General features: G+C 44.1%; 1 long non-coding RNA gene across 3 annotated transcripts; it reads right to left on the bottom strand.

Moving 5' to 3' along the window:
* Positions 1-38463: 38463 nt before the first annotated feature.
* LOC111762353 (uncharacterized) lies at positions 38464-63506 on the bottom strand. 3 transcript variants are annotated; one of them, XR_011649927.1, is made up of 4 exons: positions 59618-63506; positions 58730-58812; positions 42263-52102; positions 38464-40522 (listed from the first exon to the last, which is right to left on the bottom strand). It is a non-coding gene; the product is annotated as an uncharacterized lncRNA (long non-coding RNA). The 3 variants fall into 3 exon arrangements; XR_009187604.1 differs by lacking the exon at positions 59618-63506 and having other exon boundaries at positions 42263-49334; positions 52008-52102; positions 58730-59379; XR_011649926.1 differs by lacking the exon at positions 59618-63506 and having other exon boundaries at positions 58730-59379.
* Between the last annotated feature and the right edge of the window lie 8583 nt (positions 63507-72089).

Genomic DNA, 72089 nt, shown 5'->3' with positions numbered 1-72089 from the left:
CTTAACCATGCCAGGCATTTTCATCCTCATTGCATTTAAGTCTTACAATAATCCTGTGAAGAATAACTCCATTTTACAGATAAGAAAATTAAAGTTCCTGGAGTCACATAGCAGTCTGTAAGTGGCAAAGATGGAACTTGAACCCAGCTCTGCTTCCCTCCAAAGTCTTGAAGCACTGTTACTCTGTTCTGTAATCCAGCCGCTGAACACGGTGGATTTTATGCTGGGGCTTGGGCTCTCCCTCGCACCAGCTCTGAGGTGGCAGCCCCGGGGCCAGCTGGCACGTTGGCCTTCCAGGCTGGGTGGGAGGTGGAGAGCTGAGCCCCCTTTTCTCAGTATCCAGTGAACTCCTTGCAGGAGCAGCCTCAAGGGGACATGGAACAGAAGCCACCCCTTGCTGTGGTTTCAGAGACCCCCTCAAAGCCTCCCCTACAGGCAACTGGTGCCGAACACCCCTCTGCTGCTGCCCACCAGTTACCAAGCACCTGCCCCTCCCAGAGGGGTCACACTTCAGCCCTCGTGTAAGTGGGCTCCTTAGACCTCTTCCTGAGAGCAAGTTTTGATGGTGAGATTGGGGTGAAGACCCGCATGTCCTGTACACATACCCAAAGGGAGAAATGGAAAACCAGGAGACTCATGGGTGGGTTCAAGTTCCCATTCCAGTGAGGGTTTCAGTAAGAATTTGGATGAGCAAATGAATGAAAAATTGGTCTAATGGATGAGTAGACAAATGAATGAATAAAAGTAAACTAAGTAATGAAAGAATGAGCAAATGAATGACCAACAGAGGAAAGAATGAGCACCTTGTTAGCTCCCACCTTTTGCTCAGCCTCAGCCTGGGTCCTGGGGCCAGTGCATGGGTGAAGGACAGAGGTTTAAGATCAAGACAAAACTTCAGTGACTTGAGCGAACCCATCTGAGCTGCCAAAAAGGGGAGCCCAGTTGGACTCCTTCTTGGTGCTCCCCCCTGGAATCCTTCTGACAAAAGTGCCACTTGCCTGTCTCCCTTGCCCCCAGGACTGGATTAGAGGAAGCGCAGCGCTTCCTCCCGGGGGCGCCCAGCGAGAGGAGAGCTGCTCTGGGCAGCCCACGTGAAGGAAGGGTCCCTAACCTGCTCCCTTCCCCCTCTGGGAAGCCACACAGAACTCCAAGTTAATTAAAGCCTCCACTCTGAGAAGAAGGGAATGTTCCATTTGGTAAATTTAGAAACAGCTGGTTAGTTTTACCCATTACTTTTGTGCTAACATCAGTGGAGCTCATTCAACTCTGTCTTTTTATGAAGCTGTCCTTCCAAAGCTACCTGATAGCTACTAATTGCTGCAACTACATTTCTGAATTGCAAATTTTCTGCACTGATAAAAACTTTGATTGCCTGTCAGCTACACATAAGGAAAAGATCAGCAGTGCTAAATGAGGGGTTCCACGCTTGGATAATAATGCCTAATGAATTATTCAGGAAAGAATGCTTGAATGAAGCAAACAATTTGAAGGGTTACTAGCAGCCGTAACAGTTCAACAGGCAAAAGAACAAAAGTATCATCCTGAACATTACACTAATGATTAAAAAATGCGTATTAATTCTAGATTTGGAGAAAAAAGAAATGCCAATCTGATTTTAAAGGTTAATCATTATTTTCTCCGTAATGCTCTGATCTCTAGTGGGGGGGTGGTGATGAAGGGGGAGAACCCTTTACCAATATTTTGGGATGTATAATATTATGACATAATAGAGTCATATAATTTCACACACATCATTTAAAAATTGTAAATTTCAAATTTCCTTGGAAACGATAACACAAAAAACTAACAGCGCAGCAGCAGAATGCTCGCTCGGGAGAACTTTGCTGAACGCACTCTGTGATAGCGCCAAGGACCCTCCCTGAAGCGAGGGGCCCTGAAGAAACAGCAAAATGAAATAAGATATATGTGATTAAACATATGCAAATACATATCATAATTAGTGACTCTGTCTGGCGGAATCCGAATGTGTTTTACAGAGTTTGCCAGTGCGCTGGTGAGGCGAATGGAAAATTCTTTAAAAAGCTTCTGCCTTCTGGATCTGAAACCCAAGAAAACAAACCAATAAATCAGGTTTAAGCTTCTGTCCAATACTGACACATTTGCTGCTTTCATAAAAAATATATTTCTACCACCCAAAGTGCTAATTTGTTTTGACACATGCTGTGGAGTTGCCAAATATGGGGGTGGGGGGGGGTGAATTCTGGAAACTGTAAGGCAAAATAGTGTAATTAAAGATGTTAAAAAATAGGAATGTAACAACTGTGATATTATGATGTATCCGAAGATTTAAAAATAGCTCTACAGGGCTGTACTTAAAAATCTCAAGGCAATCGAGATCACCTGGAGAGCGTCTAAGAAGGCCATGATTTGGCACTGGAAGAATTTTAAGAATAGTTTTTAATTATGGAATGCGCAGCCAACCACTTAACAGGCTCTATGAGAATTTTTTTTTCCAGCTCGAAAGGCTGTAGTATTAGCCACCAATTAGTAATTTTATTATAAAGATGTTCCCTGTCAGGATATCGCTCTTCATTTCTGGCAGTGACGCAGCGCGGTGGCTTGGAAGCTGACTTCAGGAGAAGAGCTGACCATCTGCCGGGGCCTGCGCACTCGCAGATGACGAGTGTTTTCCCCGGAGGACTGCAGCTCCCTGTGTTTCTGTTGCTGTCTTTTCAATGTCACAGAGCGAGGCTGATAAACACATTCAAGTCACAATTAGAAAACATTTTCACTGACCAGTTGCCACTGATGATATTGTCAGATAGCTTTGGTCTTGTTGTAACAACGCCTCTAAGAGTGTTGATGTGCGGGCAAGATGAGGTTTCCCTTTCTCTGGGCCTTACCTGGCTCTGCAATTCCTGAGTGACTTTTCCAGGCACTAAGAGTCTTGCAAGGAAGTGCCATTTGGCATACATCATGCAGAGAGACAGAGAGAATGCTGGGCTTTTCAGGCTGAGGCTACAGACTGAAGGATCCCTCTCACTTGGAACTCACTGAGCAAGGGGACTAGTAGGGTGTTCAAACCACAGTCAACCAGCATTTGTTGCATTTCTGTTGTCAACAAATTCAACCAAGAATGAAAAGCAGAGTACTCTACTATTTTCTAAGTCTTGACAAAAGCAGATTATCCACCTGCAACTTCTAGAAGCTTTATATAACAGTCACAGACATCTAACTTAAAATAAGTGTAATCTACTTGGACCCAGACATTCATTCTGGGCGATGGATGGTGGCAGAAGGGGCTGCTAGATGGAACACCTGCTAACATTTATTAACCTTATGCTGAACATTATTTGGGTATTATGCCACTGAATCTTCACAAAAATGCTATGCAATAAGTAGTGGCATTTTCTCTATTTTACAGATGAAAAAACTGATGCTTAAAGAAAGTATCTGCCCAAAGCCACACAATGGTGGCACTATGATTTGGACCCAACTATATCTGATGTCAAGGTCTAGGCACTTAATCATTCAATAATAAACCTTTAGTTTCCATGGAAAAGGTTATTAGACTGGAAGAAGTCAGAGGTTATTTACCCGCTCACTTTATAGATAGTAAAGGGAGACTCAGAGAAGTGGAGAGAGGAGTTCAAGTCACATTCCTCTCCGCCCGCAGGCAAGGGTCTCAAACTCTCCATTTAGGGCCCCTTCCACTACGTCACACCATGTTCTTAAAATGGAGCATACAAGGTATGGCTCCTAATTGGTCTTACCTGTGTGCTGCCTGGGAATTTTCTGGATTTTGTCCAGTCCTGCCTGGGAGTTTTACATGCCCCTTCATAGACCCAGCATTCCTGGGACTCTCTGAGAGTCCTGGGACACAGCATGGGTCTGATATCGCCCTCCTATTCTTCTCAGCAGTGATGTTTTTAGTATAATATCTACCACAGGAAGTGTCTTGTGGAGAGAAATAACTATAACTTACGGTGAGCATACCTTATTGAGGGTTCTCTGAGGGTGGAGGCTCCATGGTTTTTCAGAACAAGATGTGAGTAAATGTGCTAACCAGTAAGGGGAGGATTTGGGTTTGCTAAACCCACCTGGAGGAAGTTTGGTCTACGTTGGAGTGGTAAGAGGGAAGGGCTGAAGACTCTCTTTCTGGAAGGTCTTCACAATGAGGGATTGTGTGGTGTATGGGGAGAACACTAGATTTCAGTCCAAAATCCTGGGCCTGCCCCTAAGTACCTGAGTGACTTCAGGCAAGTCAGCTCCTCTGAGTTCTAGTTTTCACCTTGTAAGATAAAGAGGTCCATCAGTTGATTCCTCCCTGTTTTTTTCCTGCGTCTTGTTTTCCCAAGACAATTTAGTTCTCAAAGCCCAGGAAGAATGACATCTTTCAGGGTTTTCCCAGCGGAAGATCCTGTTTCAGGTTTCTGTATGTGATATTTAAGGGCAATCTTCCTGTCGTTTGTAAATTCCAGAAGGAAGAGCCAAATGAGACCTATTCCAGAACCCAAGGAATAACTTTAGCATTCCCTAAAAGCTTGCAAACCATTCTGGGGCTTAGTGCTTGTGTCCATTGGAATGACTTAATCTAGGAATATTTGCTTTCTAGGACTAGAGCTGTAAAACAATAATCTCAGGCGCAATCTGTGAACAGCACTCTGAGCTTTTGAAGAAAATTAAGCCAGCCAAAACACCAGATCTTTTAGAAACTTAGATTAAATTTTGCTTTATTCTAGGCAGTTTTTGTGTGATGGTGTAGCTTGGGAGTGGAGTGGGGTGGTGGAGCAGAGAGACACAAAGAGTCCCAAAGAGTGGAAAGAGACAAGAGGCTGAAGGAAACTAAACCCAAGTACAGCTGGATCCACATTCACATTGTCCTAATTTCCATCTTCTTTATTAATTTCTTATTGCACCAAACTATCACCAATAGTAGCTAACATTCCCTGAGTCCCCCCGATGTACTAGGCACTTTACACGTATTAACTCTTTCAGTCCTCACAACAGCCCAATGACTTAGGTAATGCTATTAACCTTTATTTTACAACTGAGGGAACTGGAGGACAGAGATGCTGATAAACTTGCCCAAATTCACATAGTTAGTAAGTGGCAGAACCAGGACTTACATCAGTAACTCTAGAACCCAACTTGTAACTCTAGGCTCTACTGCCTTCAATAAATTGATGCCCGCACCGTGTGATTATTTTTTCTTTCATTCCATACGCACTTATTAATCCCTCAACTGTGTTCAGGGCCTGACAACAACCAGGTCCAGAGATGAGGAGGACTCTTCCCTTTTAATGTTATAACAAGATTTGCATTGTGAAGAGCTGGATTGTCATGAGGTTGATTTGTATTTGGATGGATTGGTCCGCCAATGGACCATGCTGGATTTTGCTAGTTCCTTTGCTCTGTAAATATTACATGTTTAGTCTCTCTTTGGGAACTGATAGCCATTTTCAAGAATGATTATTTTAAAAGCTCATTAATCCAGAAGCACAGTTCAGCTATGGGTATTTCCATTTACACCAACCTCCCAGGACCACCTTGCTCTCTCTCCAGCTACTGACAGGCATCCCGGGAAGCCATGAGGCAGTGGTGGGGCCAGCAGCTGTCTAGTTAAGATGCTAAATTGATTGCCACTCATCTAGTCCATTTCTGAGTGTAGAGGGATTTGAACCTAAGCTAGGCAAGTGAATTAACCCCGTGCCCTCTTGGCCCCTCAGCCCTCTAGGCCAACCATGAATCAAACGGAATCTCTCTCCTGCTAAGGAGCTGCAGAGCTGTCGTTCCATTATGCTTCACTCAGGGAAAGGGGCCTCTGGAGAGAGTGTAATGAGCCATGGCTCCGGGGCAGGGGAGACCACGTGACCGAGTGTCCTCAGCAACACGGCCACCTGAGTGCAAGCGCAGCAACACATGCACTGGCATGTTTCTGGGCAAATAACAAAGGTTTTTTATGGGTTTGTGTAATGAAGGCTTATGTATATGCACGCTGGTGAATAACAGGAGATTGCCAACACCCAGGTGGCCACTTTCCTAAGCAGCAGAGTGAGCTCTTCTGCTGTTGAGTGTACAAGGGGAATTTTCTGAGTGGAAATGTTGCCTCATTACTCTCCTGCCACAAGAAAATAAACAGAGGAGGAGTCCATGAACAGTTAAGAGATATTTGTAGAGAAACTTGGAGAACTCATTTGGCCCCTTCTGATTGTGACCCCACAGGAAGAAGGCAAAAAAATAAGAAGCTACTATCTTGCAAAGGCAAGAACTTGTGGACAAAGTGTTAACCTCCAAGTTTCATTGCTGGGCACGAGAATGTCCGTTTCTCTTACCCTTTGTGGTAGACTGGACTATATGCCCAACAAAGACATGTTTGGAATCTTAATCCACATTCCTGTGGGTGTGATTCCATTTGTAAACAGGACCTTCTGAAGAAGAGTTATTTTTAGTTAAAGCACGGTCCAGCTGAAACAGGGTGGGCCTTAATATATATAGCTGGAATTCTGTAGAAGCAGAAGAAATTTGAGTGCAGCCAGCCAGAAGAGCCAGAAGTCAGTGAAAAACAGAAGAGCAGATGCAGGCAGAGAGAGATTGTCATGTGATGGAAGGCAGAGATATGAGCCAAGGAACCCCAAGGTTTGCAGCAAACCAGCACCGTATGCCACTGACTTTGAGGAGAAAGCATGGCCTTGCCAATGCCTTGATTTTGAATGTCTAGCCTTCCAAACTGTGAGCCAACAAATTCCTATTGTTAAGCCAGCCTACTGTGGGATATTTGTCTTAGCAGTTCTGGCAAACTTAGACATGCTTCACCGTGCAAGCTTCTGAGCAGAAAAGACTAGTTAGAAACTGACACCTTTCACTCTCTGGTAGTGAGTAAAGGCCAAGCTCAGGGATATCCTGAACTTCTTCCCTCTCTCCCATTCTGCTATCCCCACCCAGTGACTATGTTCATTTATTCATTAAGTACTGTGTGCCTATTTTGTGTCCAACTCTTTGTTAGGTATTAAGGATACAAGGGTTAAAAACCCCACAGACAATAAGTCTAGAAAGTGGTAGAGCTGTTAAGATATCAGGTAATTTACGTATCCTGGAGAAGACTTATTTTCTCCTTCTAAGAAATGGAGATAATATTTACTTAAGTAAAAATGAAAGAACTATTTCTAGAATCATTGCTTATTAAAGTGTTGCTGAAGATACCCACCATTAAGATGTGGGCCAATTTTAGACATCAATTACTTCCTATAGAAAGAAGGAGTCTAGAAATTGGAATGGAAGCAGTTCTGAGGGAAGAGATTTAGGATTAAAAGCTGCAAAACCAGATTCCTAAGATCTCATTCACAAGTTACCCACGTTTCCATCAGTATCCTCTGGTCCTGCCAACAATTGTTTTTGAGATGGAATGCCTAGACCTCAGTTTAAATGCTACTGTCATGAACGGTAAACATGCCATCTTTTTCAAGGAATTTATTTTGCAGAGGTATGACTGACCTGGTATTGACTACCTAATGCTGAAACCAAGATCACCTATAAAATCAAGACCTTGCAAAAGAGGTGGTAAGAGATCTTCATATGAGAAATTCCATTTTCAAAACCTGAATCCTGGTTTTATAGCCAGTGAACCAGAAATGCCCAAGTGTTGGTCTGTCAGTTACTTCTCCTCCCCTTATCAGCTAAAAGATCTCTGTTTAAGAAAAAACAATCAGGAATTAAAACACAGTAAAATCCCATCATAATGCTGAAAATGGGATTAAAAATTTCAGTCACATAAAATGTAGGGATGCGTCTGTGGTGGTTTGGAACTGCATGTACCCCAGAAAAACATGTTTTTAAAGTTACACCTGTGGGTGTAAACCCAAGGTAATTTGGACCTTTTGGTGAGGTTACTTCAGTTAAGGTGTGGCCCATCTAATTCAGGATGGGTCTTAATCCTATTCCTGAAGTCCTTTATAAACAGAATGAATACACACACACAGAGAAAACCACGGAAGTAAGAAGCTGAAATCAATGAAACCTGGAAAAGAAGGTTGAGACCAGCAACGCCACTGTACGCCTTGCCAAGTGGCAGAGGAGCCAAGGCTCACATGCAGCCAGTCTTCAAGAGAAAGCAACGCTGTAATGATGCCTTGATTTGAACATTTTCACAGCCTCAAAACTATAAGCTAATAAATTTCCATTGTTTAAGCCAATGCATTTCATGGCATTTGCTTTCAGCAGCCTAGCAAACTAAAACAACATCAGGGAAAGATGTGTCTCAAGTGATTGAGCTCCCACCTACCACATGGGAGGTCCCGGTTTTGGTTCCCAGTGCCTCCTAAAGAAGACGAACAAGACAGGGAGCTGACGCAATGGGCAGGCATGGCGAGCTGATGCAGCAAGATGACGCAACAAGAGACATGAGGAAAACATGATGAGAGACACAACAAAGCAGGGAGCAGAGGTGGCTCAAGTGATTAGGCATCTCCCTCCCACATTGGAGGTCCCAGGTTCAGTTCCCTGTGCCTCCTAAAAGGAACACAAGCAGACACAGCAAATGCATACAACAAGGGGGAGGGGAGAAATAAATAAACAAAATAAATCTTAAAAAAAACAAACAAATATCATTGTAAGATTAAGGAACTGATGGATGAATTTGCTATAGCAATAGGAGCCAATAGTCCTATGTTCAAATTTGCCTTATTCTTTGGGCATATTATCACATTATTAATAGCCAAGCCAGAGTTCGCTACCCCTCCTATCAGAGTTCTTTGACATAAACCAGGTTGAAACAGGTGTCTTAAGGCCTAAAACCTCAATAGAATTTTTTCCTCAAATCTAAATTTTGAAAGAATGTTTTTAAGAGCTTAACATTGTGCCTTGGTGTTTATAAGGCACTTAGAGAATTAGCCATTGTATTAATCAGGCTTCTCCAGGGAAACAGAACTGACAGGAGATAAACACACACACATGCACAGATACACACATATTAGGTAAATACTATGAGATTTATTATAGGCGTTAGCTTATGCAACTGTGGGGATTTGAAAATCTGACTTCCACAGAGCAGGGTGCAATCTGGGAACTCTGATGAAGATTTTCAATGAATTCCCCAGGACAAGCTGTCTGGGGAAGAGATGGAAATTCTTCCTTCTAACTGCTGAAATCATAAGTTTTCCTTTTCAGGCCTTCAAGTGAATGGATGCATCTTTTCTCTTTGTTGAAGGCAATCTCCTTAGTTGATTGCAGATGTAATCATCCCTAGATACAATCGCTTTACCGATGATTTAAATCCACAAAATATCCTCACAGGAACAATCAGGTCTGTTCTAGCTTTACCCAGCAAGTGGATGCCATAACCTGGTCAAGTTGGCACATGAACTTAACCATCATAGACATTAATTTACTAATATTGTTACTGTAAACCATCTGTAAAAGTTGAATTGAACCATGCATTCTCAATAAGACCTGTACAAATTAACCAGTTCATTTCATGGATTAGAATTTGATGCAAAGTCCTAAAGAGACTAATTCAAAGTCTTTATCTCAAATGCTACAAGCCTACACAGGACTTCTCTCTGTGCTGGGGTTGAAAGCCCTTTGGCTCCTTCTTCCAGGAGGAGCCCTGTGCAATCAGAATCTGTGGGTGACACCACAGGCACAACTGAAGGCTCTTCTCACTGATTCAACTGCTCCAGGAAACGGGGTTGCACTCTCCCTCTCATCTTGATATTCCATTATCTCATTAATCTTCATATTAAATCTGCGGTACCCGGGGAACTACTGGTCCTATTTCATAGGTGAAAAAATTGAGATTCATAACACTCACCATGAATTGATATTTGTTCTCTTTATTTGGGTCATTTATAAAGCTCAAGGCAGAAAGAGCCCAACAGTTTAATAATTATGGGAGCAGCTTAAACACTGTGGGTTGGGGACTGCTCAGGTGGTCTGCCTTTTTTACTTTGGCAATAGTGCCCCATTTTAATGATGATACACCCGAGGATGTCAGACAGTGGATGGTTTGCCCATCAAGAGGACAGACACTAGCACTTCAATACGGTGGAAGCCGCTCTAGCTGTATGCAACCAGAAGTACAAAAGAACAGTAATAATGGTAATAAAATATTTCCCAGTTCCTCTCCCACCTATGAAATTAGGGGAATTCTACTCTTTCTCAAATCCCTCCCACCCAAGTCAGGGAGTCCCAAGGGCTGTCTCACATGTACTCTCATATGCATCATGTGTCATCCACAATTTCCTCCTTCACAGCTGCAGGCATTGGCACAGACCTTCCAGAGATGGCAAGTGGGCACCACAGGGTCATTGTGGCACTGCACTGCTTCTCCCCTGACCTCAGTGGTTGGAGGAGGGTGAAGATAGACAAGACAAGCACAACTTTATCCATTGTTCTCAGCCAAGCTCACTTCTCTCTTCCCTTATGTAACCCAGATACCAGCTGGTATCACCATGCTCCTCAGAGATACAAGAATTGGTCCCAGCTATTTCTATGGCCTGTGACAGTCTGACAATGTTTGCTAATTCCAAGGACTTCTGTTTCTGTGGTCTGCTCCTGAAACCACAAATGCTGTTTCTATTTTGCCTCTTGTATCCCACCACCCACTCTGCTCCCAACACCACACAAGCCTAAACCTCAGATCCTTCATAAATTCCCATGAGAAATTTCCTTCTGCTGAGCCAAATATGGAGGGGGGTGGTGTGTTACATTGGGGAACACACTGCCTCACTGATTTCTCTCTTCCCTCCTCTCCTTTTTGCTCATCACCTCCTCCCTCTTGGACTTACCCCTGGGGGCTCCAAATTCTTCTCTATTATTCAGAGCATTTCCCTCCACCCTGAGCCTTGGTGCCAGCCAACCCATGGGCCCTGGAGTCTCACCTCCGACCCAGGTGGGCTCATCAAGTCACTCCTCCTAACAAATTCTGCAGTTTCCCTTAGAGAATTCCAGAGAACAGAATTTCCCCACCTCACACTTAGGATGAGATCTTTCCCAGGAGGTGTCTTGGTTGCTCCTACAAGTAACCCCAGCAGGCCTGCTGTCTGCCTCATCATGCCTGAGTCTGCTGCCTCCACACATGGCTTAGGCCAGCCCCTGGGACCTCACTCTGTAACAAATGGATTTGCAAGAATATTTTGGGAAGGTTAAGGAGCTTTTAAAAAGTTTTAAAAATTAAAAACAAAACTTGCCACCACCACGTGTAGATGAAGATCTACTTTAAAAAGAATGGGCTCTTAAAGCTCCTGTAGAAAATCTCAAAGTCTGCCTTACCCCACACTTTCTTGACAGTGGAGTCAAGGACTTCAGTAAGGAATTGAGTGATTTGGGGGCTCTGGCAAGGGGCTGTGAGGGCTTAGTTCTGGTCCTTTCAATGTCACCAACAAGCTGGTATGGCTTATGCAAAATCTGAATTTCCTCAGCCTCTGAAGGTATTGATGGTATCATATTTTTAGCAATGATTCAAACTCTTCTTGTGCAAAACCTCAGTCCCATGAAAGCCATTCCTTTTCAACCCCCACTACCAAGTATTCTGGAAAATTCCTCAGTGTGTCTAATGAAAGCAAAACAAGTTAATCAGCTGTCTTTGGACTCTCTGGGACACTGTTCCCACTCTGAATGTCTCCCACAAGATGTCAAGGCACCCCTCGAGGTGCCCCCTGAGGACCACTGTCTTGGCAGGCTCTGCCACAGAAAAGCCAGATGTTTCAGTGCCAAGGATGTCAAGTGGTTGGTCTTGAAAGTCTTCCTTTCCCCAAAGGTCATACACTGTGGGCAGGTTCCAAAACACTGTTGCCAGTGCCCCAAGAGTCTTGGAAACTATTATGGACAGCTCTGTCTGGTTTTGCTCTCCCCCCACTCTGGGGCTGGGCTGAGGTTGAAGGCCAGGGCAGATGCTCCTTCCCTCTGGAGATCAAGGAGTGGCTCTTGGGTCAGCTGTGATACTTGATTCCTTCTTCCCACTGGTTGAATGTTCTTCCAGGAGATTCCTCAGCATCTCGTAGAAGTAATCATGACAGTCATTCCCTCTCTGCCAGGCATGCTTCAGACAGGTCGATAGCCCAGTGGTGGGCCTATTGAAGGGAATTCCTTCTATTATATGAAAAAGACAAGGAAAAATGGCCTGGAAAATGAGCATAGGGCTCAGTTTCCTCACCCATAAACTGACTGGAATAAATTAATGGGTCTTTGAGTATGAAGATGTCTTTATTTTTTTAAGTCAGATTTATTGGGATCTAATTTATGTGCAATAAAATGCACAGGTTCTAGGTGTAGAGTTTGGTAAGTTTTGAGAAACTGTGTACAGCTGTTTAACCACCACCACAAATGAGATATCAAATAGTTCCATCATTACAGAAAGTTTGCTTTTACCTCTTTGCAGTCAGTTCTCTTCCCATCCTCATCCTGGCATCCACTGATCAGTTTCCTGTCCCTTAAGTTTTGCCTTTTCCAGAATATCATACAAATGGAATCATGTCCTATTATTGGTTTGAAAGAGCTCTTTATATATTCTGGATTCAAGTCCTTTATCAGTTTTATGTTTTGTGAGGAATTCTCTATATAAAAATAACAAAACATTTCAAGGACTCCCATATGATCATAGTGGGTAATACTTTTAGTATTCTTTAAGAAAATACACAATAGCAAAATGCTGTTCTTCTTTAAATCAATTTGTAGTTTATTAATCCCAGAAGCATCTAGGTATATTTTATAGAGCGGTGCACAGTATTTACTCTAGGATGGACTCTTCCTGGGAACCTGATAAAGTGCAAAGGTCCTTTTCCCCAGGAAACCAGTCAAATGCAAATGGGTATTAAAATGAAAGAACAAATACAAATGCCCCCCACCCCCACCCCCAGCAGGACATTCAGTTGCTCTAAGGGACACTTTTGACCAGTTCTAAATTTTTTTTAAAAAGCCTTGGAAAGACACTGAAAACGTATGATTCATGTGCTAATACTAAAAAAAGACAGGGGGGAAAAGTAGTCCTGCCTGCGATTGGTGAATCCAAGCTCCTCTTTTCAACGCTATCTGTACGTGCTTCGAGAGCTGAGGTTGCCTCTCTAGGTGAGGGATGGGATCTGGTTCTGAATCAGCTGGCCCAGGCCTGCCTTCTTCCTGCGAGCCTCGCTGCATACTTCTCCAGCGCTTCCCATGAACACACTTAATTGGCCATGTGTCAGCTCAATTGCTGAGCTGATCTAAGTCATGATGAATCTTTCCTGCTCTTTGCCCCCAGCCCCAGCTTGCCACATAATTCTGTATCATCAGCACTCACCATGAATTTACATTTGTTCTTTTTTTTCTGGGTCATTTATAAAGCTGGGAGCAGAAAGAGCTCAACATATCGATTTGGAGGAAGTATGTCTTAGCCTTTCCATTTCCCTGTTGAATAGAATAACAAAGGCAAACATATATCTGCAGTATTTGTGGGTGGAAAAGGGGTCAAGAGATACTTTGGAGAGAGATTTGGTGATTGGATGGGGAAGGCTTTGAGAGACAAAAATGGGGCTCTCTGATAATTATTGATTGAACAGTTGAAGGGTAATTCCATCAAGTAGGAAGGTAGGAGTGGGGTGGAAAAAGAGAGGGTAAATTATGAGTTCAGCTTCAAAAGTGCTGTTTGAGAAGTCAGTAGAGATATCTAGGAGGAAGTTGGACAAATCCATCTGCAGCTCAGGAGTAGGGTCCTAGCTGAAGACAGGAATTTGAGAGTTACTGGAATGTAGCCATGGGAGTGGATGATTTTGTCTGTGGCTCTGGAGACAGTGCTCTGGGATACAGATAACATGTTGTCTTCTTTCTTTCCAGTGGGCTGTAGAAGTGACAGACATGGGTAGCTTTCATGTACTATCATGAGCAGCCAGTTCCTACTCTGTAATGAGTACGTCAGGGGGCATGTCTTCTGTACTTACTTTAATTCCCTCAGGAAAAAAAATCCATTATGCAAAACATCAAGCAATACAGATTTTAATAGAGACAATGTTGGAGAGTTGGAAGAGATAGTGTCTTAGTTTGCCAGAGCTGCTATGAAGTATATCACACAACGGATTGGCTTAAACAATAAACATGAACTGTCTCACAGTTTTGAAGGCTATCAGTCCAAAACCAAGATGCTGGCAAGGTCATGCTTTCTCCTCCATCTCGGTAGCATTCTGGTGCTGGCAGTCCTCACTACAGGGAGCTCTCTCCTTTCAGGCTTCTGCCTTCAGGCTTCACTGACTATCAGCATTTCCTCTCTTTATAAGGCCTTCAGTCATATCAGATCAAGGCCCAGCCTGATTCAGTTTGGTCACATCTAAAAAGGATCTTTAAAGAGCTTATTCACAAATGAATCCACACCCGACTCACCTTAACATATTCAAAGCTACTATTTTTTTTTCTCTCAAATAGAATTTTTTTTTTTTGAGCTTGACTCAAATGTCTTTATTTTTTATTTTTCCAAATTCTACTCAATTTATTCATTTTTTAAAAAGATATTACATTAAAAAAATATGAGGTCCCCATTCGCCCCCTCCGCCCCCACCCCACCACTCACACCCACAAGAAGGACAATTAAGATCTGAACTTGCAGGAGAGTCCTATCCATCATCTATGTGGGATCGAAGCTCCCTCTCAACTGAGAGGTGGAGTGGGCATCACCATCCCAGGGTCCTCAGGATTGGGGAATAAAATATGGACTAGAGTGGACTTACTGGTATTCTACTATAGAATTATTGTGACTTTAGCAATGGAAGAAACTGTATCATTGATGTGGAGACAGAGGCCATGGGAGTTGCTGAAGGCAGGGAGAGGGAAAAAGAGGTGTGATATGGGGGCATTTTCGGGACTTGGAGTTGTCCTGAATGATACTGCAGGGACAGATGCAGGACATTATATATCCTGCCATAACCCATCGAATGGACTGGGAGAGAGTATAAACTACAGTGTTAACTATAATCCATGCTGTGTAGCAGTGCTCCAAAATGTATTCATCAAATGCAAAGAATGTACCATGCTAATGAAAGAAGTTGTTGGTATGGGAAAAGTGGGGGGTGTGGGGAGTCAGACATATGGGAATCTCCTATATATTTTTAAATAATTTGTTTTATTTTTTTCTTCCCCACACCCCGCCCTGCTGTTTTTGTTGTCTGTGTCCATTGTCTGGGTGATCTTCTGTTTCTATTTCTCTTTTTGTTTTCTCTTTTTGGATTCACCAGGATTAGATCCTGGGGACCTCTGATGTGGAAGAGGTACCCTGTCAATTGTGCCGCCTCAGTTCCTGGTCTCTGTTGTGCTTCACCTGGACTCCCCTTAGTCTCTCTTTCATTGCATCATCATCTTGCTGCATGACTCACTTGCGCAGGCAGTGGCTCACCATGGGGGCACTGGCTTGCTGCACAGGCAGTGGCTCACCATGCAGGCACTCAGGTGGGCACTCGGCTCACCACGTGGGCACTCAGCTCACTGAGCAGGCACCCACATGGGCAGTTGGCTCACTGGGTGGGCACTTGGTTTGCCATGTAGACACTGTCTCACCCCCGCAGATACACTTTCCTTCTTTTTCACCAGGAGGCCCCAGGGATTGAACGCAGATCCTCCCATATGGTAGCAGAGGCCTTATCACTTAAATCACATCTACTTCCCTCCTATATTTTTTAATGTAACATTTTGTGTGATCTCTGTATCTTTTTAAAATAAATTTTAAAAGAAGATTTGCAATTGTCTTGTGGGGTGCATGATTCAGTCCCTGATGAAGGGTACATGTGCATTCTTTACAGCAAACCTCTCCAAACATCTCCATCAGATGCATGTCTCCTTCCTCCGTGGCCTTCTCTCCCACTACCACCAGTGGCCTTTCTTCACTGCTACCCTTCCACCACAAAATGCTCGGTTGCTCTTTTACTGCCCCAAACAATTCAGCTCTGACCTCTGTGGGAAAGGGTTAAGTTTAATTTTCACAAAGGGGCAGCCGGAGCTGGCTCTGCTGTTCAAGCAGGTAGGGTTGGGGTTCTAGCAGCTTTGGCAAACGAAGAATTTGAAAAGTGGCGCCAAAACAAGGGAGGGCTCGGGGTGAGTGCTGGGGGCAGGGCCAAAGTGAGAGGGCCAATGGTGAGAAGTGGGGGCGGGGCCAATACTGAAAACAGCGCCAAATTTGAAAAGTGCGCCAAGAACCAAAGCGGCGCCCAACCCTCCCAGCCCACCAGAGTGTAGGGAAAGCGGAGGGGCTACCGAGAGCAGGAACCCGGGAACTTAGATGATTTGGATAGGCTGTAACGCCTGAAGTACCCAATCAATGGGGAACAGGGGAGGGACCTGGGTGTTAGGTTTGGGCATAAATGTCAGTGTTTCTTGCTGTTTGGCCTGCCGGCCATTTTATTCAGGTGGTGAGCTGGTTCTTGTAAGATTGTTTATAACATTCTTTTCTCCTTCACAATCAGGTGAGCTTTTGTTTTGTTACAGGTGCAGCTTTCTTTCTAACACCTCGAACTGACATCCCTCTAAGTAAAACAAAACCCATGCTGTTAGCCAGACTCATCTTCTTATAAGGAAGTATAACACCAATGGTATTAATAAAACATGCTTCTTGGGGGAAGTTCTCTCCTCCCGCCTTAACTGTGTGGGGCAGAGTGGAGGTTAAAGGCCGTGTTTCTTTCTTTCTTGGGTCTCATATCAGTATTTATTCTTTTTTATTATTATTATCTTTTTTTTAAAGATACATAGATTACACAAAATGTTTCATTAAAAAACATAAGAGGTTCCCATATACCCCCCCCTTTCCACCCCAAGGCAGGGTTTCTTAATTGCGGCACTGCTGACGTTTCGGGCTGGATAGTTCTTTGTTGTGGGGACTGTCCTGTGTCTTGTAGGATGTTGAGCTGCTTGCTTGGCTTCTACCCAGTAGACACCAGCACCTCTCCCCCACCCCTCTTTGTGAGTTCTCAACTCCTTGAGACCAAATCCAAACTCCACCACTCATTAATTTTGTGACTTTGAGCAAATCATGTAATCTCTGTATGTCTTGGTTTCCTCATCTATAAAGTAGAGATAATAATAATACCTACTTCATAGGGGTCTTGTGAAGATTAAATGAATTAGTACCTCTAAAGGATTCAGGACAGGGTTTACCATATAAAAAGTACTCAGTAAATGCTACCTCTTATATCATTTCAAAGGACATATTAAATTATTCTACTCTATATGGAATTCTCTCCAAGAGGCCAATATGCTTTTTTTTTTTTTTTTTTACAATTTGACTTCATAATTTTATCCTTACCCAACTCTGAAAGCCTCAGAACAAGTAAAATCAGCTCCTATTTTCAAAAAAGAAAAGATTCAAGTTTTAAAGCAGCACAATGATTAAAGATCAGTGACTTTTTGAATATATAAAGCTAGCCCTTGCTGTCTGGTACTAGGTTGTCACTTTGACTCTAATCCACTTGAGGGGGAAAACTGGTGGCACTTAAATAGAAACAGCTTGTATACCCATCCTACACACAAGGGGAATTGGGAATCCTCCCCCTTACTTGGGAATGTGTCTTGTTATGTTTTGCTGGGAACCCTCCACTATGGTTCTTCCCCGGGGATTCTTATCTTCCTCTTGCCTGATGTGTTTCACCTTTTCCCTCATCCTTGCATTCACATGAAATGTGTTTGGTTCTTTCCCCTTGATTTCCTAGACACATCACTCCAGAGAGTTGTGTGTGGGAGGGTTTTTACTGGTGATTCTGCAGTAATGAAGCCAGCCCAGCTAGTAAGATAGGGAATCAATAGATGGATCTGGAACCTGACAAAGAGTCTGTGGACATCAGTATGGCCAAGATGGCTGCTGGAAGATCCCCACCCCCAAGATTCTGCCATTCAGAACAAGATTTCCTCTGGAAGCTAGGAGAAGCCCTGGATAGTCCCCAAGGGCTTGATCATTGGGCCCTCCTGGGGGATCGATGGGGGGGGCGGTAATCAATCAAATCAGCCAACAGCTGAAATTCCTCCCCTGCCATTAGCAAAGGAGCGGAATAATAAGCGGTTTAAAAAGCAAGCACGAAGACCTGTCGCTCTCTTGCCTTCGTCCTGTCCTGGTCCCTGGCCTGGTGCTGGTCCGTGTGCCTGTTCCTGCCCTCTGCACCCTGCTCTCGCCGTTTTTCCCCTGCCATGGTCACCACGCAAGGAAAACCTGGGCATTTATAATCTACAGTGGGGAATTATAGTCTGTAACTCAGCCTGCTTTATCAGTCTCCAGCCCCTTCCTCTCTAGCTGGGATCCATGATCTGTTATTGTCTCCCATTTCTCTTCCCTCCCTTCCTGAATAAATCGTTGGCCTAACTCACCCAACGTGCTCTCAAAATTCATTTCTGCAGCAAAGTCAAGAACTAGATAAAGTCCAGTTACAGTAATGAATGAACACGACACTGGCAAACCACTCAAAACTGAACCTTAGACTTTCTTAGGTTTACAAGTCTCTTAGCCATACCCATCCCTTGGAACTTCCCCTTGGCTCTCCTGCCACAGGTTCCATCCGATTTTCATCTTGCTGCACGCCCTCTTTCTGCCTCCTCCTCTCTTTAACAGCATTGGTTGTTGTTCTAGGCTCTTCATTTGCTTCCTCAAAATTCTTCTTCCTTTGTTAAGCAGAGCAGCTTGGTTCTGTTTCTCTCCTGGGCCACACCAGAGAATCCCTGAGAGATCTTTTCACAAAATGGCCCCTCAAGGAACTTGAGTTTTTAAAAGACAGTTTTCCTCAGGAGTTCCTTAGCCAGCCTTTGAAACTTCTTTTCTCCCATATATTTATACACCTTCTTGTGACATTACGGGGAGTCTAGAAAGGAGAAAAAACCAAAAAACAAAAAGACTCCACAGTCCCATATCCCATCACCAGTCTCTTATAACAGGGTCTGTCATTTTTGCAGATTCCTTTCTAATCTTTTGCTTTCTTTTTAAATCAACTTTACTGGAGGTAAAATTTACATACAATAAATGCATCCACATTAAGTGTGCAGTTTGATTAGTTTTGACAATTTTACACCCCCATATAAACATCACCACACTCAAGATAGGAAACCTGCGTTAACTCCTGGGAGAGCCCTGCTCTCCCTTGGCAGTCAATCCTAATTCCCCAGCACCAGGCAACTCCTGACGTGCTGCTGTCAACCTAGATTAGCTTTGCCTCTAGAAGCTTGTATAAATGGAATCACTCAGTAGGTACTCTTTCGTGGCTAGCTTCTAGTCAGTATGCTGTTCCTGGGATTCACCCGATTGTGTGGCTCGGGAAGTCCCTCTCACTGGGGAGGAGGACTCCATCGAGTGCACACACCACAGTGTGCTTATGCATCCGCCTGCCCATGGACGCTTTCTGTTTTGTTTTGTTTTTTATATGCACATTTGTATTTAATCATTGTGTGAATTTATGTAACTACTGTGTACGGAACTTGAAAAGTAAAGAAAAGCAGAAAGAAGCAGAGAGGAAAACCCAGTCAAATTGATCAGTCAGTGGCAAACATTGTTAATTATTTGGCATATTTCTTCTTAATATTGTTTTCTTTTTCTATTTAAGGTAATATCTCTTCTGCATGCTACTTATATATTGCTTTGTCACTTAAGTATTACATTATAAGCATTTTCGTATGTCAATCAAAGCTGTTAAAAAAGAATGGGATAGATGGTGCCAATGTAAAGAAAATCGAGATATAGTGTGAAGTTACAAGAGCAAACTGCAGAAGAGTATGTATAGTGTGATCACCTTCATAGGGTACAATTAGTGGACGTTTGAGCAGGAAAGTAGTATCCACGTCAGAGAGCGAACCTGAGGCTGGGCTGGGCGAGGCCTCAGTGGTTATCATTTAGAAAGAAATGGGGAACAATGGGATGGTTTTGAGCAGAGAAGTGACATCCTACGACCTGTCTTTTAAAAGGCTCTCTCTGGATAATGTTAAGAAAAGCCTATGGGGGCAATGCTGGAAGCAGGGAGGCCAAGTTGGCAGCTATTGGAATGATCCAAATGAGAGACAATGGTTGCTTGGACAAAGGTGATTGCGGTGGAGGTGGTGGGAGATGGTAAGATCCTGGGCTTATTGTAAAGGTACATGCAACGATTGGACATGAGATGGAAGAGAATGGTAGAAGTCAAAAAACCATGCCAAGAATTTTGAATCGAGTCACTGGATGGATGGAGTTGTCTTCTGCTAAACTGGAAGAGACCATGGGATATAAAGGTTTGAGAGAGAGAGATGGGGAGCTCTATTTGAAAATGTTATGTTTAAGAAACCTTTTACACGTCCAAGTAGATGTGATGATTAAGCAGATGGTCATATGAATCTGGATCTCTGGGGAGTGATGCAGCTGAAAATATAAATTTGAAAATCACCTGCATATTTAAAGACATACAATTGAATGAAATCACCAAGGTAAATGAATATAGATAAAGAATAGGTCCAAGAACTAAGCCATGATGCGCTTCAAAATAAGGAGGGCAGGGAGATGTGAAAAACAACAAGAGAGACTGCTAACTAGTAACCCGTGGTGCAGGAAGAGTAACAGGAGAGTGTGGTGTCCTAAGGACCAAGTGAGCAAGGGGTTTTAAGGAAGAGACACCCATGATGTCATAGCGTTAGCAAGCTAAGTAAGCTGAAGCCTGAGAACTGATCATTGGATTTAGCAACATGGTGACTTTAGTGACCTTGGCAGTTATATAGGAGTGGTGGGAATGAAAGCCCTACTGGAGAAGATCTCAAAGAGAGTGCCAGGTGAGTGCAGAGAGAAAAACTTGGTTAAAGGTTTGTACAATGGAATTTTTGAGAAAAGATGACTGGAGCTGGGCTTACCCAGTCTTAAAACAGGACACTGGGGGAAGTGGATATGGCTCAACCAGTTGAGCACCTGCCTACTACAATGAAGGTACTGGGTTCAGGTCCTGGTGTCTCCGAAAAGAAGATGAGCAGATGCCACTCTTGCTGTAACAAGCAGATGCCACAAGCCAGCAGACACTGCAGCCCAAAGAGAATGGATGTGGCTCAGGCTGTTGGGCACTCGCCTCTCATGTGGGAGATCCTGGGTTTGGTTCCTGGTGTCTCCTGGAGAAGGTGAGCAAACAATGAGCAGACAGACAAGAGAAACTCTGGGGGAGGGGGAGAGAAATAAAGAAAAATAAAGTAAATAAATCTTTTTTTAAAAAAAACGGGAAGTTAATATGACAAATAGACAAAACTTTAAGAGGAAATTTACAGGCTATAGAAGGAAGTGAGAATGAATCAACCCCAGAATGAATGGGATGCAGAATCCCAGCATTCAAATCCCAGATGTGCCCTAGTTTATTATATGGCCTTTATGAAAGATCTGGCTTCTCAGACCTCAGTTTTCAAATCTGTCAATTGGGAATGTTGGACTAGAAAACCTCTGAAGTCACTACCTAATTTAATATACTCTGAAATGCTCCAAGTATTTAAAGTTCTCTCTACAAAAACCATCATGAATGGCTTTTTTCTTATCTGTCTGTAAATAGCTTTCTCCACAGGATCCCAACTCTATCCCTGACTCCCCCAAACCTGCAGTTGTCTGTGCCTTCTTGTCCTTTGAGAGGGAGAGATGTTAGGGGCATTCTTCAAATGCCTTTCCTTCAACTCCTAAGTTCTCCATGCCTCACATACCTCAGAAGAAAAAGAGCTCCTCCTCCTTTCCATCTGGTGTCCATAATTCCACCCCTTCCCATCCCCTCCATAAACCTCTGATTTTACAGGGATGAGCGAATCAACTTGCTTTCAATTCCTGTGTGGGGACGGATTGTTATCTCAATTCTTAGACAACAAAACTAAAGCTCAATAACTATAAAACAGTTGCTCAAATTTACACCAGGGAAGAGGGATGGTGTCGGGCTGTGACCAAGTCTGCCTGACTCCCTGGTTCTTCCACCTCACGCAGTCTTCACTGGAGGGAATGCATCTATAAATCCAGGGAAGGGCCCTCTTCATCTTCTCCACCATTTTCCCAATAGCATTATCTTCTCGGTGTTGCTGTGATTGCTTGTGTTGACGTGGCTGGGTAAAGATGTCTATTCAAAAGTCTGTTCACCTGCTTACTATAATGATTTTTTTAAAATCTCTTGGCTTATATAGGGCTCTTTTCAGTCATTGACTTTAGACTTTTTAAATCCTAGTGCCAGTTTTGCAAAAGAAGAGAATACATTAGTGTGGTCCCTTTTATATAAACTTTGAAACCACGTAATACTAAACAATATGTTCAAGCACATACCCGTAGTAAAGCTATAAAGAAGCAAGTAAGTTAGCAATTGCCACAAAAAAATGCTATATAAGGAATCACTTAAAACCCAGTGTCTTAACACCAGGATCACTGATTCTCTTGGATCTGGGAGCCGGCTGGGGGTTGCTGGATCTGGACTGAGCTCAGCTGGGGTGACTCATCTCTGCTCCACATGCCTTCCATCTTATTCCTCAACCAGAGTACTAGTCCAGGCATTTTTAAAATTTTTATGGTAATGGCAAAGCAAGAGGAGCCACTTGAGGCCTGGGCTCAGAACTGACATCATTTCTGTCTCCTTCTATTGGTCAAAGCAAATCACATGGTCAAGCCAAAAGAGAGAGGGAAATGCTCCCCAAACACATGGAAGAGTGTGGATATCGTCAGGGACAAAGAATTGGGGCCAGTAACACAACCTTCCACAATACAAAAACACAAAATTCGGAAGAGTGTTTACTTCTGGGGTGGGAGAGAAGGAGGTTTGCAATCAATGACTGAGCAATCCACAAGAGGCTGCAATGAATCTGTCAGTATTGTGGTTCTTAAGATGGCTTGTAAGTGCCTACCTATTATCTTGTTCTTTATATCTTATACATACTATGCATTAAACATTTGTAGTAATTTTTAAGACATGGAGAATCTCATGTCATACTATTTCAGCTTCATTTTTTAATCTAGGCTTCTCTTTATCCATTTCTGATTTTCTAATTTTGTTTACTTTCACTTGCTAATATAAATAATGGCTTGGTTATGCAACATCTGGGCATTAATATGATCTGCATGCATATTTATAATCTTAGTAGGCTGCTCACACTTTAAAAAAATGCAGCCTTTAAATTTTAACAGAGTTCATTTTCCTTAGTTCCTTTCAAAGTAAACTCATCTAAAACCACAAATTGTTGTCCTGGCAGTTATTAGTCTGGATTGATTAGGTTTGATCTCTGGGTTAATTTCACATGTAATCATATTATAGTTAGTCACACCTAGTGGCTCTATTAATTCAGATGTATTTGCACTTCCTTACCTATTAATTACAACCACCTCCGAAGACTGATTGGGTCTCCGCTACCGAAGAAAAGCAATCCCCATATATCAGGGAACAAATTACTGCTTCCCAGCCTTGGAGAACTTGGTTGACTTGGAGGCGTTGTAGGGATATTATCGATGACATCTTTATTCTCTTCTTTCCTTGCAGATGAGTGGTGCACCTGCTAAATGAGCCAGCAATACCAAAACCACATCTACACAGACTGGCAGAACTCACTTGGGCCATGATCTGGGGAAGAAGCAGGGGTAGGGGCACCTATACAACATCAATGCAAGTTGTGTTTGTAAGAATTTAAAAATATAAATGTGGTTGTGGTCCACTTGACATAACTTAATCATTCTTTATCTTTTGACCTGAAGAATGTTCACTGTGTAACTAAGTTTGGACACAGGCTAGATAGAAAGTGTGAAATTGGATCTCCACCTAATGAGCAAAACACAGCACCCATACTCGAAGTTGGATGTACTTGCTGCCCATATCCTATCCACTGCCCTGCTGAAAGAATAGGTTCCACCTATTCCTTCATAAAATCTATGCTTAACTTCCTCGTTCAATACAATCCTGAGAACTGCGCCTATATGCCCCTTCAGAAGATTCTTTTTCACTGCGGTGCAATTTTGTATGTTAAGCAGTCAGCTTACCTCATGAAATGAAAATATTGACCTGTTGGACTGTTGTTGAGGCTATTACAATCTACATTTCTTAGTTGATGTAGCCCCATACCAGAAATTTTTCTTCGTTCTAAGTTCCAAAAAAAAGCTCAGTACCCTTTGAGCAACTAAGCAGCTCCTTATAGCAAATTAGAATCATATAATGGATTGTGTTTCCCTTTTTACTTGGGCCAAGAGAAAGCTCAGTTAGACAGGAAGTTCAACTTCAGTGCTTGTTGAGAATATTACTACCCATACATTTACATTCTAACTTTCTTCTCCATCTTGACCATTTATGTTAATTTATAGCTTTCTCTGACTCTGGTTTTAGTTTTTGTTCATATCCAATTTTATTTTATGTCTAACACTGGAGAATATAATGGGATGTGAATACATAAACAATGGACATCGAGGGTAATCTTGAAGATGTTAACCACAAAAGTGCCTGTGTGTGGTTAGGAAATTGGGTTAGACATCCAGTGTGCTGATTATGAATGCTTCCTTCTCCAGTATCATCCAATGGCAGAATCACTACCTTCTCAACACGCAGCAGAGCCCTCTTCCCCTGCCCCCAAAGCCTGTCTCTCCTATTTCGTCTATACTGAGGCCATTGCCCCATCCTGCTCCCATCACTCTAGGGAATCCTAGAAACACACGGAGGCCACGATGCCAAGATGCCCTCTGTGCCTGCTCTCAGGCCGACTTCACCAAGGGTTGCCTCTGTCCTGCCTGAAGTCTTTCTATGACCCTCCTGCCAGTGGTCTATCCAGAAGGGTCTTCTCTGCAAGGGTGCAGGCACACCTGGAAGTTTTGGAATGATTAGAAGGTAAGTGCAATGGCGCAGTCAGCCTAATATCCTCTGCCACATTTCATCCAATGCAGCTTGCATTTAGTGAGACACGGGGCTCAGTGGGGCGGTGCTCGGAGAAGAGAAGCCTGGCCTCCAGGAGTCACTGCACTGGCAGCAGCCCAATCATACAATTATGAGACTAACGATATTGTCTATTTTTCCCCAACTTTGTTTTTTCAGCACTGAAAATTCTTTGTCCTACAAAATCTCACAGATTCACCTTATTGCATAAGAGCAGAGTTTCGGTGTTTGGAAGGCACCAAGCCTTCAGCCAAAGGCACCTGTGCCTCAACATCCTCCACCTTGGGGTGGCCTCTGAGGCCTGTCTATGGAACCCTGGGGTTAGCTTGGAGAGCAACTTGAAAACCATTACAATGGCAGAGCACAGCAGTTAACTGTGTGAGTTTGAATTCTGGCCCTTATAACTTGCTAGCTCTTGGCCTTGGGCAAGTTACTTAACTTCTGGCAACTTCAGTTTCCTCCTGTGTAAAACGGGGACAAAAATTGTGCCTACTTCATTGGAGTTATTGTGAGGCTTAAATGAGCTAATGAATACAATGTACCCAACACATTTGAATGACTAGTGCTAATTCTCAATAAGCGGTGGCTATTTTTGCTATCCGCCTTTTATCCGCCTTTTCAATTAACTGAAATTTACTGGATTCAGTAAATGAGGAAGATCACGATTGACAGAAGAGATATTACTTTTTCTAGCCTGGGAGATGACAGAAATCCAGCCAAATTATCAACCTGCAAGTCAAGTACCAATAACAAAATTTAAGACTTTTAAAAAAAAAAATCACACACACAAAATCACTTTTGGATTTTTCCAAAAGCAAAGAAACCCATTTCTGGGTAAAATACTAGCAGAATGATCTTGGGCAAGCCATTTGACCCCACTGAGCTTCTGTTTCATTTTCTGAAGAATGGAAGCGATGAACCTCAGCTCCCAGAGTTTTGGTTGGGGGGAGGATCAAATGATGCCAAGCAACATTGGGGCTGTTTGTCAAAGAGCCCGCGCCTTTGGCACCTAGTAGGCATTGGTAAATATTTGTTGCATCTGAACTCTTTCCATCTGGGAAGCTCTCCAACGTCCTGGAATTCCCAGCTCTCCCACTAAGCAGGTCAGAACAGCAACTTAAAGGATTCATTTTAGTGTCCATTTTTTCACTCCCCCCGCACCCCCCGAAAAACCACCTAGCTGCCAACTTTGTCCTTTGGCTCTTTCTGGCCCGGTTTCATCTGATTAAGGGTCACTTCATTCATCAGCATAAGGAGGACTCCATTCTGTCAACAGGAGGGGAGGGGCTGGGCCTCCTGTCACAGGGATGCGGGGTGAGGGCAAGGAAGGGAAAGAAGCCCTAGGGCATTAATAAAAACTATGATTGAGAAGGCCCCGATTTCCAAACAATGCTTCATTCCTATGGTCCCCCCCCCCCCCCCAAAAAAAAGAATCAACTAATCCTTGGATGGTGAGAAGGAATACTTTAGTTCAGAAAAGTCCATTCATTCATTCATCCATCCATCCATTCAACTACTCACTCATTCATAAATATTTCTTGAGTGCCTATCCTGCCCTGGGAATAGAATGCTGAGCAAAACAACACACTCCTTCCCTGTCCTCATGAAGCTTAGAGATGGGGGAGAGGAACGAGAAGCGGTGGGACACAAACATTAATCAGGTCATAGTCATGAAGGAAGGCTTCTGATAGGATGGATGCCTGAGTGATAAGGAAATGGGGGAAGTAGACTTGGCCCAGTGGTTAGGGCGCCGCCTACCACATGGGAGATCCACGGTTCAAACCCCGGGGGAGATCCACGGTTCAAACCCCGGGCCTCCTCCACCCGTGTGGAGCTGGCCCTTGCGCAGTGCTGGTGCATGCAAGGAGCCCCCCGAGGGACACTGGTCCCCTGTAAAGTCAAGTTGTTTGGGTTCTAGTCCTGGCCCCGTTTTCTCGGACCTCAGTTTTCCGGCTTTTAAATGGCACTAAGACCCCCTTTTAGGCCTAAAGTGAGGATTACAAGAACAACTTATCGTTGTCATCCCATGGGCCCAGCAGGCGCGGTGGCGCCGCCCACCTCGCCCACCCGGCGACCCGAACTGGGCTCGGAGCACGCTCTCGGGCATTCACGGGCCCGGGCTGGCAACCCGCCGCCGCGGCGGGCTCGAGGTCGTCCCTTCCCGCCCGCGGGTCGGCAACATATGCGCGGAGGGAAGTGCTAGCAACGTCCACCGGCGCCATCTGCTCGCCGCGCTGAAGGGCTGCAGCCCGCGTCCACCCCGCCGCCTGCGCGCTCCCACCCCGCCGCCCGCAGCCCGCGCCCACCCGCCGCCCGCGCGCGCCCACCCGCCGCCCGCGCGCGCCCACCCCGCCGCCCGCGCGCGCCCACCCCGCCGCCCGCGCGCGCCCACCCCGCCGCCCGCAGCCCGCGCCCACCCGCCGCCCGCGCGCGCCCACCCGCCGCCCGCGCGCGCCCACCCCGCCGCCCGCAGCCCGCGCCCACCCCGCCGCCCGCAGCCCGCGCCCACCCGCCGCCCGCGCGCGCCCACCCCGCCGCCCGCAGCCCGCGCCCACCCCGCCGCCCGCGCGCGCCCACCCCGCCGCCCGCAGCCCGCGCCCACCCCGCCGCCCGCGCGCGCCCACCCCGCCGCCCGCAGCCCGCGCCCGCAGCCCGCGCCCACCCGCCGCCCGCGCGCGCCCACCCCGCCGCCCGCAGCCCGCGCCCACCCGCCGCCCGCGCGCGCCCACCCCGCCGCCCGCAGCCCGCGCCCACCCGCAGCCAGCGCCCACCCCGCCGCCCGCGCGCGCCCACCCCGCCGCCCGCGCGCGCCCACCCCGCCGCCCGCAGCCCGCGCCCACCCGCAGCCCGCGCCCGCGTCGCCATCCGCGGCCCGCACGGCTGCCCCGCGGTGGCTGGGTGCGGCGCTGGCGGGCCGCGTGCTGCAGGGCTGGGCCGGGGCTGGGCATCTGGCCTTTCAGGTTTCATTTCGTCCCCAGGGCGGAAGCTTGACTGGACACGCCAGGCACGGCCATCCAGGAAAGCAGTAACAACTGGCTGGGAGAGCGCTAACCTGGGCTTCTAACCCAGCTCTAAAAGCGCGCCATTGGGAGAGTCGCTTTGCCTTTCCCGCCTTTCCAGGCTTCTGTTGTATCTTCTAGGAAAAGGATGTAAGACCTGTCCCCTAAGGTTGCTAGGAGGATTAAAGGGGCCTGTGAAGTGGTTAGCACAATTAGCACAATGCCTGGTACATAGTAAAGCAACTGTTAGCTGTTAATTTTATTCTAAGCCTGCTTTCTGGGGCTTTACTTGCTGAATTTCTGTATCTCTCCTTTATATTTCAGCAAGCTGCCCATCCCTCCTCTTTCACCCTCTTTTTCAAGCATGGGTGAAGAGGCCCAAAGACGCTGCTCTTTTGTTGTTGTCGTTGTTGTTTCTGAAACAGTTCTAGCCGTGAGTGACCAGGGCGTTGGGATCCCTGGATTGCCCACCCTCTCCTGGGCCACTGATGAGACTCAGTTTGCAAAAGTCTTTTGATGACCTCCCAGAAACACCTGTTACTATGAATTCCATATCAAAACAAGAGTCCACCAAAGGGCCACCTAGAGGAACGGCAGGTAGTAAGGCAGGCTGATAACAAAAGGTGAACCCAGAAGAGGAAAGCAGAAAAGGAAACTCAAAGTAGGGAAGGGGCTGTGTTTATTACATTAAAAATGGGACCGTTCCAGGATTTCACCTGGTGCAAAGGTAATCAGAAGGCAAGGGCTTTGGTCACGATTCTGCTACTTACTAGCTGTGTTACTTTAGGCAGTTCATTCAGTCAACAAATGTTTATGGAGCACATACTATGTGCAGGGCACTGTGCCGGGCTCTGGGATTACAAAAGAGAACAAAACCTAGACCCTGCCCCCAGGAGTTTACAGCCTGGTGGGAATTAGACAAGCATGCATACCGTGTACAGGGTGCCGTTGGGGCCCAAGGAGGGTCTTGTTAACATTCTAGTGGTTTGGGGCAAGTTCCTGAGCCTCATGGTACCTCCTTTTCCGTATCTGAGACTTGGGGCCAACAGTGCTCACCTGGGAAGGCTTGTGCTAAGCGCAGCTGATCCCTTCTTCACTCCTGAAGCCTAACCCCTGTGCCCTGCCCCAGAAGCCCAGCACACTCTGTCCTTCCTGTAGTATCCAAGCAGCTGCCATAATCCTTAAATACTGCTAGGAGGAAAACACCGGAAAACACAAGAACAGAAAACAGCTGCACAGCAATGAAAGATTTGTTTTGCTATTACAACGCAGTTATCTGCAATACTCTGCACTGCTCTGGGTGCTAAACAGTACAAACAAATGATGATGATGAGAGCAGGGAGACAGTGAGAAGGGAGGAGAAGGCAGGGCAGTGGAACTGGAGGAGGAGGATTTGCCCCTTAGGAAAGAGCCAGGTCATACAAGTCCCCTCAGTCACCTCATTGCTTTTAACCAATGTGTGATTCGACAAATACGTATTGAGTGCATACATTGTGCAGACACTCTTCTAGGGACTTGGGGATACAGAGTGGTCTCACAGTCCCTGCTCTCAGGAACTTGTACATTCCGAATGGCAGTTCAGAGTGCAATCAAGTAACGAAAAAATACTAGGTGTGTGGTGGCAAGGCACTGGAGAAGGTAGAAGAATAAAAGGTTAGGGAGTGATGGTGAGTGCTGATTTACATGGCATCTGAACAGGTAGTCCTAATAGAGAATTTTTGGTCTGAAACCCAGCCATCCTTTTGAAGGGAGGCAAATCATTAGTATCTAAAGCTAGGTAATATGTCCAACTCACCCCACCTTTTCTGAAATCATCTTGTATTATACCATATAGGCAAAACGAACATTTAAAAAGTACCCTTGATCCCACTCAGACTCAACTAATGCAACATGCTAGAATATATCCTTCCAGAGTATTTATAATGCATGCACTACCCATATTACCCAAAAGGGATCATAACATAATTTATTATAATAATATTCCATGATAAACTTTCTTTACTGCTAGACATTATTTCTGCAACATCATTTTAATTGTTCTGTTTTATTCTGTTGTAGCTGTGTATCGTAATTTAATCAAGATCCCCTTTGAGCATTTATGTGGGTGGTATACCATTTTCATTAGTTTAAATAATGCCACAATGATCCTCGAAGTGTTTGCCCACATCCTTAATTAATTCCATGTTCTCATAGACACTGGAGCACTCTCAGGCATCAGAGGAGCAGAGAAATAGGATGCTATTTCTCAGGGCAGGGGGTATCTCCTTTGGGCGGCCCACTTCCTGCAAAAGAGTTGGCCCAATAGCTTACATGTGAATGTTCCTGGAAGATTAAGTCCAGCATTTAGGATTACTTTGCCTTAGGAAAGGTCAACTTTTTTTGTTAATTAGCTCGCTGACTTTATGAAATTACTTGCTTAATACTTTTAAGGGACCCAGAAGTGCCTACAGGAGCCTTGGGTCCACCACTTACAAGTTGAGTGATCTGGAGCGATTGCTCAAGGTCTCTGAGGCTTGGTGTCCTCCTCTATGAACTAGGGATGATAATAATCCTTGCCTTGTAGAGTGATTGCAAGGGGCGAAATGAAAGGATGTGTACAAAAATGCCTATGTCAAAGCAAGCAGCCTTAACCACCACTCCATTCTGCACCCCCCACCAGCTACTTGTAACTTGGTAACCACTGCAGCTCAGATATTCCCTTAACATTTGCCTTAGTTTCCTGGCTGCTAAAACAAATACCTTACAATAGGTTGGTTTATACAACCAAAATTTATTGGCTCATGATTTTGAGGGTAGGAGAAGCCCAAAATCAAGGCATCAGCAAAGTCATGCGTTCTGGGGCTGGCTGCCCACAATTCTTGGTCCTTGGCTTTTCTGTCATGTGGCAATATGTGTGGAAGTGTCTTCTCCTTTCTGCTCCAGGTTCTGTAGACTTCTGGCTTCTTCCCATGGTTTTATCTCTCTGTGTCTGAATTTCATTCTCCTCATAAAGGACTCCAGGAATCAACGAATCGAGATTCTGTTGGGCCACACCCTAACTGAAGCAACATCTTCAAGAGATCCGAGGGAAGCGGACTTGGCCCAGAGGTTAGGGCATCCGTCTACCACATGGGAGGTCCGCGGTTCAAACACCAGGCCTCCTTGACCCGTGTGGAGCTGGCCCATGCGCAGTGCTGATGCGCGCAAGGAGTGCCGTGCCACGCAGGGGTGTCCCCCGCGTAGGGGAGCACCACGCACAAGGAGTGCGCCCCGTAAGGAGAGCTGCCCAGCGCGAAAGAAAGTGCAGCCTGCCCAGGAATGGCGCAGCCCACACTTCCCATGCTGCTGACGACAACAGAAGCGGACAAAGAAACAAGACGCAGCAAATAGACACAGAGAACAGACAACCGGGGGAAGGGGGGGAATTAAATAAAAATAAATAAATCTTTAAAAAAAAAAAAAAGAGATCCGATTTACACTGTGTCCACACCCACCAGAATAAGGACCAAGACCAAGAGCATGTCCAAACTGGGCTACACAATCCAATCCACCCCAACATTTTAGTGTTCAAATCCCTATCGCCCCATTTCCCCAAGTTCAGGCTCCTGAGGGATTCTCCTCCCCTGATGTTTCTGGACCTCTCTCAAGGACCGAACATGAAGATTTCCAGATTAATGTCTGCTCTTGGGCACTCCAGATCCACTGTCCACAACAGGCCAACCATGTGCTGGAACTGTCCCACCACCCCCACTGCCACTGCCTTGTTGCAACAGAACCCCAGCAGTGTCTTGACACCAAGAAGCAGGGATCTTGCTGATGCTCCCCCATCACCACATTGTAGATTCCTCCCCAGTCACCTCATTTGCAAAAGGAGAAAGATTTCCCTTAGGTCAAGTTAGGTTCATTGAGGGAAGGTAGAGATATCACAGAAGGCAGAACCCCAAAGTGACCTATAGCTTAATATTGCTTGTCTTCTTTTCTGAACTGAGCTTTGCCTTTCCCACTATACCCTAAGCAGCCACCCCACCACCACAACACCTGTGCAGGTCAGGCTGGAACCATGTTTCTACCACCCCCTGGCAGGTACCAAGGGAGCTGAATCACCACTGCAGTTTGCACTGGCCAGTGATGCTCTCAGGAGATGAGTAGGAGATGGCACGGCTAAGTTAGGGTGGGAATCCCACTGCACATGGTCCCGAGCACTACGGAATTTAGGGAGACTTCTTTTGTGCTTTCTCTCAGGGAACAGACAGCCTGCCATGGTGGTTATGTAAGAATGGGTTTTGATGTCTAGGTATAGCTACCCCATACCTAGAACCATCAGTCTCCTCTGCTCTTTAAGCCATTAACTGAGAATGACTCCGCCAGGCAATATTTAGTCAGTTCAACAACTAGTCATTGAACGTCTGCTATGTGTCAGGTGCTATTCCACTACTCCAGGAAGTAAGAATACAGTGCTAAAGAAACTAGATAAAGTCTCTCACTCAAGGACACTAGAGATGCCTGCTTTTTGAAGGAAGAGTTTTCCCACAGGTCCCCAAAAGTCCTTTTTGGCAAGCTGGCTTCTATTAGATCCCTTACCCTAGTCCATCAGATAATTTGTTTTCATGTCTGAATTCCAACTGAAGACTGAATTCCAGGCTTTTTTCTCAAAGAAACCTTGGCTTATATGCTTAGAGCAATGCTTCAGGCCATGGAATCAGGGTTTCAACTCCTCACTGGCTACCCTACCTTAGGAGATTGTTTGAGGCTTTAAATGATGTGCATGGGAAATGGTCAATGAATTGTTGTTGTTATTTATTAAATTATTAGTTTAAGTGGAAAAAGTAGGATACAAAATGCCCAAGAGAGACAAATCTTTACATGAGGAAAAGCACATAGATCCAGAAGGAAATGTATTAAAATACTAACAGTGGTTGTGTCAGGCTAGTGAGATGATTATGGGCGACATTTTTTCATACTTTTTAAGACTTTTTTATGCTTTCCAAATGTTTTATTATGAATGTGTATTTATTTAATATCCAAGAAAAATCATTAGAAAGTCTGGGAGAAAATAAATTGGTAATCTTCTCCTCCGGCCCGATATTTTCTGGGGCCGCTTCCTGCGGCGTGTGGTGCCAGCGACCATGCATTTTCCTCCTTAGGGATCCCGGGCCCTGCGGAGCCTTCCACAGCCATCTGACGTGGTGACCCCAGTTCCCAGGGGCAGGAGGGGTCCTCAGCCAACCTCCGCTTCCCCAGGGATTCCCGGATCCCATTACTCACTTAGCTTCATTATATCTTTAATTATGACCTTTTAGTCTGAGTGAAAAAGAAGTATAATTTTACTTTAAGAGATATGCCAGGCCTACGCTCCCAACATTTCCAGGTTTCATGGAAATTGCAGGGATCATAGAAATTTAACCTGATAATTACTTCAATATTTCAAGGCACACAGTTTTACTCTTAGAATAATTATGGGTTGTTGTTTTTTCTCCCAAATTCTTTTATTTCTTCGTTATTGCAGGTTATGCTGGTTTCTGTTGTATCGGCTTGGAGATGTGGAAAAATGCAGGGTGTCCGAATACACTCCGGACCGAAGCACCCTGTCATTAAAATATTACTCTTTCATTTTCTTCTATTATTATTTCTCTTGAACTGTAAATTTTATGTGGGCAAGGAAAATGTATGTTTGGTTCACTCTACCTGCAGAGCCTAGAATGGAACTTAACTTGAGAGTAGATGTGCAATAAGTGTTTGTTGAATGAATACCTGAGTGAATACATCTCGAAGCTGAAATACTAGTTGCATTTGTACATCATAAAGCAAACAGGATGTATCAAACTTGTGTGGAGTGCCCACAGTACAGTGAATGAAAGAAAACCTCAGGACCAGAGGTGGCTCAGATTAGAATTTTCCAGTTTTTTAAAGAATGTCTTATCCAAGCCCCCAGCAGCAGCTGAGGCAGCATCCCTTGATCAAACCAACAAATCAACCTATTTTGCAGGGAAAATGCAGGGATATACACACTCAGGGAAATAAACAAGACTATAAATACCCTCAAGTCAGTTTAGGTGAGTTTTTGCTGCTAAATAATTCAGGCCATGAGGTTTTCAGAGTTTTTCAGATTTTGGAGTTGCAGGTAAGGCCTTGGGGACCTGCATAGCCTAGTGCTTAAAAGTGTGGACTTCAGAGCTCGCATTGTTTCCCTCTTCCCTGTCACTTACTGGCTATAATCTTAGGCAAGTTATTTATATTCTTTGTCTTCAGTACTTACATCTATAAAGCAAGAAGAACAAACAGGGCCTAAAGCACAGGGCTGTAAAAGAGTTAATACATTTTTAAAAATGTCCTACACATATTAAGTGCTCAATAAATATTAGCTAGTAATATATTACCTCATATCATGATGCAAATAGCTTGTGAGGCAGGTAATATTTTGGTCATTTGACAAATGAGGAAAAACAAACTCAGGTAGATGAAGAAGCTTGCCAGAAGTTACACAATGGGGCAGTGACAGGGAAAGGAATTGAAAGTAAGCCCAGCGCCCTGTCCATGACACCAACTTGCCTAAATTCTTCTTGTGTCCATTCAAGATTCCTTTTGTCAGCTACTACTCTCTGCTTCCCCCCTCTCCAACCCAGAGGTCTTGAGGAAAAGAAATTGGAAACCCAGGAAGGATGGAAAGTGTTTAGATGTGCATTTTATTAGCAGGGTTTCTCTCTTCTTTTTTTTTTTCTTTCTCCTTTTGTTGAAAAGCAAGAGGCAAAAAAACTTGGCACCATTTCCATCATGTCGATTCTTCTGGGTTTCTCAAATGTTGTGATCCCCGGAAAGCCGGGATTCCTGCTTACCTCCACTCTTCAGCAAGGCGGCTGTGCCGCGAGCTCGGGAAGGCAGGCTGCCGGTGCGGTGGGTGGGCCTGCTGAATGCACCCGGAGCACAGCTGTGGCTGCCCTTGTCAGGGTGCCAGGCTGCCTTCCCCAGTCTGTTCTCGCCCGCTACCTGGCCCTCGCCCATCTGCTGCAGAATTCACAAAGTGCTGAAGAGCACAAACATCTGAACCTATTATAGGTAACATACTTCAATTACATTCTGATTGTGGGCCTGGCCGCCTCCAAGCTTCGTTTATTATGGCACAAGGATCGAATTCTCCCCACAAAAGAGGGACTAATCTCTAGGTTAGGCCATCATTTGGAGTGGGCTTAGAAATAAGCTGTTCTCCTCTACGCTGCTTTTGTCAATTCAGTAACCTGGTGATAAGGGCACCCCAGATGGAAAGAAAAGCCGAAGGGGGAGGAATCCAAGTCCTCTCCTGGGAGCTTAACAAGTTTGCGGATTGATTTGTTGTTTGCCGACTTTACGGAGCAAGTGATTTATGAGTTGCAATGGCTGCACTCCCTTGAGGCTAACCTGTCCTGGTTGTTGACTTACATCATTCACATTGTGACCACACTCCCAGGGACATCACAGAATAAACCACCCGATGTCCCCAGACTGTGGCTGCCCATGTCCCTTGCTTTGCCCCTCCCAGCAAGCCATACAAGCAGTGGAATCCCCATTTTATAGATGAGGAAACTGAGGCTACAAGAGGCCATGTGTAGCTAAGTGGCCACAAAGCACATTGTCCTTTTATTCCATTGGACTCAAACCAACAGAGACAGAGACATAAAACAATTCACCCATCTCAAAGCAGATTGTCCCCCTTTCTCTAGGTCAAACTTTAGTTTATTAGTTTATTAGTTCCATTCCACCAATTCTGGAAGGTGATTATTGGTATTTCTCAGGACTTTGTCTTAGTCACTTCCAAATCTCCAACTCCTGCCAACTTCTTGAGCAGGAATAAGTGCTCAGTCAGTGCTTGCCGAATTGACTCAAATTAATGCTGAGGAAAAAGCAGCTCAGACAATTTCTGGCACCAGAAGTTGGAACATTTAGAGGAAAGACTAGAATGGTAAGAACAGAATTTATTGAGCATATACTGTGCCAATTGCTTGATGCGCGTCTCATCCGTCTAAATACTCTTCTTCCTGTTTTACAGAAAAGGAAAGTGATGTTCAGAAACATTAAGAATCTCACCCAGTGGCTGGGCTAGGATCAAAACCGAGTCTGCCTGACTCCATGCTCCTAAACCACGCATGCCCTGTAAACCCAAGAAGACTACTAAGTCAGATTGCAGCTCGATATAGCAAGCGTGGTGGGCTGATGTGGGCTTACAGATCAGGTCCTTTTCGTTTCCGGACCTCCACGAGCATGCTAGAGTTCTTTTGCCCTTTTGCATACAACATCTGGGGCAAAATGAGAGAAGGAGAAGTACCAGAAGTTCTGGAGTTAGAGCAGATTGGAGGTGCTTAGAGGAACTTTGCAGGAAGGAAATCTAGGCGAGTATGGGCTGTGAGGCAATTGGAGAAGGGAAAGGGGATATAAGAGTTTGGCTGAGGGCCGATGAACTGGATTCCCATTGAATTGGTAGATGTGAACAATCATTTTTGCTCATTTAAAAGATGCATCTTTAAATACCAAACCCTCTGGGACTAAAGCCTGTGGGCCAGTAGAGTCTCATAAGGAGGGTGCGCTGAACTGACCTGGGTGTCCGGGCAGAGGCTGGGAGCCCCTGAGTGGGGATGCCGGTGAGGGACTCCCAGCACTACCTGGAGAGGGGCCTTTCTGACCTTGTGTATCTCCAGATCTCCCAATCGGGCCACGTGGAGAGGCAGCCCAGCCACGTTGCTCATCCCTGCCACATGTTGCCCCACCCGCCTTATCAGCCCCCACTTCCCGCCCCATCTTAATTATTTGCAATGACCCGTGATAGACACACAAACAACTCTGCAGCCTGAAATCCCCTCATCAGGCAAACAGGGAATTATTCACATTTTTCACTCAGGTCTTCTACGAAGCGAGTTGGTGATGAAAATGACTCTCAAATGCCTTTGCCATTTTCCGCTGGGGATTCTGCCCTTCTTTAATGTGTGTGTGTCTTCATGCCTCAGCTGCACAGAGCGTTCTCCTTTCCTATTTATGTTTATTTTGGAAGCAAAATGTGTTTACAAAATCATTTAAAAAGTGTTAATGATCAGTTTCCAGAATACTAATGCGGATTCAAATTACTTTCACATGAATCAAGGCAAATTAAAAAATGCCATTTGATCATAAACTGTTTTAAATTTGTGTGTAAGTAGCACAACAAATCTGAATATAAGCCTTTTTTTTTTCTTTTTTTAAAGAGCAGTTTAAAATACAATTCTAATGGAATGAAGGAGTTCAGAGTAAGAAGTCTGCTCCCAGGAGGAAGGAAGTAAACTTTTGGGAGATGGTACTAGGTGACATAATGCCCCTCTCCTTCCTCACAGGAAAAACAGTGTTTGTTATTGACAAAAATAGGATTGAGCTGGAAACAGACACCATTTTCATCTGTTTTGTTTATGATTATTTCTCCAGTGTTTAGTACTGGACCTGGTACATTGTAGACACAATAGTATTTGGGGAATAAATGAATGATAAAAGTGTAATCTAAGATTCTGTTTGCTCTGAGCCAGTATAAACATTATAGAATCCATAGAAAGATAGAAGAATTATGAGAGCTATGGTATGGAGAAAATACCAGTTCCATAACCAGATAATAGCCTCCTTCCCATGCACCCATGATCCATCTTGGTTACACAGTTAAGTTGCTCCTGGCATGGTGGTTTCTGATAATCCAAGACACAAAGGATGTGTTGGCTTAAGTTTGGCCTTTGCAGAATCACAATTTCTGTCCAAGGCACTTTTTCAGTGATTCCTTCATCTACCTGTAACTGAGACAGAGACTTGTGGGTTGACCCCGTGCCACTTATGAGCCACTAAAGGCATCTGCTTCTGGTTCAGATTATGCAGGACAGTGGTTTCACAGGGGTCTAGAAAGAAGACAAGACCGGGCTGGCCCAATGGATGGGAACTTCTACCTCTCCCAGGGGTGTCTGTCTTGTTTTGATTTATGTACTGAGTTGCAAGGTAAGATTTTGTTTGGTGAAAGTCTTCAGGTGCTAACAGAAAAAAATAGGAGTTTGAAAACCTGATCTACAAAGCTAAAGGAGCTGGCAACAGGCAAGTCCAGGGTTCCGGACCCTGCTGCGGGTAGAATCTCCTGCTCTGAGTTAATGCATAGGGCTGCCAGGCTGTAGCTTCATTGGAAAAGGTACAACTTTAGATTCTCTAGGAGTTTGCCAAGACAAAACAAAACAAAACAAAAAACAAACCCATGTACCTATTCTGGAATATATCTATATCATGGGCTTGGCTCCAGCTCAGGACCTGTAGAATGGGCAATCTGCCTTAGATGTTGCCCGGTATGCTAAAGTCCCTCTTGCAGGGACGTGGCGGGTGGGAGGTGGAACAGAATCCCAGAAGCCCGTTCACAGCAACCTCAAAAAGACCCAAAGGGACAATAGGTGTCTCTCAGAGAAAGAAGGAAGCCAAGGCATTCGCCAGTGGGGAGAAAGCGGAGAAAAGACCCCTGGGCGGTGGGTAGCTCTTCCTAAAAGTGCTTGGAACGAGGCAGGAAAGACTAGCTGGATGCCAAAGTTACCCAATCGCCTGTCCTCACCCCTCCAAAGGCAGCCGGATATGAGGGGAAAGCGCGCGGGACTCAGGTGACTTGCGCCACATCCCATCTCTGCTGCTGTGCGCACTCCGTGACCCGGAGATGCTCAGTCACCCCTCTGAGGTTTGGTTTTCCTCACCCGCAAAAATGTGGTAAGAATGTCTACCTCCCATCGGGCTATTCCAGGAATTAGAGTTAATGGTTGGAAAGTTTTCAACGCATAGCAGGTATTCAATAAACGGCTGCTATTACTGTGATATTCTGTTGTCTTTTTTTTTTTTAAAGATTTATTTATTTATTTCTCTCCCCACCTGCCCGCCCCCGTTGTCTGTTCTCTGTGTCTATTTGCTGCAATTTCTTCTTTGTCCACTTCTGTTGTTGTCAGCAGCACGGGAATCTGTGTTTCTTTTTGTTGCGTCATCTTGTTGTGTCAGCTCTCCGTGTGTGCGGTGCCATTCCTGGGCAGGCTACACTTTCTTTTCACGCTGGGCAGCTTTCCTCACGGGTGTACTCCTTGCGCGTGGGGCTCCCCTATGCGGGGGACACCCCTGCGTGGCACGGCACTCCTTGCGCGCATCAGCACTGCACATGGGCCAGCTCCACACGGGTCAGGAGGCCCGGGGTTTGAACCGCGGACCTCCCATGTGGTAGACGGACGCCCTAACCATGGGGCCAAGTCTGCCTCCTATTCTGTTGTCTTTGAAAGGACTTTACTTCTAGTGGAGCTTACTTCCAGGGAGGAGACATTTGGATTTTTAAGTAAAATCTACACCATGTTAGGTGGGGGCAAGTGAGCAGGGAAGGAGGATCGGGAATGCTGAGGGATTTGAGGGGAAGCCCCACCCCCGGGCATGAGAATGGTGTTCTCTCCTTCTCAAGCTCTTTCTGCCTTCTTCACAAAACGATTTTACTCCCACATCAGTCTAAGCAGGAAAGAGAAGCAGAACCTGGAAGACCCACTCCTGCTATCCTATGGAGCAGCAGGGGTGTCGTCACGTCGTGGACTTGGGACCCCAAGGTTTGGTTCTGGCTCGCCATTTACAAAGAGAAAATCTGGATTGAGTAACCGCACCTCTCTCTGACTTCTGTTTCCTTAACTGCACGTTGGAGATCATAATTGCTGCCTCTTGAACGTGAAACAGAGAAAGCCTTGTCATCTGTTGGCATTCTCAGTATTAACAAGCAAGGATCCCGGCTCGGCCTCTGAAAGCTGCTAGCCCACGAGGCGAAAGCCCAGCAGATGCGAAGGAGGGAGCTGCCTAGCCCTGCCTCCCCCCCCCAACACACACGCCTTCTGAAGTTATTGGGGGAACCGGAAGTGCTATCCTCAGGTAGGAAGTTATCTCCAGGCAAGGGCAACCGGTGCCTATGCCTGGAAGGTCTAGTAGGAGCCCTTCCAGCAGGAACGACTGGCCCACCGCGGCCATGAAAGGTGCGCATGGACTTCTGGTTTTTAGCCTCGTCCAGGCTGCGAGGGCCGATGGACTAGTTGGAAGTTGTTGATAAGCAAATGCTTGGTCCTGTGCTGTATATACTTCCTGTGCCATATAAATAATAAACCCTAATCTTTCCCTTCAGCCACCCCAGTTTCCCCACCCATTTCCTGGCCATTTAGGGACCTTCCATCACAAGCCTGATCACGTGGCCGACTTTCATTGCTGGCGGCTCCTGCAGTGTGAGAAATCTTTGCTGCCTCATACATTGCTAGCATCATTTTTTTTCTCATTGGAAAGTTATTCTAATTCAACCTAAATTTTCAACAACTAGGGAGTGTTTAAATAAATCATCCTCCCTCCATTTGGTGAAATTATGCAGCCATTAAGAACCATGATTTTGAAAACGATTCGACAATACAGGGAAAAGCTCACATCGTGCCAGGTGAAAAAGACAATGTAGAGGGACACAGGTGAGGCTCAGCAGTTGAGTTCCCGCCTACCATGTGGGAGGTCCAGGTTCAGTTCCCGGTGCCTCCTAGGAAGAGAAGATCTGCACACAACAAACGGACACAGCAAATGCAAACAACAAGGGAGCAGGGAGGGAAACAAAAGACAATGTAGAGAGCCATCCATCCAGCATGATCCAACTTTGTCCATGTACTTCTATGTAGATTTATGTGTGCACATTAAAAGAGATGGCAAGAAAATGCTTGAATTGTTATTTCGGAGTGGGAGGGTTGTGGGTGCTTTTTATTTCCTGCCTTTTTCCAATCTTCCTTGGCGTACCTTTAGAATCTGAAAAGAAAAAGTTACCACTTAGAATTATTTTTAAATAAAATTTTGATTCATTCGTTTTTAAAATGTTGCTCTTTCATTTAAAACAGTTTAAGTTGTTCTAATACATATAACAGTAAAATCACCAGCAGTGATGCCTGCCTGTCAGATGGCTGCCAAACGGGGTGGGATCAAAATATGCTTGGCAGCTGCCGAGAAATCAGAGCTGTGAGGCTAACTCTCGTTTGGAGGCCGCGTCTTCAGGCTCTTTGTTGTTTTTTTTTCCACCTAAATATGAAGTGGTCTATCTACACACACACACACACACACACACACCCTTACATCTATAGACATATGAAGTGTATTTTCTGTTCTTAAATTTACATCCACCTAGGAAATTACTCTACGAAAGCCCCATCACTCACAGTGACTATCGCTGGGGAGGAGGTGGGCCATTTTATTTCGCTAATTTTTTAACAAATCTCCGGCACTGCCTACCTCTCCTGAAGCCCGGAGGAAGGATAATCAAGTCAAGCCCCATTGACTAGGAGAATAGTGAACTGTGGAAAATGACTTCTCAGCACTCCACGGGGCCACAGCTCCATTTAAATAACACGTTCATTATGCAGATGCTCAGCCTTCCTACAGGGGCTGATGGCCAGCCCCGGGTCGCCCCGGCTTCCAGCGCCCTGCAGCCTGCTGCGCCAGCCTCGGGCACGTCTGCGCTGCAGTGGGTTGTCCCAGCAGCACCGGGACGACGGAGCAGGTCACGACTGTGCTCACGTCACGGATGTCAGCACTGAGGCTTTGCTGGATGGTGTAGCTTGGCCATCGGGATAACTGTACCCAGGTGTTCTCATTCTGTGACCACTGCCATTTCTAATATCTGAAAACATCTCATAGGCTGACCCGTCTTTAGAAGACGTGATTCTGACCAACTAGGCTGTGTCAAGACGGATGTTTAAAAACAGACTGCAGGAAAAAAAAAATTGTTAATTAAATATAAAAGAGATTCTGAATTTTAGCAATTCACTTGGGGTTGGCACTCCATTTCCTGTGCAGCCAGGGTGGACAAAGATTGGTGCTTCAGTAAAAAAGAAAAAATGCTAATTTTTAACTGAGTACTTTTCTATGTGCAAGGCACTATCCTGAGCACACATCTTACTTAACTCATTTCATCCATAAAACAACCTCATGAAGTAGGTACTATTATTATCCCCATTTTACAGATGAAGAAACCGAGTAACAGCTCACATGACTAATCCTGAAAATATAGAAAAGCAGATTTTGAGCTGTCTAAATGGGAAACAAGTATAAAGGCAGAGAGAGCTGCAGTTAAATCCCAGTTCAACACCCCCTAGCTGTGTGACCTTTGAAAACATACTTAACCTCTCTGAACTCCAAATCTCTCATTTATTATACAGGGACTGTAAAATCTAGCTCATGTGTTTGCTCTAAGTGTTAAATGAGAAAATGCAAGTAAAAAACTCTAGTATCATACTAAGTGATTGCTAGTTTCGGTCTTGCTTTCTCTCCTTACCTCTCATTTTTCTTTACTGATTCTTCCAATGATTCTGAAAACGCGGGCAGGCTCGTTCACTGTCTTAACAAACATCTAAGTGCCATACACTGTTCTAGATGGTGAGTGGGCCCTCCTGGAGCTGCATAATTCCATGCAGCAACCTATTGGTGGGAGTGGCACAGGGGATGTCCCCTTTGGTTGTGGCATGCCCATGTCACTCTTTTACTTTGACTGTTTACCTTCTGCAGGCGCTTGAGTTTATGACCCTGGTCGAAGGTGACATCAGTCAAGAATTTTGACTCTGTGGTTGTCTGTAGGTTACTCCCAGTTCAGCTCGATTTCTGGAGGGGTTCTAGCAGCAGAATCCAAATCCGTCAAAGCTCTCATTGACCCTTTGCCAAGGATGCCTGGGGAAAGCTGGAGTCTAAAAACGCAGACCCAAGGCTGTCCCAGAAGACAAATAAGTGAAGTGGCTGTTAGGAGTCCATTTAATTCATTTGTGAGTCACCCATCTAACAATTTTCCAGCTATAGTAGATTCTAGGCATATACAAGGTGCTGGGGATGTATATCAACCAATAAAACTCTGTCCCTGGCTTCAAGGAGCTTCCTGGTTGAGCAGGGGTGCAAACTGGTAAACAAATTGTTGCCCTGGAGAGTGTAACGTGTGTCTAGGTATGGGGTGCAGCTCGGGGACTACAGGAGATGAGGCTGGAGAGATAGGCAAGGTCCAGATTAAGCACCGTCTTCTTGACTCTTCTAAAGAGCACAGATGCTCCTAAGACAAGGGCACAATTGAAGGGTTTCAGTAGGAAACGACTTACCCTACTCCAAATTCATCTTCTTTCTCTAGCTAGTATCATTTTTTTTAAAACACTAGAAAGGGACCTAGGAATCATCTAGTCCATGAGTGGCAAATAGGATTCATCTAATGGGCCAGTACTGATCAGAAGGAAGTGGCCGTCTGTGTTGAGAAGGATTCTGAGGCCAAGTCTAGGCTCAGTAAAGCCTGCCACAATGTTTTGAGGTGTGTACCATAGATAAGAAGAGCGAACATGGTGACGTCTTATTTGCCTCCCTAATAGTTCAACTATCATCTTTTTTCAAATGAGGAAACATATTTGCACAAGGTCACCCAGCTAGTTGTTCCCGGAGCCAGGACTACAGCCCACAAGCACCACCTTTCCCACAGCCCTCCTTGGTGCCTGCAGAGCAGGGCGACTAGTTCCATTCCTCCACGCCTCCTCGGGTACTAAGACCATCTACACGGAACGTGCTCGAGTAATCGGGAGTGCTTCTGTAACCGGGTGCTGGGTAACGTAATGGCTTCAAATTGTTGGTTATCCTGCCTCGTGATTCCGCGGACTGCCTGGACTCGGCTGGACATCCTGCTGTTGGTTCCTCTCCTGCAGTGGCCGTCAGACGGCAGCTGGGGCTGGAGTGATCTGGAGCCTCCCCTGGGTGAGAATGTGGGAAGGGCTTCCTCACGCCCGCGCCCCGCCCGCTAGCCCCTCGGTTTCCCTCTCCATGAGGACTCCCAGCCCCCAGCGCCTCTCCAGGTGGAGGCTCCCTCCCGCAGGACAGCTGGACCAGTTACATGGCCGATGGCTTCCGAGAGCCCGCAAGTGGAAGCTGCCGGAACTTCTAAAGGGCCAGAGTTGAATCAGTGTCATTTCCACCACATTCTATTGGTGAAAGCAAGTCACAGGCCCAACCTGTGGGAGAGAATCTTACAAGGGTATGAAAACCAGGAGTGGTTCATGGGGGCCAGCTTGGGAGACCACCTGCACCAGGAGAAAGAGCAATGGAAGCCCAGCCCGGGCCTCAGTTTCTCCCCCAGTAAGCAGGCAGCCTGGAGGCCCGAGGCCCTTCAGCATGGCTGGCTCGTGTGTGTGGACACTGTGTGAGGGGAGCTCAGGCTCCGGCAGCGAGTGCCTCCTTCCCTCAGTCTCTTTCCTGGTCTCCCCCCAGACTTCCCCAGGCAGTTCTTCCTCAGCCCTATTTTTCTTGTGATGGAGTTTGAAGGATAGAAACTCTAACTGGCAGTCAGACAGTGATTGGCATTGGACCCAACTCTTCATTGTGCTGAAAATCATTGTGCCAATCTTAGGGAAACTGTGTGGGATTGTTTGTAATTGATGGCAAATCTTTTTGCCAAGATTGGCAGGCCCTTCCATCAACAAAACAAGATACGTTAGCCTCTGGTCCCTGCTTCCTCAGTCCTCTTATTTCTCCCCCTCCATAAGAAATAGCCAAATTGACAGTGGAAAAGAACTTGATAATGGTAATGAAGAGTGTTCAGAAGAGACAAAACTAATTGTAATTACAAATCCTCCAAAACAAACTCCCCTGCCCTTCCAGGATGGTGAGACTTAAAGAAACAAAAGCAAGCAAATACAAAAACGAAGCAGTAAAAAAAGAATGACTTCAGGACATTTTCGAAGCTCTTTTGCTCTGTTCATAGTTTTGAACCTAAGCTCTCCAGCTATTTCCAGCAAAAGGAATTCTTAAACCTCCCGTGACCATCCTGTGTTTAGAATGGTCACTGGCGCAGTATTCTCAGAACTGCACTGGGAATGATTTTGGTAAAGAGAAAGCTGCTTGAATTCTGAGATTCTGAGAATCATCTGTTTTTACCAAATAATTTTCAAGCTTGAGAAGGCCTTTGAGAGAAAGGCACTGCCCTCTGTTGGAGAGAGTTAGCAAAACCTGCCAGAAACCAAAGAAAGCACTGTGGCTTCAGTCTTCTGAGAAAGCCCCTTTGGGGTCTTTTGACTGCGATGACATAGGCCTCCCATTTAAATGTGACCCCCCCAAAAAAAAAACAGAAGTAAAAATGTTATAGACACCCACATTGATAGGATTTTTTTTCCTTTCTACAATGTATCTACATGTTTTCAGCTTCACCAAGAGAAAAATGTCAAAAATCATAAAATGCAGGTCTTTGAGAAATTACTGTATTGATAAATATTTTAAGATGGAGAACTGGGAATAGAACTGTTTTATTCCTAGGTTTACCCAACACAGAGACCACTCACCTAACCTCATTAAAATCCTGTGTCCTCTGATGATAAAATTACTTTGCAAGAGTTTGAGAGTCAGATTGCCCCTGTCTCCTTGAGGAATGTGGAAGCTTATTAAACCTTAATGATGCCCTTCCCCCAAACATCCCCGACTATTTCTCTTTCTGCTGGCCGATCACCTATGCAACATAAAGAAAAGTAAACGCGGGTTTTGTCTCTCCGAGAGGAATGATCACATCAGCAAGAATTCACAAGAATGTTGACTGAAGAGAAGAGGAGGCTATTTTTGTCCCGCTCACAGGCAGTCAGAGCTGCTCTTAGCAAAAAAGATCCAGCTTCCTTTCAAAACTACAGCGCCGTTTCCCTAACGCTTTTTCTGGGCTTCTACCATTTGGGGCTTGCTTTAAAAATATTTTGAGAGGAATGGAAACGGAGAAAAGAGGCTGTGTGAGGCGAAAGATTACAGAAGAGAAAATTTCAGAGTGTGAAGGGCTTTGACATTTCATACAACAATTGGGAAATGAGCAAAAAAAGCACTCATCACTTTGACTCAGTAATTCCACTTCTACGAATCTATCCACAGAAACGCTCTCAGAAATGCCCAAATTTAGCTTTAAGGATGTCCACTGAAGCACTACTTGTCACAATAACAAATTAGAAACAACCAAAATATCCTGAATAGAGAATTGCAGGAATAGATGATGTTTCCTCCACACAATGGCATACTATGCAGCTATTTAAAACAACGAGGAGGTTGTCTATGTGCTAGTCTGGAAAAGAGAGCACAATAGGTGATTAAGTTACTAGGTGAACAACACAAGATGCAGAACAGAAGTGCTGTCTGTTTTCCAAGTGCTGTAAATAAAATTGGATGTTTTATTATATGTTGACAAAAACCCTAGAAGAATAGATACCAATCCATTAATAGTGATAATCTCTGGGAATTGGGGATACTTTTCTTAAATTTAATTAATCCACATTGTTCAGCATCTTTAAAACTAGCAGGTACTACTTTTGTTATCAGAAAGTATAATAGGCATTTTTTAAAAAAGTAAATGGATATGTTTTTCTTCTTTCAGCAGAAGTACTCTCAGAAGCTGCCCATTCATATGTAGGAAGCACTTCATATTATCACTGTAATGGTAGAATCAAGTTACTCAAGCAAATCACAAAAAGGAAAATCAGATGAAAGACATAAGGTAAATGCACAGTGTCCGGCACAAAACAGGTGTTTGATAAATGTATGCAGAATGATGGAATAAATAAATTAATACGGACCTGTTTTCTAATGGGCTCTAAAGAGATTTTATTTTCCACCAGTTTTAAAATATATATATCTGTAAATAAATACGTTCTTTTTGAATAATATCTCTGATAGATTTCCCTGATTGCAGAAATCATTTTTTTCTGTCTCATACATCATCAGAAACTAAATTGACAGGGTGGGGTGAGGAGAGGATAGGCAGGAAAAAAAAAAACACACACACCAAGGTTTTAACATGAGGGAAAAGAGATTTTCACAAACCACCAAACTGCTACTTCTCTTGGAAGAAGTGCACCCTGGAATTTTTCCAGCTGAATTCTGCAACAAAACCCAAGGAAAACGAACATTAATCTTTTATGAACTAAACCCCTCAACGAGCAGGCTTTGCACTCAACCCTAATTAGGTTGCCTCTCATTACAGAGAACCCTTAACGAATAAGGACACGTAACAACGCGGATGAGCTCTCTGGTGGGACTGGGTCAGAAATGAAGGGGCTGCCTAGGCCACATTCAACTGCTCTTGTGCATTAGGGGCTCCCAACTTTAACTGGAAAATGCATGATCCTCTTGGATGGAAAGCAAATGGAATTTTCTCCAACTGAAATTCTTGGCCACCTTGCTACTTCCACGGCCATCTGGGGATCTGTGGATAAATGAGACAAGAAAGGGCAAGAAACAGGGCTCTTAGAGTGTGTTTCAGTAAGTCAAGAAGGTTTCTTTTGCTTTGTTGGTGTTAGCAGAGCAGCCAATACTGGCTGTGCACGGAAACAAGATAATCCACATAAGCATTTGGTGGGGAGCCGAGTAATTTTGTGGAGTCTGAGAGACCTGGGTTCAAATGCTACCTCGGCCAATTACTAGTCCTAAGACCCAGGACAAGTTACCTAGCTTTTCTGAGTCATCATTTCCTCATCTATAAAATGGGGATAAAGGTACCTCATGGCTGGTATCTTGTCAACAATTAGCTCTCACATAGTTAATTGTGAAATATGACCCAATTGCTACCAACTTGTCCCCTCCGCTCCCTTCCAAACCCCATTCTTTCACACAATTTTCCTATTCTCTTTCAAGATTAAGAACAATCTTCTAAGAAAAGTGTGATGATCCCCATTTTATGGTTGAAGAATCTGAAACTCAAAGGTAGGGTCATTTACCAAGGTGACAGATCAAGGCCAGGTCAGGATTTAACCTCTCATCTGTCTACCCCCAAATAATGTGCCAACAAGAGGATTGTGGGACAACTGGACTAAAGCCAAAGGTAGAGGACTACTGGCATCGACAACTCAGTCACAAGACTCTGGACCCCAGAACCGAGCATGGTCCAGGGCCATCAGGGAGAAGCCTTGTTTGGAGAGAACTCAGGACGGCTCTGACATTGCCTGTGGTGGAGGGTGTCAGTAGGCAGGGGGTGAAGGCGCTCCCTTCCCAAGGCAGCCAGTCTACTCCATCCTAGGCACCTGGGTGGGCCACGGGTGTCCCTGGAAGGCCTGTGGCAACTCACAGCCCTGAGGTAAGCCCACATCACCCCATCTGGCCTGCGCTCACTGTGCTTTCTTCCATTCAGGGCATTCGCTCAACACACCCCATTCTCTTACCCATGCTCACATTTCAGGATGGCCCTTGATCCCCATGAAACAATTGTTCCAGTATTCTCCCCAGTCCTGCTCACAAGCTGCCCCCACCCCAGCCCTACCCTTAGGTTCGCTGAAGTGGACACTGGCTTCCACATTGGTCCATTTATTTGGCTTGCAATAAATCTCATCCCGGCTGTCCCACACGTGTCCAATAACTCCCTGCCGCCCAAGAATGCCTTATCCTATTACTGTAATTAACTGGTACCTTGCTAGAAAGTTGAGCCAGAATCATAACTCTTGGGTGAAGAAGATTTGCCAAGGGTTACAATGCATGAGAATTGGAGTGGATAGAACTTGGCACTTGAAACCTCTTCTCTCACATAAAACTTTATTCTAGAAACCCATTAACTCTGATCGGCACAGTCACATGTCCAGAAGAAGCTGGTGTCCGAGAATCCATTTGTGATCTTTAACCTTGCTCTTTTTAGTTGTCAGTCTCAAAATGTGTCCTCTTCTTGTCACTTTTTTTTACTTTATAGACTGCTCTGATTATTATAATATATTGTAATTATACTTATATTAGTCGATATTTATTGTGCACCTACTATGTGCCTGGCACTGTGCTAAATGTTTTGCACATGATAGCTCATCGAAGCCTCACAAAAACTCCGAGGGAGGTGCTATGGACATCCCATTTCATGGATGTGGACAGTGAGCTTTGAGCATTAAGCACCCTGGGTGCCCCTCGTACACACTGATATTTGAGAACCTCTGATCTAAGCACTGGGGGAAATCCAGAAGGGAAGAGGTGACAGCCAGTCAGGAGAATCAAGGAAAGAAGATGAGAACTGAATTTGGTCTTAGAGGATTGGATGTAAACAGGAGATAAGGGAGAAAAGCTTATCTAGGAAGAGGGAACAGCATGAGAGAAGCCATATAAGGAAAATACACAGAACGGTGAGTAGCTCAGTACCTGGCATATAGGTCCTTAAAATGCTTCTTAAACAGATGTCCACTGAACTGCTAGTTTGGCTGCAGCCAACGGGTCTTGTAAGATCATGTGCAATCTAGGAGCAGTTACATGAGGGGAGGGAAGGGTGAGAGCTTTGGCTATGTGTTCTGGCCACTCAGCTCACCAACCTGGTGAAGAAGCTCTCTTGGTCCCATTTAATAGAGGAGAAAACAGAGGCTTGGAAACGTAGCCTGCCTAAGAAAGGTTAAGAAGCTAGAAAGCGGGGGAGTCTGACTCCCCAGTCCATCTTCCACGACACACTGAGGACGGGGGCCTGCCTCCTGTCACCAGCTTCCAGGAGCTCCTTCCTGGCTGACACGGAGTCTGGCTCAGACCAGCCTTGGGTCTGGTTTTCTATCCTGGTCGCCTTGTTTTCTATCCTCTTGGCTGTTTCTGAGCGAGATGCAGCGATGTCCAGGTTCTGGGTGCCTCTCATCACCTAGGAGAAGGTCCAGGAATACCGTCGGGCAGGTGAGAAAGCACCCAGGTAGAGCCACAGCTGACATCAGCAGGAAAGGCTGTGTTACTCCAAAAGACCACAGACGGGGCCTCCAAGGAGATCGCCCCCACCACCCCTGGCTGCCAACACGACATCTGCTCCCAACATATTGGCCCGTGACTCTTTCAGATCCACACCCCCAAATCCAGATGTGCTTGTGTCATGAACTCTATACACTCTGCTAGAAATTACTGAGGTCTGAAAAAGAAAATTAAGCATTCACTCAGGCACACATGGATCAGTGACCTGAAAGAGGCTGTCTGTCCAAGGTGCAGGCATTAGGGAGTCTTACAGCTAGAGGCCCTGATGGGCTCCCACCCATCTTTTGGCCCACCTTACCCTCATCAGGGGTCACATGTAAAGGGATTGACCTTTGTTTTCAATTTACTGCTTCATGGAAGGTTTCTGAACATGGAAGATTCCTGAATGTGGAATCTGTCCTTTGCTTTGTTTTTTATGTATTAGCAGAGAGGTTGAAATTTCAATCCAGTTTTCAAGCCCTGCATTTCCAATGATAGAGAAATGAACAATCAAGTAAGCTCAGAAGCAGTGGGTCTCGGCCCAGGCTACACATAAGGGTCACCTGCTTTTAAAATACCAGCAACTCAGCGCCAGCGGAAGGCTCTGGATATGGGTCCCCTGCAACCGTATTTCTTTCAAAGTACTGAGAACCTCTGCTATGGGAGACTGTTATAAGGGATTGAAAAAGCAAGGTAGGAATGGGGTGGAGGCGGCCACGGGGCCTCAGGACATCAGCCTCCTGTCAGACAGTACCAGGTGAACGCTGGACTCTTACACTCCTGAATGCGGCCCTCTGGACAAGGCACATGACCTTTGTAAGACTGTTTCTTCATTTGTCAATCACAGTTAATGATACTTGATTGTCTTCAGGAAAGCTTAAATCTGAAAATATTGGCAAAGTGCTTTGCATGGTGTTTGGCACACAGTAGGCATTCGGCAAACAATAAGCACTGTTTGCTGAATGTTACAGCGCAACTCACACACACAGAGAAGACTGGAACGGTGAGCTTCAAAATAGCAACACCTGTGGGCAGTATGTCGAGTGAATTTTTTTTTCTTTTTCTCTTTCTTTATTAACTATATGCTTGACAATGATTTTGTTACCTTCTAATGAAAGTAATACAGTTTATTTTTTACAGAAATGTTAATGATAAAATATAAAGGACAAATATCAGAGTACAAAAGAGTACCTGCAGTATAACTTTTTTTAATAGCAAAAAAATAAATAAAAAAGCAAGGAAGAATTATAACAAAATGTTAAGGCCAGTGTCCTTCCTTTTGTGTTCTCTAATTTACCTTATCATGAAAAGGTATTAGTTTTATACCAGAGGAAAAATTTGTTTGAGGTTTTGCCCCACCTCTACCCTCTGAACCCAGGCAGATGCTTTGTCCCCGGGGCTCCCGATTCAAAGCCTTTCCCTGGGCCTCCCTGGCTCAGCTGACCTGGAGCAGCCACGCAGGCACCCAAGACAGGCACAGACCCTGCAGCCTCGTGTGCTTTGCCTGCGTCCTGGGCAAGGGCCTCGCTGCCGTGGGGTTCCTTCCAAGAAGAAACCGCATGATGCCCTTGTTAGCTCAGGTGGTGAAAGTGGTCCTTGGACAGGAAGATGCACAACCAGTAGGCAAAGGATCCCCCCGGCAGAGGGGAGGCCGCTGCTGCCAAGGTGGGTCTGTCCCCAGCCCCAGACTGCTCCCCAAATACATCCAGGGTATGCGGACTCCCGGGAGGCCTGGTCTTCTGTGACACAGATCCCACCTTGGCTGAGAAGCTCTGAGGAGCCAGAAGTGCCTTCTTCATTCATTCACTCAACAAATATTTATGGAGTTCCTACTATTTTCCAAGAGGCAGACTAGTAAGACTCAGACCTTGTGCTTAAGGAGCTCATTGCAGGAGGGACAGGCCAACCTCAGTGACAACACAGCCTGAGAAGTGCCTTGAGGGGGAATTCAGTGCTGAGCAGGTTCAGGAGAAACCTTTGTGTACTTTGGCAGTTGGGAGTGGGGCAGGGGAACTACCACAAGGGAGACTGCTCGGAGATGCAAAACTTCTGGAAACTGCAGGGAGCAAGGTAGAAGTGAAATGTAAGGGCGGAAGACAGAAGAGGAAGACAGGGAATGAGCAGAGTTGGGAAAAGGTATTCCCAGAACTTTCTACCAGATTTTCCCAAACCTCAGCCCTCCCTAGAGCTCCCTTACAGATTGTGACACACTTATGTCCCACCTGTATTATTTTTTAAATTTTTATTTTTAAATGACTCATATTTCAAAACCTTAACTTACATGTACTGTCTAAGGAAATTCAGCATTGTTCCATAAATGAAAACCAGTCACACTTGCTTGCCATACATAGAAGCTAATTGTAAAGACAACTAGAAGTCCAAAGAAGTTGTTGAAGTTTCCCTAGCTCCTGGTGGGCTGGGCCTGAAGCCTGCTTTCTCTTTGTTCAAAAGGGAGATTAGCATCCGTATGAGAGTGTTAAAAGACAAATGGAGACTTTCTTCTGGATAATCAGAAGGCTTAAAAGAGAATTAGTACAGGAATAACTTTCTGACTATATGATTCAAGGATCCTTAATGCCTGGAGGCTGCTTACCTCTAAAACATTCCTGCCTGCCCCTGGAAGTGTTACTCCACATTTTGGAAAATGAAGCCTTGGACAGGATCTTTCAGGGGAAGACGGCTGCGTTTCTGGAGACATGGGCAGGAAAGCCCAAAGAAGAGCAAAGGAGAAGCTCAAATCAGTCACTTCAAACTCACCCTGAACTTCCCATACATGTTAAATAATATCTTTGACAGGAACTTCTGAAAGCCATGAAGGGAAGAGAAAAGCTGTCTCCTCGTCTTCCACAGCGCAACGAGCAAAGCTGAAATCCCAGGAGCTCGGCAGGAGCAGTCATTTCTGGCATGCTCACCGCTCTCTAATCGACTGTGCTAAATATTATTCCTGATACCCCCAAAAGTGAGCTTTTATCTTATCACAACTTGGTAAATATTATGATAAGTTGTGGTTTTTGTTACCATAGAAGTATAAATGCTAACTTTTTCATTTATGAGAGAGGTGGCCAGAAAATTTCAGTGGTGAGAGCATAAAAGCAATTACATCCTTGTTATTTGGAGGTTTGGCCAGATGTCAAGGGAGTTTATAGCCAAACCACTACTTTAGTAGTGTTTTGTCCCCCAAAGTAATCCAAAAATTAATGTACCAGAAGGAAATAATATGTTTGTATAGTATGATGTGAAAGCTTAGGTTTTGCTCTTAGTGGGAATATCATGGAATTTCCTTTATCAATAAGGTGAAACAGAGCATTTCGGGAGTTTCTACAGGGGTGAAGGGGTATTCTTTAAATTATTTATATTGTGGTAACATATTCATAACATAAAATTCCCATTTTTAAACACTTTCAAATATACAATTCAGTATTACTAATTACATTCACAATATTCTGCTGCCATCACGACCTCCATTACCAAAACTTTTCCATCACCTCAAACAGAAACACTGTAACCATTAAAGTAAGTATTTTTTGACTTGGGGTAGTATGCCTTTCTATGGTCAGTGATACTTCTGAAGTGGTAGAAAGCTCAGAAAAAAGATGATGAAATAATATATATCTCCAGGAAGCGGACTTGGCCTAACGGATAGGGCGTCCGCCTACCACATGGGAGGTCCAAGGTTCAAACCCCAGGCCTCCTTGACCCGTGTGGAGCTGGCCCATGCGCAGTGCTGATGTGCACAAGGAGTGCCATGCCATGCAGGGGTATTTCCCACGGAGGGGATCCCCACGTGCAAGGAGTGCGCCCCGTAAGGAAAGCTGCCCAGAGCGAAAGAAAGTCCAGCCTTCCCAGGAGTGGCACCACACACACGGACAACTGACTCAGCAAGATGATCCAACAAAAAGAGACACAGTTTCCCAGTGCCGCTGACAAGAATAGAAGCGGACACAGAAGAACATGCAGCAAATGGACACAGAGAACAGACAGGGGCAGGGGCAGGGGCAGGGGTAGGGGAGAGAAAAAAATATATATATATATACATTTCTCCATACTAAAAACTAATCAATTCCTGCTTGGCATCACAAGAATGAACTGTTTCCAAACTCAATTTGACAAAAATGAAGAATTTCCTCCTACCCCTTTCCCCCAAAATGTTTTGCTTGATCAAGCCCATTTTTATGAGGTTGTTGAGATGAGCTTAGTGGAGAAGAACTGACTGGATAGCTCTGGAAATAACCCAGGTGACAGTCACTTCCAGAACATGTGGCAACCTCAGTACATTGGACAAAATTGCCTTTACATCCAATGGTAGCTTTGTGAACAAGGCCCAAAGTGTAGTGAGATTTATGCTAAACTCAAGTCACTGGGTTTGATTTTCTCATAAAGGATTTGGTAATTTGTCCACAATCTGTCAGGCATGTTTGGTATATTGGACTCAAAGACCTGCTTTGCATTTTTAAAAACTTTGACACTTACTTAAAAGCAAGGACAGTGGATAAGTGCACAAAGTTATATGCATAGAGATATTTCCCTTGTTTTTCCTTAATTATACATGATTTGAAACAACCAAAATCTAAGAGATTGATTAAATATTCTGCTGCTATTTAAAAAGATAGGTTTTTACATATTAACACTGAAAGGTGTTCACCAAGTGGAGAAAAGAATACATCACAAAACTGTGTGTTTATCTATCAATGTATCATCTATCTATCTATTTATCTATCTATCCATCCTTCCAGACAAATATATAGAACATTTTGCCATTTATATTAAATATGTATAGTTTCATATATTCACATATGCTTAAAAGTTGTGAAAGGATTATATGAACCAATCTTGGGTGGGGGGAGCTGAATTTGGATTGCTTGAATTTCTTTTTTTCACAGTATACTCTATTATCAGAAAAATTTGTTAGTTGAATTTTAAAAAGAACAAAATGAAAAGGAATCTTTCACGTGCTGTCTTCCATTCCATTAACTGAGAAGCCATGAAAAAGATTGAAAAGAAACAGTAAGATCAGGTGAGACCCAGGCTCTTCTTCTTGAGCCTTAGCTCTCATTGTCAGATCAAATGCTGCTTTGTTTAACATAAAACTTTGATCTTTGGTCGTCTGACCATGTCATGAATCTACATGAGAAACTCAGGTCCCAAAGTACTTCTTAATTTGTGGCATCAGAGAGACCATCATATCAGTCTCTGGCTTGATGGGCTCCATCAAGAGCTAACTGATCCAAAGAAGCCTGAGTTTACCTAAAAGCCCTTTCCCTGGAACGGTCTGAATATTTTAATAAGAGCTGACATTTATGAAGGGCCAGTTACGTCCCAAATACTGTGCTAAGCTATGTGCATCACCTCTTACCTTCACAAAACCCTCAGACATAGAGATTATTATTCCCATTTTACAGATGAAGAAACCAAGGCCTAGGGTACTTAAGTAATTTGCCTAAAGTCACAGGCTTGTAAATGGCAAATCTATGTCAGCCTGCCTCCATTCCCCAATTCCTAGGTATCTGATGTAGTGATGCAAGTCCTATCTACTACATGACTGGAAAGCTAATATCCCTCCATATGTCTGCAATGTACTCAAAGACTTACTAATTCACCTGCAGTGTCTGGCCCATCAGTAATCCATCCCCCCACCCCCGGTTTGTACAAATTACTGTAGCAGTCAAGATGCATGCATCCCGTTGTTCTCTGACATTTAGGTATTACAAGCCTTGGATAGTTTTTAACCAAGGCAGCAAAATCCTTTTCCAAATGAGCTCACTTCAGGGGGAAAATAATCTGTTAGCAAGGAATAACTATAACTTGTCAAAAGCATATACACTTTTGCTAAACTCATGTTTTTCCTTCCCCAAAATAGATGAGTGTTAAGACTTTCATAATATCCATTTTGGTGATTCACTAGTGATATCATTATGATATAATATCCTCTTGGCAATAAGGAATAATTTACAGATCCTGGGCATGGAGTTTTTAATGATAGTACTTGTAGGATGTTGACTCATGCAAATTTTTTTCTAGGTTAAAATCAAAGCTGCATGTAGTAAGCATTTTGGTGTTCTCTTCGGCATTCGTAGCTCTCCTCCCCACTTGTGCAGGCTTGTGGTTCGAGGAGTGGACTTCTACTCCAGGAGTGGACTCTGACTGGCCCAAGCCAACCTCCAGAGGAGCCCTTCCCCTTGCCAGAGGCTGGTTTAGAAACTCAGGTCTAACCAATCAGAATATAGCATTCTCTTGCTTTTGGGAAGATGCATGTGATCTGATTTGGGCCAATGAGACATGAAGGAAAGTGGATGGGGGCATCTGGGAAATGATCCCCTGCTCTTAAGAGAGAACCAAAGGAGAGGCCAGGTGCTCTGTCTCTTGACATTGTCTTGCCTGGAATGTGTGGCCAGGAATAATTACACCTACCTCAAAATCACACTAAGGATGACACAGATACTCAAGAGGACAGAAACAAGAGAATCTCAGGAAAATGAACCACCAGTCCAAATCAACTGTGGGGCCTGCCCTACTGCTGAATGTTGTTACATGAGCCAATACATTCTTATTGCATAAGTCACTTTGAGTTTCTGTCACCATAGCCAAATCATCCTAACCGGCACAGCCACAACCAACCCCTTAACATCATTCCAACTTTATCATGAAACTTCACAAAAGCCTTCAATAGAGACCTTCTATCCAGAGAACAGACTATCACCAACCATCCAGTTCCATGGACTAAGAAACTAAGTCTTGAATCAGAAACAGCAGATAACTGAAGGGTACCCGAAAATGCAGTCCTCTGTTTCAGCTTTCCTGAACTCTCCATGAGGAAATCTAACTCACAGTCACCAAATATGTCCAGGTAGGGTTTCTAAAGTGTTGGCAGCCCACTCAAAAGAGTAGATGTTCTGATCTCTGTTGACACAGCTGAACGGTACCTGAAACCAAAGATCATGCCACCTGGGGTCTACTGATGAAATGAATTCTAATCCTGAAACCTACTTTGGGGAACAAAAATAAGGTAATGTCATTTTTGCAGCTCTTGATAGATTAATCTGCATTAAAAGTATTCCTTCTTCTTCTGTTTGGTAACATGCATGGGCTCTGGTAGAATCCATGCCTCCTGACTTGAAGCAGCTCAATGTAGCTGTATGAATAAATTCTTACCAATGGGATGTGAGTAGAAGTGATATGTGGAACTTTCACATCACATCTTTAAAAGGAAGCTGCTAAAATATTAATAATTATTGAATGTGGATGATAGGTATTTGGAGGTTAATTTTTTCTACTTTTGTACAGTTAAAATTTTTCAAAATAAAAAATTTTTAAAAGAAACTGCCTCTCTTCTACTTCTTCTCAACCCTTACTGCCTACTGGAAAGGGGATGTGGTGCTGAGCTAAATTTTTGATCATGCGGCCCAGGAAGAGACCCTTGAAGATAATGAACAACCAGAGAGAAGGGATCTGGATCCTCAGAAGACCACCTGGGAATCTGGGAATTTTAAAGGAGAGATGAAATATTTTCTTTTTTTAGACACTGCTATTTTATGTCACTTAAAGCTGCGAGATGAATCTCTTAACTAATGATCAAATTTCTCCAAATGTCATTAGCCTAGGGGTACAAATAAAATTTCATTATAAATAATGTCCAGATGGCTCTTGCCCCCACTTGCTGTCACAGGCCCACATACACAATGATTCCCAAAATTCCGCTGAAGCACCACACGTTTACAAACAAGATGGTCAGCTGTCTGGTCAGGAGCCACCTGGTGTCTGCGGTTTCTTCCTGGTCCCCCCCTTCCTGACTCCTTCCCGTGGGTGCCCCTCTGTCCCCACAGGCACCTTCTGAGGACCTTCCTTCTAGCCACAGCTGAGGCACAGCCCATTGTCATACAGAATAGGAAAGCCTCCCTTCCTCTTACGTGTGAAATTCTATTGCTGCTGTGCCCCAACGCACAAAGGAGTGTTGACTTCTAGCCTTGCTGTTCTCCTTGGCTCTAAGGCACCTATTCAATGGGGCATAGCGCTACCTCCATGCTCTACCTATAACCGCCTCCTCCTTGGAACGCGCAAGGCTTTGCTGCTAGCTCAAGCTTGTCTGTCTCGTTCTTTCTTCCCTAGGACGCAATCCCTACCAGGAAGACATTCGCTTCTCTTTAAAAAAGGCCCCGGTAAGGCCCATCCCACCATTTCACCACGCATACCCAAAACCCCTGCTACAAAAGCAACGAGCAACATCGAAAGAGAACGTCTTCACAGTAGAAGAAAGAATGAGCAGGAATGAAGAAAGATTTGTATGTTCCAAAAGGATGTTCCCTGGAATACCAGTCCCAGCTGATGCTGAGAAAGAAGGTCCTATGGTCAAATTACTTTAGAAAACACAAATCCTGTCGTCCATCTCCTCCCATAGCCACTAGCCCTTTACAGTGCACCTTAGCAGACTGAAAGCTCTGAGAAGTCCTGCAATAAAACTTATCTTTGCTTCATTCCGTTTTTCTCAGGCACATTTGCCCGAAGAGCCTTCCTCCCACCCCATCACCTATTACCATTCTGAGAAACAGCCTTGGGGAAATGGCAGCTGTAAACCATCACACCTCCCTCAACTTTCTGCTTGGGATTTCAGGGAGGTTGTGTGTGTGTTAAGCTGCCGCTTGGCTGCCAGCGGCTGCTTTCAGTAGCAGCATGAATGTGGCATGCTGAGTGGTGTACTCCTCCAAGGGGAGGAGGATGGGAGCAGGTCCCAGGGCTGGGAAACATACTGAAATATTTCCCCCACAGCATGCCAGGCTTTCACTACCAAGAAAGTTGCCAGGGTAAGCTTTGGCAGAGGCAGCCCATCAGACAGAATTGCTCCTTTTTGGAACTGAGGAATTCACACCCATTCTGGGGCTGGCTTGGGCACATGCCTCTCCCAGCTGGTTCCTTTGCAGGAAACACAGCTCCCAGAATGTCTGAGCTCTTTCAGAAGTACAAGATTCTCAGAGACACAAGGGAAGCTGTCCTTGAAGCAAGGCAAGTCCATGTCAAAGATGCTTCATTTTAGGAAAGAAAACAAAGCTCCTGAACCTCAAAGCCCTTGTGGAAGAGGCTGTGGCAGCCAGCAACTGCAGGAAGGTCTTGGACGAAAAATGTTCACAATTCACATGCCTGTGTTTGGCCACTAAATACGAATATTCTGCTAAACAATAGAGGCGTGCGGGTTTTCTGGTAAGAAAGAATGATGCAAGGAGCAAGGCGAAGGCTGGCAAAAGCAAATGCTTTGTCTCTGGGGTATAATAGATCTCCCTAGACATGAGATTCTAAAGAAAGCTTAATTAAATTTAATAGACAAACCTCTTGGTGCTAGGAGGCATTTTAATGTGGTATTTCAGTTCTGGGTGGACAAAAATCAGTCTTCCTTGCCTCATTGCTCTCTCCTTCAAATGAAACAAACTTCCCGATTAGCACTGTAACTCGCAGGTCTGCCTGGTGCCCGCCCAGCTACTGGTAATCTTTAAAGGACCCCTGAGAGGGGCACCTCTCTGCATCTGCAGGGACAGGGTCAGAAGGGGGCTCCCCAGGTGAAGGACAGCAATGCCTTGGCCATCTAGGTACCCACCCCCCCCAGTGTCTACCACAGAATCTGGAACAAAGGATATTTGTTGAACAAATGAAAGAAGAAGACAGATGGAGAGGGACAGAGGGACAAAAGTGGGGACAGAGGGATGCAGGGAGGGAGAGGGAAACAAACACTGATTAAGAGGAGCTATGTAGCTAGAGAAAGTGGCTCAGGCAAAGGCCAGTGGGAGAGCAGGAATCGACCCCAACCACCACACTTCCAGCATCCCCTGTGACTTGGGAGAAATCCATCCCACTCCCAGGTGGGCCCGATTGGCTAAGGCCAATCCCATCCTCTTGCAAGTGATTGGTTCAGGAACGGTCATGTATCCAATGTAGGTCAGTGGATCGCAAAGAAAGTTTACTAGCAGGTTCTGGGTGTTTTCTTGCTGTTCTGGACCCCCCCCCCCCCCCAATGACTCTCTTCTTTGAGGCTGCACAAAGATTGCTACATTCCACTCCTGGTCCGAGGATGAGGTCCACAGCTGGAGGAGCATGGAAGCAGAATTACAGGAGAGAGAGGTCACTGGGTGAAATCTACCCCACCTGACCCTGGACTTCTAGTTATGAGAGTCTTTGAACAACCTTGTTGTAATGACCAGCTTAGGTTGGATCTTCTGTTACCTGCAGCTGAAAATATCCTCAATGATCTACCTTCAATGACAATTGCTCTTTGAACCATAGATGAGGAGCAATTTGTTCTCCAACTCAGTCTGGAAGTTGGACCGGAAGGAAATGGAAGAAGTCCGAAATCATGACCATATTAACAGTGATGAGCAACTCCTGCCTTGAGCCCACCACTCCAAACCTGCCAGGCCCTGAGGTGGGTTTTCATCGGCCAAGCTTCACACTTTATAGATTGGTGCTCACAGTAAGGAACTTCAAAAAGAGCTGCAAAACACTATTCATAGTTGTTTCAAATGGATGGTATGACTTTGAGCAAGACACTTACCCGAACCTCATTGGTAAAACAATTCCTACCTTATACATTCCTCACAGAATTTCTGGGAAGATCAAATAGAAAGTATTTCTGAAGGACTACTATGCTCGATACAGATGTTATCTTCATCTGATCTGTTTTTCATTTCTTTCCATCTTGTTAGTCTGTACATTGGACAATGCTAATATCTGATAATGAAAATCTAAACTTTTGATCATTATAGTACTGATGCCAATTCAACCTTTATGATTATTAATTATTTCTACCTGCCTACTTCCAAAGTGATTTGGGATAACTTATAATAAAAGTTCCAATACAATAGAACAATACAATACAATGAAGGTGCATGGACAAGAGTCAAATAAGAAATGTGGGTAATCATTGTCCCAGAAAACCCAAGTGAAGAGCTACTGTAATTGAGCCTGAAAACTTAATTTTGAGCTTCCTGGAAGCCAAAGCAAAAAGGGGGACTTATTTTTAAAGCTAATATCATGCAAAGCACTATACCATTATATCAGGCATTGTGAAAGTTACAAAAGAGAATGATTCCTGTGCTCAAAGAGTTTACAAGATAATCAGGAAAAATTCCATCAAGGCACTATGAAATAATACAAGTTTTATTAGTTAACATCTAGAGAAAATCCATGAGAGAAGAGAAGGTTGAAAGATTAATTATAGCTTTGAGAAAAAGTTTCAGTGGAAGAAGGGATAATATTTGAACTGGGCCTTAGGTTGGCTGGAATCTTACAATGGGAAACTAATGGAAAGGCATTCTGGCACAAGCCAAGGAAACTGCATATAGCATGCTTAAGAAAGTGTGGTCTGCAGTGTTCTAGGGTATGGGAATGTGTGTCTGTGTGTGTGTACATGCACACACAAGTCCATAGTGTATATTAGACAGAGGAGGAGATAAAGGTAGTGAAGGAGATTGGGGACAGTTATAAAAGTCCTTAAATTCCATGCTCAGGATTCTATCGGAAATGATGAAAAGTCATTGAGAGCTTTCCAGTAGGAAAGTGACATGATGATAGTTGTTCTCCAAATAATATATTTTTGGTGGTGTTTTCCCACCCCAGAGATCAAAATTGAAAGTGTGGTTCTGCTGTGAGCTAATATATTTCCATCAGAAACTTATCCTTTCCTTGTGCCATTCTGTGTTCACTTGACAATTTTTCATTACATTGATTCTAAGTCAGTTATTCCCAGAGAAAAGGCAGAAATTCATCATCTTTCCCTTTATGATTTTCTCCTCTGTCATCAAACACATCAGCAGGCATGAGTTTTATCATAATTCAATTCCCGCCTTCCACCCACCTTAATTACATGCATTTCCACTCAGCAATAATTCACCAGAGTGTTCAAGAAGATAGGGAAGTTAAACTTTTCTTTGCCTTGGCAACTCTTTTTTTGGTGGAGTTCCTATAGCAATGCATAGGATAGGAAATTGGCTCTTGCTGCCTTTCCATGAGCAAAAGAAACTCTATGACCTGAAGGCTCAGAATCTACCTACTCAGTAGAATCACGAAATACAGCATGGGAGGAAGCTTTAGGAACAATCCCTTGGAATACAATGAAGGGAAGGAGGAATGATAATGATTTCTTGCCAGCAACTTGCACCAAGACATTGCTTTCCCTTTATTAAGACATTAACGTTGATTCCAGTCATTGCCAAACAGTAACAAATGAGTTGAAATTTGTTGGTCGCTCAGGTGTGCCCAACTTTCCTATATTGCTTAGGTCGTCACTCCTTAACTGAATGTACTATTTGAACAGTCATCTAATCTTTATAAAGGTAGATGAAGACCTCTAAAAAGCCATCCTGATTCCTCCAGGCTGAGTCAGATGCCCACCCCTCCTCTGAGCTCTCTTATAATATCTTGCACATCTCTCTATTATTGTATGAGCCACATGCTGTGATAATATTTAATATTCGAGTACTTCAGATCATCATACATACAAATTTCATTCAATCTTGCTAATGACCCTATGAGCTACTCTTATTATCCTCGATGGACTGATTGAGGCAAAGCTGGTCACATGACTTGCCCTAGAGTTTGATCTCAGATATTCTGATTCCAAGCCTTGTTAAGTTCTCTGATATAATGTTAAAATTATCTGCTTGTGTCTGCTGGCCTTCTACTTCCTCCTTGTTTTAGTTTCCTTGGCTGCTCAAGCAACCATGCAATGGGTTGGCTTACACAATGGAAAATTATTGGCTCACAATTTTGAAGCTAGGAAAAATTCAAATTAAGGTATCATCAAGGCCATGCTTTCTCCCCAAAGACTGCAACATTCTGGGGAGGGCTGGCTGCTGACAGTCCTTGGTCCTTTAGCTTTTCTGTCACATAAAGCAATGCACATGGCGGCCTCTCCTGGTCTTTCCATTCTCTTCTGGATTCTACTGATTTAAGTTTCTGGCTGTTCCCTCTGCGGCTCTCTCTGTGTGTCTGAATTTCATTCTGCTCATTTTACTTCAGGAATATGATTAAGGCCCATCCTGACTGAGCAGGGTCACATCTTAACTGCAGCAACCACATCAGAAGGTCCTACTTACAATGGGTTCATGCCCGTGGGAAGAGATTGTTTAAGAACATGTTTTTCTGGGGTACATATCTCCACACCACCATACGCCCTGACGACTCCCAGCTGGGGGCATCCCTGTGGAGTGGGCTGGTTTTATCCATTCTTGGATCCCTGTTACCCTGCACAGCAGCTAGACAATGGCAGGTGCTCAACCATTCAAAGGTAGCTGCATGGATGAATCCATAAAAAAAGCCAAGGGCTTATCCTCCTCCAGGACTCAGAGGCACTGGTTTGTGTTAAGACTATATTTTACTTCTGGTCGAAGACCCATCACTTCTCAGGGAGAAAAACAGACCCTAAGGGTATGTATCTCTCTGAACTTACAAATCCAGCTGCAGACATCTTCCCAGTATGCCAGTGGATCCAGTGGTGGGATAGTTTTCAAGGTAAGATGGTAAAGAAGAAGTCGAAAAAGAAATATTTCTCTATTTTTCTCTAAGCTTTCCCCTAGAGAAATGTATCTCCAACCAGATTTGACAAGTGCAGTTTTATTTTATTTTTAAAGTAAGGGAACCCATTTCTGAAGCTATATGTCCAAGCCTCAGCACAAAGGAGGAAGATGACTCCTCCCTAGCCCCACTCCCTCCCACCACCACTACCTGCAGAAGCCCAGGGTTAGGGTCTTGCCTACGGCGGGACCCCACTCCCATAGGTAAATCAGAGGAAATTCTGGCCAGCATTTTCTCCCTGATTTTCCTCAAGCCTCTTTCTAAGTTGCACTCTACACTGGTGCCAGGGACAGACGTAATTCCGAGGAGCAAGTCCTCAAGCTGAGGCTTCAAGGAGACGTCTAAGCTCAGAAGGCAACTGGATTCTTGTATCCAAGATCCGGGGAACACAACAACTGAGGGATAAACTGTCTTCCAAAGAAGACCCAAGGTCATGACGCCGAGTGTTTGGGAATACTGATTCCTCTTCTAGGATTCCAAAAAGCCCAAGGAAGGGTAGATGGGAAATGCATTTTTTTATAAGTAAGATTTTTAAAATAAGAAACTCAGTTTTGGGTTGTTTCTGATGATTTGGAACCTGGATTCACTCTTAGCAAATCCTTACTAGAGCGACACATAGTGATTAACGGGTCAGCTTAAACCAAACCTGATTCATTTCACCTCTTTACTTCGTGTGAGGCAGGGGAAAGGCAGGGTATAAACCCAGAGCTGGTAACTAGCAGGGCCCGTGTTCCTGCGGGATCAATGCTGCCTTCGCAGGCCTAATCCCCCGGCTCGGGCTGCCTGTTCCAGCCGGGCTCGCATCCTCCCCAGGAGCCTCCTCTCACCGTGCGTTTGGTTGGAGATGTGCTATAATAAAGAGAGGCAGGGAAATGAGGGGTTTGGAGAAATCAAACACCTGAAAACAGGTCACCCTTTAGAGTTCAGACGTTCATGAAACTTTAAGAGTGAAATTTTAAAAAGAGATGATTTTCAGGAGCTGGCTTTCCCTTCCTTCCAGTCTGGCACCCACCTCCACCTTTTCTCTCTCTCTCACACACACACACACACACACACACTAGCCCACCCAGTTTCCCACTCGCTATTTGAAACCATTTGGTGACTGCTAGAATTCTGCACTGGCTGAAGCTGAGGCAGAGAGGAGACGAGATACAATGAGCATTTCAGAAAGCGTCTCACAATGTGATCATCAATGTGTAATATGAGCTGGGGTTAGTTAAATAGAATGTGAAAGCTGCATTAATGACCCTTTTGGCTGTCCAACACAGCATTTCATTTTCCTTTCCGAGGGGGCAGAGAATAGGGCCGGCGAATAAATTATAGATGAAACCTCCATCATATGTTTATAAATACAGTAACATTAGCATTTTACTTCCTCATAAATCTGCAGCAAACACTCAGGCACAAGATAGAAAGCCCTGTAAAACAATGATATATTCTCTGCTCACCAGCGGTGACTAGTGGCCCATTCACTCCCGGCGCTGTTCTTCAAACACGCTCCCTCCACTCGTGCCCCCTCATTTAAAATCCATTTTAATTTAAAGATGCGCAAGGCAGTGCTCGTGGTACATTTACTCATCCTAGTTATACATCATGGAGCAAGGAAAAGAAAATTGTTTCATCTAGAGATACGGTTCAATGTGGTCACCACTGAACAGTGGAGTAATTACCATATCAGGCCCACTCAAAATGCACTCAGGGTGTTCTGTGACCTATCATTTGCTAATCTGCATAGTGAAGTATAGCTTCATAACTATAAATTGCTGACTTAATTAAAACCAGGACCTTTCTGTCATTTAATTACAGGGAGAAAGGTTATTGCTTAAATGCAATTTTCCAAATGTGATTTCTTAACAGTTATTAACTGCTTCACCATCATTTATTGTTTCAGATTTTTCAATTTGAAAATACTCCCTGTGACAGAAGTAATGACTTCATGAAAAACTCAATCTAGAGGGAGGCCAGCCAGCCCATTTGTTTCTCGTAAGTGGAGCCGACAGGAAACTGGAAAATGTCACTGAAGGATCCTGGGATGACTCTCACTTTCTGGGAGTAATTAAGACCGGGGAGGTGGCATCTAAGATGGGGAGAGGTCGTTTGTAGACATTTTGAAGGTGGTCTCTCCCATCCTAGCTGGCACGTTGCGCTTGCCTTATAAGATAGGGTGGACTTCTAAAATGGCGGTGGCCACGGGACTGGCCCAGGCCAGCAGGGAAGCAGCGTGAGCTTCCAGCGGGCCAGCGTCTGCGCGTCGGGTCAGTCAGCTTCTGGCGCCGTTGTGAAATATACAAGCGCTCTTTGAACTAGCCCTGTATCTAGAATTTCTTCTCCCACAGGATTTATAGTTTGGACACGTAGCCACATCATGAAGGGAACAGCCCACAGTTGTTTGGATCTGAAGTCTTTCTTTAATCCTTGGAGGGTTGTGTCTTTTCTTTTCTCCAGTTTGAATATGTAGCCTGGAGGCTTCCCAGGTGAGGTGGAGTGGTCAACCCAGGTAACCTGGACAACTTAGCGTCCACAAAAGCACTTCTTCAGTAACGGGATTTCGTTATTGTCTTAATTCTGATGTGGACTAAAAGGAGACTTGTGAAGCTAAAACACCACCCTTCATTTTATCTTGCTCTATCTCCAGCAGAGGTGCCGAAATTGAGACTCAGACTTTGCCTAGATCCTGACAGCTCTGTGCTAGAAAGTTTACTCAAATGAGCAAACGTCCTTTCACCTACAGGAACCTGAACATCGACTTCAAGCAGGAACTGCCTTGGTTATTGGCTAAGGACTCCCTTAAGTTTTACCTTCCATCTAGAAGAGGGTTAAAGTTAAAATTACTCAGATGAAGAAGTGAAGTTATCCAATTTCATATGTTTTAGCTGTTGCTTTTGGCGTTATTCATTGTGGCAGATACACAAAAATGACTAATGGGGATTTCATAAAATATTAATCAAATTATTAATAATCCCTTATGTTCTCTATCAGCATTGTGCTTCCAGTTTTTAAAGCACTGTCACACACATTAACAATTTCAGTTCAATTAAGCAAATATTTAAGAACGCAAATACTAAAAATATACGGCTCCTCAAGAAGTAGTAGTCCACATCCACCATCCTGCCTTTTGTGACCCCAGTCTTAACCCCAAACAGTACAAAATGTGCTTGGGGTCCAAAGCAGCCACATGTGGGCCCACACAGCAATTGGCTGAAATGTGGCTAGAAAAAAACGACCCAAGTTACAGTAAAAGCAGCAATAATAGCAGTTCAGTGAGGACAGCCTAATGTCCAGCTTTGCTGGGAAAGACACTTTTAATGATCTCATTTTTTTAAAACAATTTTTTGTATGATCAGTTTTTGAATTCCATACAAGGATATATTTTACATGTGGTTTTCTTATGAAGGACTCCTTTGAGATTATGACTGAGATTTTGAACAAAAATGTCATCGTGTTTACCTTTGACCACATCTTTGCTGAATGGTATATAGCAGATCTGCTTAATCATGACTTGAAACATACCTGATGAACAAAACTTTTTTTTACGGGTCCTTTTCAAACTCTTTTGCTACAATCTATGGCAGAAAACATTGGATGCTCCTAAGTATTATCATGACAGAACACTGCCACTCTGCAAATGTTCTGTTATGACTGTTAACATGGACAGACTCTACCTTTTGTCTCTTATTACAACAGTTTTTATTTTTAAAAAAAAGCCATTTGGGTTTCACTTGTAAAGTAAGGAGATGTGGTTATGGTTGTAGTGTCACCTTTAGGAGAGTTTCCTAAATTGATTGTTTCTCCCAAACTGTGCTTCCCGTGTACTGTAGATATTACAGCGAGGAGCTCAAGGAAAGCAAAATGTGTGTGGCTCTTCTTGTTGTACAGACAGTTGTCACTGGTTTGGTCTAAATGGACCTGGCAATAAATTTCAAAAAGGATTTGGAATTTTCTCTCTCTTCCTGATCCTTCTCTTTAAAGGGTAAAATATTAATACTTAGAATGGAAAGAAGAATTTTTGTAATCTAATTTATGCAAGCTTAAAGGGAAAAAAAAACCACACCCTGATGAAAACATTGGGGAAAAGTTTATACCTGGTTTTGTTCAATTCATCCTTCCTGTCTGTGTAATGTTGTGGAATTGGTTATTTCATTCTTTAATTACTGTTTTGTTTTCTCCTTTGTATCTGAAGTACCTTTAATTTATTTAATATCCATTGTTTCAAGCTCTGCCATTTCTGGAGTACCTATTAGTTATTAGTATTTATGTATATCAGGAGTGCGCACTCACCATTTAGTAAGTTTTATTTGCAGTAAACTGATTTCCAAAGATTTCCTTTTGAAAACTCCACCCCTCTTTAATTTTTATATTCCTTACTGTTTTACTAAATATTAAGTGTTCTTTGACAATTTTGGTGCTTTTGTGCTTGGGAGGACAAAACTAAAATGAATCTGTCATTACATCAGAAAGTTTGTTTAAAACTCACAGATCAAATGTACCTTAATAAATTTTTCTCATTTAGATTTCAAGCTGATAGGATTGCCATTTTAATACGTTTCATTGGAAATCTGCTTATTTATAAATAGCCTATCGCTCATTTGGAAAAATAAACCAGTGAGCAATGTTTTTCTATTGTATTTTCAGAAACATTTTGTCTCATTATTCCTGTTTTAGCTCAAGAATTATATTCTGTTTAGAGAGTAAACAACTTAAATACTGGGAAAAAAAGATATGGTTCCTGTTCACAGTCAATCAAGGGAAGCCCTTTGATCTTGAATGTACTTCTGTAAGGTAGGAAGGAAGATGTTTTAATTAAGGCTATATCCCCACTCTCAATTTTTTTTTTTTTTTTGCAAGAAACAGAAACACACTCAAACTTGATCAATTAGTAAAAGTGCAGCTCAACATAAACACTGAGACACCCCAAGCAAGCCAAGGACAACAACCAAACTATAACCAGGCTCAGATGGACTAGAACAGAAAGCAGAGATCCAAGGCTATTGTCTCTGTAAGCCACCTGATCTCCCTGCTCTTGCTTCTCTCTGGATTTTTGTTCATACTCTTCTCCCTTGCCCAGTTCCCCTCCTTACTCGTTTCATACATGGTCCAACATGGCGGCCATCGTGATTCCTCAGCTCCACCACACATCACCAACTGCAGCATCTCCGTGTCTCTTAGCTCGGATTCCTGGAAGAACCTGGTTATCTCAGTGCTTCTCTGTCTAGAAAATAGTAAATCATGGATCACTTAACAGCTGGACCTGTGGACCGGGCAGGCAAAAATAGACATATTGAGGACAGTTAGAATCTTTAAAATTAAATTTTTATTTGAGAGCTAAGGAAACCAAAACTTAGGTTAAGTAACCCAGCTGCTGGGGTTCACCCTGCATTTATGCTGCTGAGTTAGATCTACATTCTCTCCCATCTACCACCTCTCCCAGTTGCTAGAGATATTGAACTCTTTTAAATAAGAGATTAAAATTATTCATACACATAAAGTGGAAGGTTTTTATATTTGTTACGTTTCAGTTTAGAGATTAACATTAACACATATTTCCCCTAACAATTGAAAAAACTACAAACCTTCAAGGAAAAGGACAAGTTGTATTAAAATGAGAGAATAAATAATTTCTTTTGGTAGTTAATGCAAATAAAGCTCTCATTTGTACCCTATTAGCCAATCTATTGACTATTAATATCACTTATCAGAAAGATGGTGGAGGAGAGTAACAATGACTAATACACACTCAGGATTTTAATTTGAAAGCAGATCGCTATATTTTTTTACATACCAGATGCACAACAGTGACAGAATTAATTTCATTCATGCCGTGATTGCTTTATGTGGCAGCCTCATATTTTGGTCTAAAACCTTGGCTCTATTATGAATGAAATCCAAAAGTGCCCTAGATGACTTGTTTTGAGTCAAGACAGACGAAATGATTTGGGTCCTCTCCGCTCCATCACCACCACCACCAGAAGTGAGGTGGTTTGGGAGAAACATTACCCAAGATTTTATAGAATGACAAGTAATTATAAAACATCTTCCAGGATGGAAGGTGAGATTTGCAGAGTTAAGGGGAAGACAATTCCTTGATGTGTGTGCTGCTGGGTTTTGTGGGGTTTTTTTGGTAGTTAACCTAGTTTGGTTCACCACATTGTGGCCTTTTAGCCACATCCATAGCGAGCCACAAACCAAGCCTTGTATATATATTCTGTGCCTGACCCCACAATTTAAAGAGATTATCTCCATATTCAAACTCACTGTAGTTAGACAACTACACTGACTAATCCTGGACAAATATCCTTTTTTATTCCTCACATGCCAGTCTGTTTTTTATGTTTGGTCATTTGTTTTGTAACAGTTTTTATTTTTATGTTTTGGTGCAATTCATATTTCCTATAATTTGCCCATTTAAAGTGAACAATTCACCGACCTTTAATATATCCACAGAGTTTGTAACCATTGCACCATCAATTTTAGAACATTTCCATCACCCAAAAAAGAAACCCTGTACTCCTTAGCCATAATCTTCTCAGTTCCCCCCCACCCAACCCCGGGCAAACCCAAATCTACTTTCTGAATCTATAGAATTGCCTATTCTGGGCACTTCATATAAACAGAATTATAGAATATATGGCCTTTTGTAACTAACTTCTTTCACTTAGCGTGATACTTTCAAAGTTCATGTATGAACTTTGCATGTAGGAGTTCTCCATTCCTTTTTATTGCCAAATAATATTAGTATTCCATTATATGGATATATCACAGTTTGTTTATCCATTCATCAGTTCATGGACATTTGGGACATTTCTGCTTTTCAGCTCTTATGAATAATGCTACTATGAACATCTGTGCCTGAAGTTTTGTGTGGACATATGTTTTCAATTCCCTTGAGGATATACCTAGGAGTGGATTTTCTGGGTCATCTGATAACTCCATATTTTACCTTTATTTTATTTTATTTTTTAAGATTTATTTATTTAAATCCCCCCCCCTCCCACGGTTGTCTGTTCTCTGTGTCTATTTGCTGAGTCTTGTTTCTTTGTCCGCTTCTGTTGTCGTCAGCGGCACAGGAAGTGTGGGCGGCGCCATTCCTGGGCAGGCTGCTCTTTCTTTTCACGCTGGGCGGCTTTCCTCACGGGCGCACTCCTTGCGCGTGGGGCTCCCCTACGCGGGGGACACCCCTGCGTGGCGCGGCACTCCTTGCGCGCATCAGCACTGCGCATGGCCAGCTCCACACGGGTCAAGGAGGCCCAGGGTCTGAACCGCGGACCCCCCATGTGGTAGACGGACGCCCCAACCACTGGGCCAAGTCCATTTCCCCATATTTTACCTTTAGAGGAATGACCAGACTGTTTTCCAAAGTGGCTGCACCGTTTTACATTCTCACCAGTAGCCCAATATCCTTTTATAAATGGATTTTAGATGTCCCATATGCAGGTCTTTCCATCCCTTGGACTTTTTACACTTTGCCAGCACATAAAATAAACCTCCCTGAGAACCGAGTAAGGAAGCTATACCGACTCCTTCTCCTGCCAGGAGCTTTTAGAAGGAACTCAGAGAGTGCTAGGCCCAGTGTTTCCCAATGGATGTTCCACAGAACACTGATTTCATGGGATGTTAACAGACGTTCAAAAAACAAAAAGTGATTCTATCCTCAAATGTATTTGGGGATGACTGGGTTAAAAAAAGATCAACATTCTTTACAGCAGGATTTCTCGGAGCTATGAAAATGCTAATATGCACTGCAGATTTCTGAGGGGAAAACAGCATACAGAATTTCTAGGCAATATTTGACCATAACCTGACTTTTCCTTCCCCTTGGGAGAAACTTCCAGAGTTTGTAATCCTCAGAAGACACTGTGAAATGTTGATCTGGTCCAATCCCTCACTTCAGTGCCTGCCACTCCCAGAGGCCCTAATGGTCATAATTCTTTTCATTGCTACCATTTTTACTGGGGACCTGCTACATATTAAATGATCTACTACTAGATGCTTCACATAAATTATTTTGGTTAATCTTTTCCAAAAATGCCTAAAAGGTAGATGATATCATTCCCATTCTATAGATGAATAAACCATGGCTTAGAGAGGTTAGGTTACTTCCCCAAGGTAACACAGCTAAGCCATAACAGGACTTGAATCCAGGTCTGTCTCCCTTCAGAGCCTCTATTTTGACCTCTACTCGGTATTCTAAGGGATAATGTTTTGACTTTTTCTCATAGACTTGACACCAATTTAAAGTAAGGAAAATATGGGCAGCAAGGCCAAGCCAGAGACCAAACTAGAAGTCCAAATATAAAGGTCAGTAAATAATTAATATAGTTGATAATTATAAATGCCATTATCAGCTTCTTACACACACATACACAAACGCACACACCCATTTGGGCCAATTACTAATCTTTTCCAAATGGCCATTTAATCCATGAGTGTAGACTTTTCCAACCAGAGCAAAAATTAATCACTGAGATTTTTAAAAGAAACAGAGACTAGAATATGCAACCAGGCCAATCCAGCTGCAAAATTACTTCCTCTCAGAGGAAAACCTGTCCACAGCTGGCCCCGAAGCCTGAATTATATGGCGAGACACAGGTAGAGTGGAAGAAGCACCAACTGGCATGTGCTCCAAGGGCAGTCGCCTCATTTCTCTGTGTTGTAACTTCCTTGTGCATGTATCCTATAGAAATCCAAGTCACTAGGTGGTCCAGTGTCGGCAAAGAAATATAAATCTAATGTCTAAAAAAGCAAAAGCAGTTTAAATATTTTCTGAAGTCCCTTGAGAAAAGAGTGGGTGTTTGGAGGGATTACATTAAAAATACACAACAAAATATCCCAAAATCCTTCTTCCATAACTCCTTCTTTCTTTCTAACTTCCCCATATATGACAGAGCCCCAAAGTCTTCCCTTCCTTCACTCTAAGTCCCCTTTCAAAAAGACTCTGCTTAAAGGAAATCACAGTTCAAAGAGGTTTTTCTCCTCCTTCATTCCTCCCCTTTTCATTTCTCTTTTCTCCCCCCCTGGCCTTTAGTTCCCTGAACTTGCTAGCCTCGCTGGCTTTTCCATTTTTTCCCCTTACCCTCCCTTATCTCACTAACAGAGCAAAAAGTTCAGGTCGATGGAGAGTTAATGC

This window comes from Dasypus novemcinctus, chromosome 10, assembly GCF_030445035.2.
Source record: "Dasypus novemcinctus isolate mDasNov1 chromosome 10, mDasNov1.1.hap2, whole genome shotgun sequence".
Taxonomy (NCBI): Eukaryota; Metazoa; Chordata; class Mammalia; order Cingulata; family Dasypodidae; genus Dasypus; species Dasypus novemcinctus.
Note: the sequence above shows the minus strand (reverse complement) of the source record. Positions and strands in the feature narration are given on the sequence as shown.